This window comes from Chiloscyllium plagiosum, unplaced genomic scaffold, assembly GCF_037043375.1.
Source record: "Chiloscyllium plagiosum isolate Xiang-an unplaced genomic scaffold, Cpla_swu_hap1 HiC_scaffold_33, whole genome shotgun sequence".
NCBI lineage: Eukaryota > Metazoa > Chordata > Chondrichthyes > Orectolobiformes > Hemiscylliidae > Chiloscyllium > Chiloscyllium plagiosum.
In genome coordinates this window covers 7,096,354-7,165,159 of record NW_028270171.1, presented here as the reverse complement: position 1 = coordinate 7,165,159, position 68,806 = coordinate 7,096,354, and the positions used below count along the sequence as shown (strand labels likewise).

At 43.6% G+C, this 68,806-nt stretch overlaps 8 protein-coding genes across 8 annotated transcripts; 4 read left to right on the top strand and 4 right to left on the bottom strand.

Annotated features, from left to right (window-relative positions):
• Positions 1-4,234: 4,234 nt before the first annotated feature.
• Positions 4,235-6,096, bottom strand: LOC122542150 (ferritin heavy chain A-like). The gene is made up of 4 exons (XM_087978022.1): positions 5,995-6,096; positions 4,951-5,091; positions 4,659-4,826; positions 4,235-4,390 (listed from the first exon to the last, which is right to left on the bottom strand). Exons 1-4 carry the CDS (start codon positions 6,094-6,096, stop codon positions 4,235-4,237), a joined length of 567 nt encoding a protein of 188 aa, XP_087834148.1.
• Positions 6,097-11,441: 5,345 nt separating this feature from the next.
• LOC122546005 (ferritin, middle subunit-like) lies at positions 11,442-13,686 on the bottom strand. The gene is made up of 4 exons (XM_043684852.2): positions 13,585-13,686; positions 12,770-12,916; positions 11,858-11,983; positions 11,442-11,597 (listed from the first exon to the last, which is right to left on the bottom strand). The coding sequence occupies exons 1-4, from the start codon at positions 13,684-13,686 to the stop codon at positions 11,442-11,444; spliced, it is 531 nt and encodes a 176-aa protein (XP_043540787.2).
• Positions 13,687-21,429: 7,743 nt separating this feature from the next.
• Positions 21,430-23,480, bottom strand: LOC122545536 (ferritin heavy chain A-like). The gene is made up of 4 exons (XM_043684520.2): positions 23,379-23,480; positions 22,586-22,732; positions 22,323-22,448; positions 21,430-21,585 (listed from the first exon to the last, which is right to left on the bottom strand). The coding sequence occupies exons 1-4, from the start codon at positions 23,478-23,480 to the stop codon at positions 21,430-21,432; spliced, it is 531 nt and encodes a 176-aa protein (XP_043540455.2).
• Positions 23,481-34,443: 10,963 nt separating this feature from the next.
• Positions 34,444-37,352, top strand: LOC122564760 (ferritin heavy chain A-like). Its single transcript, XM_087978085.1, has 4 exons — positions 34,444-34,545; positions 36,111-36,257; positions 36,801-36,926; positions 37,192-37,352. Exons 1-4 carry the CDS (start codon positions 34,444-34,446, stop codon positions 37,345-37,347), a joined length of 531 nt encoding a protein of 176 aa, XP_087834211.1. The 3' UTR covers positions 37,348-37,352.
• A 4,036-nt stretch (positions 37,353-41,388) lies between these two features.
• Positions 41,389-43,474, top strand: LOC122545792 (ferritin heavy chain A-like). The gene is made up of 4 exons (XM_087978020.1): positions 41,389-41,490; positions 42,394-42,540; positions 42,727-42,852; positions 43,319-43,474. The coding sequence occupies exons 1-4, from the start codon at positions 41,389-41,391 to the stop codon at positions 43,472-43,474; spliced, it is 531 nt and encodes a 176-aa protein (XP_087834146.1).
• A 3,888-nt stretch (positions 43,475-47,362) lies between these two features.
• On the top strand, positions 47,363-49,451 carry LOC122545694 (ferritin heavy chain A-like). Its single transcript, XM_087978019.1, has 4 exons — positions 47,363-47,464; positions 48,369-48,515; positions 48,703-48,828; positions 49,296-49,451. Exons 1-4 carry the CDS (start codon positions 47,363-47,365, stop codon positions 49,449-49,451), a joined length of 531 nt encoding a protein of 176 aa, XP_087834145.1.
• Positions 49,452-53,391: 3,940 nt separating this feature from the next.
• On the top strand, positions 53,392-55,496 carry LOC148141199 (ferritin heavy chain A-like). The gene is made up of 4 exons (XM_087978018.1): positions 53,392-53,493; positions 54,415-54,561; positions 54,751-54,876; positions 55,341-55,496. Exons 1-4 carry the CDS (start codon positions 53,392-53,394, stop codon positions 55,494-55,496), a joined length of 531 nt encoding a protein of 176 aa, XP_087834144.1.
• Positions 55,497-58,173: 2,677 nt separating this feature from the next.
• LOC122542138 (ferritin heavy chain A-like) lies at positions 58,174-60,235 on the bottom strand. Its single transcript, XM_087978084.1, has 4 exons — positions 60,134-60,235; positions 59,093-59,239; positions 58,802-58,927; positions 58,174-58,329 (listed from the first exon to the last, which is right to left on the bottom strand). Exons 1-4 carry the CDS (start codon positions 60,233-60,235, stop codon positions 58,174-58,176), a joined length of 531 nt encoding a protein of 176 aa, XP_087834210.1.
• Positions 60,236-68,806: the final 8,571 nt, after the last annotated feature.

The following is a 68,806-nucleotide window of genomic DNA, read 5'->3' as shown; positions in this document are numbered from 1 at the left end:
CATATAAGATCATCAGAGTGTTAGATAGGGTGCACAGTGAGACCCTTTTTCCTTGGATGGTGATGACTAGCACGAGGGGACATAGCTTTAAAGGCAGTTTCTTTACTGAGAGAGTAGTAGAGGTGTGGAATGGCCTGCCTGCAACAGTAATAGACTCGCCAACTTTAAGGTCATTTGAATGGTCATTGGATAGACATATGGATGAAAATGAAATCGTGTAGGTTAGACGGGCATCAGATGGTGCAACATCAAGGGCCGAAAGGTCTATACTGTGCTGTATTGTTCTATGTTCTATAATGTTCTACAAAGGCGGCCTTTGTGTGGAGCCACAGAAAATAGGGAAGATACAAAATGAATACTTTGCATCAGTATTTACTGTGGAAAAGGATATGGAAGAAAGAGACTGTAGGGAAATAGATGGTGACATCTTGCAAAATGTCCAGATTACAAAGGAGGAAGTGCTGGATGTCTTGAAATGGTTAAAGGTGGATAAATCCCCAGGACCTGATAAGGTGTACCTGAAAACTCAGTGGGAAGCTAGAGAAGTGATTGCTAGGCCTCTTGCTGAGATATTTGTATCATCGATAGTCTCAGATGAGGTGCCAGAAGACTGGAGGTTGGCAAATGTGGTGCCACTGTTTAAGGGCGGTAAAGACAAGCCAGGGAACTATAGACCGGTGAGCCTGACCTCAGTGGTGGGCAAGTTGTTGGAGGGAATCCTGAGGGAGAGGATATACATGTATTTGGAAAGGCAAGGACTGATTCGGGATAGTCAACATAGCTTTGTGCGTGGGAAATCATGTCTCACAAACTTGAAAGCTATAGAGAGAGGCTGAACTGGCTGGGGCTGTTTTCCCTGGAGCGTCGGAGGCTGAGGGGTGACCTTATAGAGGTTTACAAAATTATGAGGGGCATGGATAAGATAAATAGACAAAGTCCTTCCCTGGGATCGGGGAGTCCAGAACTAGAGAGCATAGGTTTAGGGTGAGAGGGAAAAGATATAAGACACCTAAGGGGCAAGTTTTTCACGCAGAGGGTGGTACGTGTATGGAATGAGCTGCCAGAGGATGTGGTGGAGGTTGGTGCAATTGCAACATTTAAGAGGCATTGGATGGGTATATGAATAGGAAGGGTTTGGAGGGACATGGGCTGGGTGCTGGCAGGTGGGACTAGATTGGGTTGGGATATCTGGTTGGCATGGACAGGTTGGACTGAAGGGTCTGTTTCCATGCTGTTCATCTCTATGACTCTATGTTTAAGACCTTCATTCACAAGTGAATATTCAAGTGTGAAACGTGTCTACATTTTCTTCTTTATTTGTGTTGCAGAGTTGCTTGTATTATACCCTTAACCTTACATGGTATGCCTCCTGGACCAAGTAGTTGCACTATTGTGGATTGCAAATAGTATTTTTCATCCATAGTATATGATCTGATAATCCTGACCTTAACTCTAACTGTAATACAGTAACACTTGCTGGCTTGTGCATGGACAGGAATTGTTACTCACCAAAATGTATTGGTTGGATTATCTAGGAATAAACTGGATGATTCTTCAATTGCAAGTTGCTTTAGCTCATGAAATACTTTTGACCCTTTGCTGCTCTGTATCTAATGATGATGTGCTACTTATGGAAATAGCTAGTATAGTGTCATAGAGGTGTACAGCACAGAAATAATTCGTCCATGCCGATCTGATATCCAAACCTAATCTAGTCTCGTTTATCAGCACTTGGCCCATATCCCTCTCGATCCTTCCTATTCAGATACGCATCCAGATGCCTTTTAAGTGTTGCAATTGTACCAGCCTCCAGCACTTCCTCTGATGGCTCATTCCATACACACACCAGCCTCTGCATGATGTCTGACACTAGAGTGAATTTGCACAGTTACTGCCTTTGCTGTTTGTTTGATTTCAAATATCTCTGGACAAAAAATGTGTGTCTTGGAAAAGTTGACACCACCAAAATTAACAGCTGACTTTAGCCAAACCTGTGTGGGAGACCTCACAGCACAGGATCAGATAAGTGCATAGTGTTGGGGTACAACCTTGCTGTAAATATCTAGTAGTGAGTCAAGTCAGATCTTTCTTGAAGAGATAGTTTCCCCTTGATTAAATTTTAAAAGTATATTCCATAAGGACTAGGTTAGCCTGGAGCAGTGTTTTTATGGAACAATAAGACAGTGCTATTTTCTGGGTCTGTAGATTGTGAAGGTGCAAAGATGGCCTTTAGTAGAGTGGGGTACTCTTCCTGGCAAATGTGGGAGTTTGGGGAGAGTCTCCATTGTTACTGATGGGTTGTGCAGTAAGTGTCTTTGTTTGCAAATCTTATCAGATTGTCTCTAATTGCTACTCCAATCGATCCATGTATTGAGAAATTTACAAGCATTGGAGGTTTGATAGATGGCAGGTATAGGAAGAGAGAAAAGCAGCAAATACAGTCAGATAGACAGGTTAACTCCAGAAAAGGTAGGCAAGTGGTACAGAAGTCTCTTGTAGATATCCCATTCTTAAACAAGCTACTGTTTTTCAGATAGTTTTTTTAAAAAAAAACTAGGTAGGCACTATTTATGCCAATAAGGTTTCTTCGTTTCATAGCATTGAGTCTTGGTTTCTGCTATGTAGCTTATTCTCTGATCTGACTTCTCATCTGTCTCTTCTACTGTAAGTGAATAGATTCTGCCAATCTTCCATGATAAGTTGGTCTTCTCACTATTGTGGTATCCCTGAATTATGCCCCAATCCTCATCTGAAAGGCTTTCCCCAAAGTCCAATCTCTGTTGGGCTACAGTAAGTCTGACCAAGATTCATCAGTAAGAACTCTGCAACATGGAAATGGTGATGGATTTTACAAACCTTAAACTAGTAAGCAGCATTTTTCTCCCTCCATAGGCTTTTGGCCTATTATGAAAGCAAGATATCTGCATTTCTGAAATGTTTGTAAACAGTTTGGGACAGATGACGAAAGGCAGAACGTTAAACGCATCACATTTCTCAAAGTCCTAAATGATCTCGGGTACTGGATAGTTACACCTGCAGCACAAAGCTTTGCATCTAGAGGATGGAATGGGACAGGGAGAGATACAGAACAACATGGAAAGATGGATTCTCATTTTTGTTAAACATCATCCACTCTTGAACTGTGTCAATGGGAGACAGTTGCAGCTACCGTCTTGTTTAAAAACTAGTTTCAGAATGTATTTAGGGCAAGGTAAGGTGAAATCATTATTACCTTCAGATTTAAAGGAAGAATCCACTTTGTGTAGGGACATGACCAGAGAATACAACTCAACAGGGAATCATATCACTCCAAGATGTGAATGGAGCTCAAATCAGAAGATTTGACAAACATCTTATTGCTTGGATAAGATTATTTCTAAGCAGAGTTAAATTTTCTTTCATGAGGCCAGTAGAAGCTTATTCCTGGTCAACTAAGGGGTTGCATTTAGCAGCTGGGGCTCTGAACAAACCAGAGAAGGGGCCAACAAACAACATTTCATTCCCAGCAGTTAGCTTTCTAAGGGCATTTCTGGCACAGTAATGCTCTGACCTCTCAAGGCAGAGGCCTGGGTTCACAGATCTGAACCTGACCACTTGTACCATAAAAGGGCAGATACACCAAGAACAAGCCACAAAATAGTTCACCTTCAAAAATTAAAGAACAGCATTTTAATTGTAACAGGGCACGTCTTTCTAGTAGAGAGAGTTGCCAGTGTGGCTGGAGAAGGAAAGAGAACCTTGTACTGAACTACCTGGGAACAAGCCTGAGGTTCACCAAACGCCCACAGAGTAAGCATTAATCAGCTTTTTTGACTATTGTGACCCCACTGAGCCAACCTGTTTACTCCAGGCTTGGCAGTCTTTTCCATGAGATTCCCTGTTTGTTTTGCTGTGCTCCCATAAAACCACACAAAGCAGTTTGTAAAGCCAAGGTCAGTATTACATGACATGCCAGTTAGTGACAACTACTGTTCACGTCAAGGGATGAGATTGACGTTAACGTTGAATGTTAAGATCAAGGAGAGAACTCCCAGTGCACTAAACTATGCCTCAAAGTTGCTGTACCATTTCAATCCTTGTGTTATGGGGAAGGAATCCAAAATGAGGCCATACTTAGTCCTATATGGAGCAGTTTATTTACAGTTTATGCATAGTCACAGTAGTGCCCAGGTCTCAGATATTCCAAGAGATCTTTTCTCCATTTTACTCAAACAGCTCACTCCCTGCAGTCAGTTCAGTCACTCTCCCCCAGGCTGAGCCTGTCAAACAGGTACTCTCCCAGGCCTTTCTCAGGGGCTCCCAGTCTCTTCAGGTTGGTGATGTCATCTCCCAGCTTCTTGATCATCTTCACTTGCTCATCCAAGTAGTGCCTCTCCAGGAAGTCACACAGCTGGGAAGAAGGATTTTATTTTTTAAAAAAGCCAACAAAACTGACCATCCTCCAGTCCAGGAGGAAGAGACAAATGCAATTTCAATTTGATCTATTGGAAAGATAAAACAGTATCAGATCCCAGATCATGGGGTTAATGTTTACCACAGAGGCCCATGGAATTGAGACATCAACAAGGCTATTCAGAAATAGACACCTTTTGATTAAGCTCAGAGCAACCATTCCAACTGAACCGAGCACATGAAGTGCTTCAACATGAGAAACTCACATGAGGGTCCGTGTGGCCAGAGGAGAGTTTGTGCAGATCCAGCAGACTCTGGTTCACATCCTTCTCCATCTGCAGAGCTCTCTGCATTGCCTCCAGACCATTGCCCCACTCATCCTGCTCTGGCTTCTGGGGGTGGGGGGAGGGGGGGACGACGACTAGATATTTACACTAGATATTTACAAAAGAAACAAAGTCGTGACAAGAATGAGATTGCTACATTAAACTCATTTTAAAATAAATTAAATTATGAAGGGACCCCAGGCCAGAGGCCACTCATTCCAGTAAACCCAACCTTGACATCCTGCAGGAGGACTCTGCCTCCACGTTTATTCTGGAATGCCATCAGTTTCTCAGCGTGTTCCTCATGGGCCTGCTCCTTGAAGAACTCAGCAAAGTGACGCAGGGCAACATCATCCCGGTCAAAGTAAGTGGACTGGGGGAAGAGAAGGCGAGAATTGAAATGACAAAGCTGTGTCATGAAAAATTTTCTTCCCCAAAGAGAGATTTCTTCCAGATACAAAGACACTTCATTATTGGTCACAAGTATGAATTATCATTGACCCCTCATTTGGTTACAAATCAAGCTCTTAACCTGAAATTACCATAATCCCCAGGATATCCACACAGCAACAGCTCCTACAACCCTTCATTTAGGAGGGGAACACCAATCTGTCCATTCAGATGGATTGACAATTTCAAATATAGGGACAGCTAACCATTCTCCTGGTTACTAATTACACTTCAGGTCTTATTGAATGGATCTGAGCATACAGCTTCGAGGGCTGAAGGGCCTGTTTTCTTTGTTCTTTACTAGCAGGAAGACCATGTTGTGCATAACTTGGTGCTTCTGAACTTCAGGCACAAATGCCTAGTAACTACACTAAGAAAGCAATTTGTAGGATACAAAGCACTTTTGGCTAACCCAATATAGTAGAAGCTACATTCTTCCCATTTTTTAAAAACCAACATTAATCAGAACTGAATGTCTCTGTAGAGAGACAGATCAGCTAAATAAGCTAGCAGGAATCTGCCAACATTTCACTTCAGCACCCTAATGAGCATGCTTTGATGCCCAACAAGTACTTGGCCAGGGTGGTAGTAGTCTGTTGAGAATGCAGATAACAGTGAAGTGGTTTGCACATGAAGCCTCAATAAAGGGAAGCTGCAGCTAAATGCAGTCTATTCAATATCACCCTGTATTTCACTCCATAAACACTCACTACACAAAGACCTGTCCCTACACATCATCCCCAGGATCAAAAGAAATACAATTTACATCCAATCCACTGAAATCCCAATATTTCAGAACACAGCACCAAGGAGCATCAAGCCTCACCATAGAGAGGTAAACATAGGAGGAGTGGAGCTCCAGGTTGATCTGCTTGTTAACAGCATCCTCACAGTCCTTGTGGTAGTTCTGACACACTTGGGAGACCATCTGCACTATTCCTACTCACTATCACCCAGACAACTCTAGAACTGAGCCTCTCCCCCATAAGCTCTCCACTTATCTTCCTGGGTCACTGTGCACCCACCCAGAGAGAGGCAGCACCAATGATGATTGACAATCCCTAATAGCCAATCAGAAATCCTCCATTAATCCAGACACCACTGAACAAAGGAGAGGTGGATGTAGATGAGGAGCTTAGACCCAGAGCCAGAGATTTGGAATACAAAGAGGATTGGGAAATTTGTCTAATTGATGTCACTGCTTTTCAATTCCATGCCCTTTTGCAAATCTGAAGATGAGTCACCAGATAACAGTCTGGAACCACAACTTTGAATTTAATGATAATTTCTCACGTTTTGCTGAGATGGATAATCCGAATGAGGGGCTGTGAAGCTGATACAATACCTTAAACAAACTGACTTGCCTTGAGGTGATTTCTAACCAGCCATTGGACAGAAAAATGGAAATGTGAGGCTGAGAGGGAGTGAACGTGACTGTACCCAATGTCACCCACAGACTCGTCCCCCATTGGCTGCAGTGGGGTTGGGGACAGACTCGATGGAGCAGCTGCTCTGTTCCTGACCGTCTGTGTTGTTTGTTCAATGAGTCCATTTCTGGCCGACTTTCAAATTGGCCGAGTAATATTTGAATCTGATTGTTGTCGATTCAGATTTTCTCAAACTCTTCAGCTCATCCAAAAAAACCTAAGAACTAGGAGCAGGAGTAGGCGGTCTGGCCCTTTGAGCCTGCTCCACCAGTCAATAAGAACATGGCTGATCTTTTCCTGGACTCTGCTCCACCTACCTGCCCTCTCTCCATAATCCTTAATTCCATTAATGTTCAAAAGTTTACCTGAAAAACATTCAACGAGATAGCATCAACTGCTTCCCTGGGCAGGGAATTCCACAGAACCACAACCCTTTGGGTGAAGAAGTTCCTCCTGAACTCGGTCCTAAATCTGCTCCCTCTTATTTTGAGGCAATGCCCCCTAATTCTAGTTTCACACTCCAGTGGAAACAACCTCCCTGTTTTTATCTTATCTATTCCCTTCATAATGTTATTTATGTCTCTAAGATCCCCCCTAATTCTTCCAAATTTCAATGAGTATGGTCCTAATCTATTAATCGCTCCTCATAAAGCAACCTTCTCAATTCTGGAATTAACCTAGTGTATCCCTTCTATGCCGCTACATCCTTTCTCAAGCAAGGAGACCAAAATTGGAGACAGTTTTTCATTTACTCATTGTCACACAATGAGGGTATTTGGCACACCTTCCCTGTTACAGTTTTTTTTAAAAAAGAGCTGCCCAATTTGTCCCATCTCCAGATCCTTTCCCGATGGCCCTGCCATTTGAGCCCTAGAGTCATACAGCATGGCAACAAACCTTTCAGTCTAACTTGTCCATGCCAACTAAGTTTCCCAAACTAATTTAGTTCCATTTGCCTGCGTTTAGCCCATATCTCTCTAAACCTATCCAATCTATGCTCCTCTCCAAACGTCTTTTAAATGTTGTAACTGTACCTGCACTTGTTTCCTTTTTGATGTATATCCAAACCCCTCTCCAAAGTCACTGTTCAATCTGGTTCCCCCAACCTTTTAGAATCCTTTATAGTTAAAATGAACTAATTAGAACGGTCATCATTTAAACTTTAAATCCATTCACGGTGTGAAGGACACCAATAAGGATCCAGCAGGATTTGGAAATGGAAGATTCCCATCGTCTATTGTTGTATAAGGTAACATACACGAAAAGGTTAATCTATGAGTGAACATGAAGCTCCACCCACTTTGAAGTATAGCACAGCCACTGGATGAAGCATTGACTATTTGGCAATTGGAGCAAGTCGGTTCAAATCCCAACACAGCAGATGATGCAATTTGAATTCGATAAAATAAAAGGACCTGGTATTACAAATCTACTGATGACCATGCAACCATTATCGAATGTCGGTAAAAAACCATCAGCTCACCTATATCCTACTGGAAAGAAATCCACCATCCTCACCTGGTCTGGCCTACGCGTAACTCCAGAGCCACAGTAATGTGGTTGACTCTCAACTGCCCTCTGGACAATGAATGCTGGCCTAGCCAGTGATGCCCACATCCTCCGAATGAATTGAAAATAGAAGTGGTTGTGGGACACAATGTCTTTGTAGAGAGGCAAATATCTTCCCTGTCTACGTGAATGGTGTTGTGAAACTTGAAAGAGTTCAGAAAAGATTTACAATAATGTTGCCAGGGTTGGAGGGTTTGAGCTGTCGGGAGAGGCTGAATAGACTGGGGCTGTTGTCCCTGGAGCGTCAGAGGTTGAGGGGGTGACTTTACAGAGATTTATTAAATCATGAGGGGCATGGTGAGGGTAATAGACATGGTCTTTTCCTTGGGTTGAGGGAGTCCAGAAGTAGAGGGCATGGGCTTACGGTGAGAGGGGAAAGGTATAAAAGGGACTTAAGGGACAACATTTTCACACAGAGGGTGGTGCGTGTGTGGACTGAGCTGCTGGAGGAAGTGGTGGAGGCTGGTACAATTACAGCATTTAAAAGTATCTGGATGGGTACATGAACAGAAAGGGTTTAGAGGGATAGCAACCAATTGCTGTCGAATGGGACTAGATTAATTTAGGATAGCTGGTCAGAATGGACGAGTTGGACTGAAAGAGGTGCACAGCACAGAAACAGACCTATGACTCTGAGTGGAATACAAGGATAAGTGACTGCGAGGAGGGCAGAGGAAAGGACACTATAAAAGCCTGTCTGAAGAAATGCAAAATGCCCACTGACAAGGGAATCACTTGCCCTCAAAATGCCCAAACTGGAGAAACAACATCCATGAAGTAACCAACCACACTGAGAGAAGACCAAGTGCCAGCAGCAGAAAGAGCAGGCAGTATCCAGAGGGTCTTACCCCTCCTCCTCCACACCCTGGCCTCCCCAGACACCACCTGACCCCACACAGTCTGCACCTCCAGGATTGGTCTGTTCAACCATCGTAGAACCCACATTGCCAGAAGAAAGCAAGTTATTCTCAACCCTGAAGGACTGCCAATGAAGAGGAGTTATGTAATAAAATGCTTAAGGTAAGGAGAGACTTTTTGTCGTTCAGCTTTTGAAATAATCCCTTTAACTGGCATCAAAGGGAGAATTGGTGACAATAAACAGGTGGTTGGTATCCAGGTACCAAGATACAACAGGTTTGAAATGGATGTTGCACCCAAACATAAACAGATTGTTTAATGGAGGAGCTGCTGGTTTGAGGAGGGGGGGGGGGGTGGGGGAAGGGAAAGAGAGGAGGTTTATAAGTTGATGGAACAGGTCTGCAAAGGGAATATCTAAATTGCTTCTCTGTCATGACAATGGATCAAAATCCCTGTCTACTTACAGACAGATTGAACTTCTCATGAGAATGTGCTTTTGAAAAGAGGACATACAGCCAACAGATGACTAGATTTAGATTCAGTGACTGGCAAAGCCCTGGGAGGAAGCATGGAATGTCATACCAGAAAAAGCTGCTCAGAAAACCTCAAACAGCCACACCTCAAAGGGAAAGATTCAGTTCAAAACAAGCTAGACAGTGATCCTCTTTGGCTACAGAAGTAATGAGAGGCTGAATATCCCTCAACAGAAAGCCAACTCCTGAGGATCATGCCTCACTGTTTTAACTTTCCAAGAAGTTATGAAAAGGGTTAAAATATATATTTTAGTGCCTTGCGTTAGTGGGCTGTAAAGATCACAACCCAAGAACAGGTTTTAGAACTCCCACCTCCCTTCTCTTCCCTCCCTCAATGCTGCAGCTAAGAGGAGATTGAATCTCACTGTAGTGAAAGCTCAAATCACCATTGATAAGAAAACCACACAAAGGTCTTTCAACAAACGCACAAAGCTAGGTCTCTTGAAATAAACTGCTTCACGGTTACACTCTAACATAGTGACCAATGTTTCACATACTCTTCACAGAAGAATGATGCATAAACCTTCAAAGAATTTCTTCCCCCAGAGGGTGGTTAATGGGTAGAATTCATTCCTAGAGAGGGCTGTGGAAACCAGGTCATGGAGTGTGTATCAAACAGAGATGGATAGGTTTTTCATTAAGGGGAAATCAAGGACTGCAAGGAAAAGGCGAGAGAATGAGATTGAATCTACTCCCATTCAAACATGTTTCTCAGTCAGCTGAATGAGCGAATTCTTCTCCTTATCTTGAAGATACTTACCATTGTGCTCAGTAGCTAAGAAATTTACCTTTTAGTTTTAGAGCCGGATTAATTTGTCTCCTTTGACAAGCAAGGTATTTGTGCCCGTAAAGGTGTCAAGGGATAATGGTTTTGTGACCCACCCAGAAGTTGGTTTATCCCTTCTCCCCTGGGATTATAACTAGAGAATATCTGGTCAGGAATAACCATGGATTAAAAAACGACACCTGCCCAGTAAGTGGTTGCAGCAGATCAGGGATTTGGCAGGAGGGGTTAGGGAACAGTGCACAGCCAGAATTACACCCACAGACCAAGTAAAGGGATTATTCAGGAAAGCATACTGTTACTTTGGAAGAAAGAAAATGCAGCTGTGAAGTGGGAAGCATCCCACATTTGAAGTTAGTGCTTTCCCAGCAGCATAGGGGGACTCTGCCTCTAAATCCTGAAAGACCACCCAAAAAGAAAAAAAATCTACATTTTGTATGATTAGGTTAAGTCTAAGATCTGATATAGATACTGGGCTACTGGTTAACAGGCTGACCTTCCACAGAAGAAAGACCCATCCTAGTGATATTAGTCAGTAGAACTCTCCAACTGTCAATGGATGATCATTCTTAATTTGGTCAAAGACTAGGTTTGGTGGAAATATGGAATAAATAACATTGGTCCTTTATCTTATTGCATGGCACTATAACCTTGAAAAATATTCTGTTAGCTAATGGGCTGTTGCATTGCAATCAGCAAGTTTATGCTACACTTAGCTGAGATATTAGTGGTCACAGCTTTAAGTTTGTGCATTGCATTTTAAACATATACCTGAAGTTAATCATTAGAGCAACAGGATATAGTCAAGTATTCAGGTTGCAACAGTCCAGACAGGATCTCCCAGTAATGCTTAGAAATGAACGTATTGATCAATATTGGAAGGTTAGCTGGAGCAGTAGGTCTTCCCAGCTTGTAGAGGGCAACATTTCCAGATTTCACTTTCAAATAAAAAAACAAAAACCAAAAACAAGTGTTTAGACTACAGGTAGTGAACATTTATTCACTGTACATAGTTTCACAATATATCCCAGGTCACCACTAGAAGTCAAGCCATTCATCTCTACAGCATAGCCCAACCAAAGTCTCAGCCCCTGCAGTCAGTTCAGTCACTCTCCCCCAGGGTGAGCCTGTCAAACAGGTACTCTCCCAGGCCATTCTCAGGGGCTCCCACTCTCTTCAGGTTGGTGATGTCATCTCCCAGCTTCTTGATCATCTTCACTTGCTCATCCAAGTAGTGCCTCTCCAGGAAGTCACACAACTGGAAGGGAAAGGCAAGGAGGAAACTAGTTAGATACAGAACAAGAAAACCAGACGTCGACTTTAAGAGTTCGAATTTCCCCTTTTGCCAAAAAAGAATGTAGTCAGTTTGAGAAACAATGGATGAGTTCCATTACAAGACCTTTCCCTTCACCCCCAAAACCACTATGTCCCAACATTTAGCAGTAAGCTAAGAGACCTTGAGGCTCATGAACAAGTCTTGTCCAAAAGCCTACATTAACATTAGCAGGAGGAACTCACATGAGGGTCCGTGTGGTCAGAGGAGAGTTTGTGCAGATCCAGCAGACTCTGGTTCACATCCTTCTCCATCTGCAGAGCTCTCTGCATTGCCTCCAGACCATTGCCCCACTCATCCTGCTCTGGCTTCTGGAGCAAGGGAAGAGGCAGATGCTTCATGAACGAGCATGTTATAGTAGTTACAGCATTGAACCAATTGGTTCAATAGTTTCAAACATAGTGCCACAAGTTAGAGTTAGAAACAACTCCCCTTCTCACATGAAGATTCTTAGTGTCCTCCATTGCTATAATCAAAACTGCAAGTTGGAAGAATAGCACCTCATCTTCCACCTGGGCAGCCTACAGCCCAGAGGACTCATTGATTATATTAGATTCCTTAGTGTGGAAACAGGCCCTTCGGCCCAACCAGTCCACACTGACCCTCTGAAGAATAATCCACCCAAACCCATTTCCCCTCTGACTAATGCACCTAGTACTATGGGAAATTTAGCATGACCATTTCATCTGACCTGAACATCTTTGCACTGTGGGAGGAAACCCACACAGATGTGGGGAGAATGTGCAAACTCCCCAGACAGTTGTCAGAGGCTAGAGTCAAACCTGGGGCCCTGGTGCTGTGAGGCAGCAGTGCAAGCCACTGAGCCACCATACTGCCCCCATTCTCTAGTTTCAAATAACTTCCTTCAAGCAGATTCATTCCTCCCATTGACCAACTAGGTCATACCCTCTACCTGTCTTCACCTATCACCACCCCATTTATCTGTAGCTCCCCTACACCCACCCCCAGTCTTGAAGAGGGACACCCAAAACATCAACTTCTCCACCTCCTGATGCTGCCTGGCTTGCTATGTTCTTCCAGCCCCCTGTCTACATCAAGTTCCAGTGAAGATGGTTAGAGGTGTAATTAAACCCAACCTTGACATCCTGCAGGAGGACCCTGCCTCCACGTTTATTCTGGAATGCCATCAGTTTCTCAGCGTGTTCCCGTTCCTCATGGGACTGCTCCTTGAAGAACTCAGCAAAGTGACGCAGGGCAACATCATCCCGGTCAAAGAAAGAGAACTGCAAAAAAGAATAGTCAACTAGGGTTATAACTATTTTGAACTCATTTCCCTCCAAAATTAACTGAAAAATTAAATTTAGGCAGTCTTAACATTGACTATTTTCCCCAGTCTTTAAAAAGTTCCACATTAAATAATGTCTAATTAAGCTGCTGGACAAGTGCCTTCTACTGCAGGTAGAGAAGGTCAGACTGTCAACATTCTGAATGATCAAAACAAACACATTAAGGGAACCTTAGAACTTCACCCAACCAAAAAAAAAATTAGTTGTAGTCATCCCATTAAGAGCTTATTTCCCTTAACATAAATAGGTATGAGTACTTGTTAATCAGCATGAAACTGTTCAGTTTCCTGTAATGAATCTATACACAGATATTACTAATACCTCTGAAGCAGAGGACACTTGAACCCGAGCTGAGACCCAGTGGTGGGGCGCTGCCACCAATACAGCCTTCATGAGGAGCTACTGTGCTTTCTCAGCCACTAGTTAGAGGAGTTGAAACAAAGGAGTCATTCATTCACTCCACAAATCACCCCTCACACACCAGAGAGGGGTTCATTGCTTGAGTATTTCCCACAGACCCCAAAAGTAAAGAAACATAAGATATTGCATTCAACTGCAGAAAAGTCACACTTTTAAGAACATAGTCACACAAATACAAGCCTCACCATGGAGAGGTAAACATAGGAGGAATAGAGCTCCAGGTTGATCTGCTTGTTAACAGCATCCTCACAGTCCTTGTGGTAGTTCTGACACACTTGGGAGGCCATCTTCACTATTCCTACTCACTATCACCCAGACAGCTCTAAAACTAAGCCTTTCTCCCACAAGCTCTTGAATTTATCCTCCTGGGACATCCCGCGCCCAACCGGGGAATGACATCACCAACAATGACTGACAATCCCTGACAGCCAACCAGATATCCCCTATCAATCCAGACACCAATGAACAAAGGAGAGGAGGATGTGGAGGAGGAGCTGAGACCTAGAGCCAATCAGAGTCTTAAAATACAGAGAGGTTTGGGAAATTCATCTCATTGATGTCACTGCTTTTGGGTTCCATGACCTTCTTCCAATATTGAAATGTCTCGTTGTTCAACACTCTAGTTTATTCTTAAAAACAAGTTACTACTTTTACTGAAGATGCTTTGCTGGTCAAGTTTTTTTTACTTGTGAGAAGCTGTGAAGCTAATGCAACAACCTTAGCAAATCAAGTTGCCTTAAGGGGATTTGCAAACCAGCCACTGGACAGAGACATGGAAATGTGAGAATGAGAGGGAGTGAATGTTACTTAATGTTATGTCACCCACAGACTCAATCCCCCATTGGCTACAGTGAGTTTGGGGACAGGCTCGATGGAGCATTCACAAGGATGGTCCCTGCAATGGTAGGCCTAACATACGATGAACAGCTGAGGATCCTGGGATTGTATTCGTTAGAGTTTAGAAGGTTGACGGGAGATCTAATAGAACTTACAAGATAATGAATGGCTTAGAAAGGGTGGATGCTGGGAAATTGTTTCCGTCCGGCGGGGATACTAGGACTCGTGGGCACAGCCTTAATGTTAAAAGGGGTCAAGTTAAAATGGAAATGAGGAGACATTTCTTCAGCCAGAGAGTGGTGGGCCCGTGGAATTCATTTCCATGGAAAACAGTGGAGGCTGGGACGTTAAATGTCTTCAAGGCAGAGATTGATAAATTCTTAATCTCGCAAGGAATTAAGGGATACGGGGAGAGTGCGGGTAAGTGGTGTTGAAATGCCCATCAGCCATGATTGAATGGCGGAGTGGACTCGATGGGCTGAATGGCTTTACTTCCACTCCTATTTCTTATGGTCTTCTTCTGGAGCAGCTGGCCTTTTCCTGCCCGACAGTGTTGTTTGATCAATGAGTCCTTTTCTGGTCGACTTTCAATGTGGCTGAGGAATATTCGAACCAGTTTGAAATATTAAGACACAATTGTTCTCAAATTCTTTGGCTTATCATTGATTTGTGGGCATAAAGTGTGGCAATGTAGCTCATTGTGACAGTTGCTACCCTTTCGGATCTTTCCAATGAATCCCAGTTCCCTTATCTTTCTCATATTTCATTAAATGTCTACAATCTAATTCCCTCTGGAATTATTGAATATACTTCCAACATCCTTCCAGGCTCTGCATTTCTGATTATAATGACTCATTGTTTAAGATGAATTCTCTTCATCTCTACCTCTGCTTCCTTTATTTCACATTACTGTTTTTCTGAGATCACGTGTTGATAGCTGATTTTTAAACAGAAGTGTTTCAGTCCATGATCAGGTGTTCCAAGGGATAAGCTCCAACTTAGATGGGATGCCTGTGATATTTGCATTAGTTTCTGTGTTGACTTTGGTGTTCAGCGTGTGTTTGTCAATTTTCTTTGGATATCCAATGTTATAAGCTTCTAGTCCATATAATGGAATCTATTGCCCTCCGGAACACATCCCTCTAAGAGTTTTTGATTGACCACCTGAACTTCCCTAGGGAACTTCGATCATTACAGCGCAGTACAGACCCTTCAGCCCTCGATGTTGTGCCAACCTGTGGAACCAATTTGAAGCCCATCTAACCTACCACTCTTACATTTTCATCCATATGTTTATTGAATGACTATTTAAATGCCCTTAAAGTTGGCGAGTCTACAACTGTTGCAGGCAGTGCATTCCATGTCCCAACTACTCTCTGAGTAAAGAAACTACCTCTGACATCTGTCCCTTTTCTATCGCCCCTCAATTTAAAGCTATGTCCCCCGTGCTAGTCATCACCATCCGAGGGAAAAAACTCTCACTGTCCACCCTATATCTCACTCTCTGATTATTTTATATAGAACACAGAACAGTACAGCACAGAACAGGCCCTACAGCCCACGATGTTGTGCCGACCATTGATCCTCATGTATGCATCCTCAAATTTCTGTGACCATATGTATGTCCAGCAGTCTCTTAAATGTCCCCAGTGATCTTGCTTCCACAACTGCTGCTGGCAACACCTTCCATGCTCTCACAACTCTCTGTGTAAAGAACCCTCCTCTGACATCCCCTCCATACTTTCCTCCAACCAGCTTAAAACTATGACCCCTCAATTAAGTCACCTCTCAACCTTCTCTCTCTAATGAAAACAGCCTGATATCCCTCAGCCTTTCCTCATAAGACCTTCCCTCCATACTAGGCAACATCCTAGCAAATCTCCTCTGAACCCTTTCCAAAGCTTCCACATACTTTCCATAATGCGGTAACCAGAATTGTATGCAATACTCTAAGTGCGGCCACACCAGAGTTTTGTACAGCTGCAGTATGACCTTGTGGCTCCAAAATTCAACCCTTCTACCAATAAAAGCTAACACACACAATCCTATCAACCTGGGTGGTAACTTGCAGGGATCTATGTACATGGACACCGAGATCTCTCTGCTCATTGACACTACCAAGAATCTTACCATTAGCCCAGTACTCTGCATTCCTGTTAGTCCTTCCAAAGTGAATCACCTCACACTTTTACGCATTAAACTCCATTTGCCACCTCTCAACCCAGCTCTGCAGCTTATCTATGTCCCTCTGTAACCTTCAACATCCTTCTGCACTGTCCACAACGCCACCGACCTTAGTGTCATCCGCAAATTTAGTATGTATAGCCATTTATCACCAGTACACAATAAATCTTTTTACAAACGTTCATCTCAGGTGCTGAAAGGATCATGTAAAAAAAGTAGATCTAAAAAAACTATCTTTTTATGATTACATTAATTTTATTCAAGTAGGACTAGTTTAGTTTGGGAACATAGTCAGTGTGGAATAGTAGGACCGAAGGGTCTGTTTCCTTGCTGTTTGACTCTATGACTCTATAACTGTTTGACTTTGTCCACACAGTGAGTCACATTCATAATATGAAAACAAGGCTCTCGCACTCAAACATCAGCCTGGTCAGTCTTACTGCTAACCTCACATATGAGGTTGTGCTTATGCAGCTCTCTGACAAACTGCCTCTTGTGCTGCATATTCCTTAATTCATTTGTGTCTTATTCTAGCCTTTGCTTGCTTCTCTGGAATCAAATTTCTTGCCTGATGTCCCTTTATACAATGAGACTTGCAAAGATCATGGATCTCAGGGCAGCTTTGCAGCATTTACAGACAAATCACGGTTACACACAGCTTGCTTCGTCAGCATCCAGCTTGGAAGTATTGTTAACCACAGCTAGTTATTGATCAGCTACAATGGCTTCATATTTCCTGCCATCTTTAAGCAGAGTATTGATGTCATGACCTTTCTAATTTTCTGAAGTCTTTTTAAGAATGGTTCAAAGTTATGACTAGCTCCATTATTCATTCAGAAAGCCTACCCACCATAAAAACCATCCTTTCCCTTGTCTCAGACAGTTCCATAAACTGAACAATTGATTTTAGAACATAGAACATAGAACTGTACAGCACAGAACAGGCCCTTCAGCCCACGATGTTGTGCCGACCACTGATCCTCATGTATGCACCCTCAAATTTCTGTGACCTTATGTATGTCGAGGAGTCTCTTAAATGTCCCTAATGACCCTGCCTCCACAACTGCTGCTGGCAACGCATTCCATGCTCTCACAACTCTCTGTGTAAAGAACCCTCCTCTGACATCCCCTCTATACTTTCCTCCAACCAGCTTAAAACTATGACCCCTCGTGTTAGTCATTTCTGCCCTGGGAAATAGTCTCTGGCTATCGACTCTATCTATGCCTCTCATTATCTTGTATACCTCAATTAGGTCCCCTCTCCTCCTCCTTTTCTCCTATGAAAAAAGTCCGAGCTCAGTCAACCTCTCTTCCTAAGATAAGCCCTCCAGTCCAGGCAGCATCCTGGTAAACCTCCTCTGAACCCTCTCCAAAGCATCCACATCTTTCCTATAATAGGGCGACCAGAACTGGACACAGTATTCCAAGTGCGGTCTAACCAAAGTTTTATAGAGCTGCAACAAGATCTCACGGCTCTTAAACTCAAACCCCTGTTAATGAAAGCCAAAACACCATATGCTTTCTTAACAACCCTGTCCTCTTGGGTGGCCATTTTAAGGGATCTATGTACCTGCACCCCAAGATCCCTCTGTTCCTCCACACTACCAAGAATCCTATTCTTAATCCAGTACTCAGCTTTCAAATTCAACCTTCCAAAATGCATCACCTCGCATTTATCCAGGTTGAACTCCATCTGCCACCTCTCAGCCCATCTCTGCATCCTGTCAATGTCCCGCTGCAGCCTACAACAGCACTCTACTGTCAACGACACCTCCAACCTTTGTGTCATCTGCAAACTTGCTGACCCATCCTTCAATCCCCTCATCCAAGTCATTAATAAAAATTACAAACAATAGAGGCCCAAGGACAGAGCCCTGTGGAACACCACTCACCACAGACTTCCAGGCAGAATTTTTTCCTTCTACTACCACTCACTGTCTTCTGTTGGCCAGCCAATTCTGTATCCAGACAGCTATGTTCCTCTGAATCCCATACCTCCTGACCTTCTGAATGAGCCTACCATGGGGAACCTTATCAAATGCCTTGCTAAAGTCCAGATACACCACATCCACAGCTTGACCCTCATCAACTTTTCTAGTCACATCCTCAAAGAACTCGAAAAGGTTTGTGAGGCATGATCTGCCCCTCTCAAAGCCGTGTTGACTGCATTTAATCAAGCCATGCTCTTCCAGATAGTCATAAATCCCATCCATCAGAATCCTTTCTAACACCTTGCAGACGACAGACGTGAGACTTACTGGTCTGTAATTGCCGGGGATTTCCCTATTTCCTTTCTTGAAGAGAGGAATTACATTTGCCTCTCTCCAGTCCTCAGGTACGACTCCAGTGGAGAGCGAGGATGAAAAGATCTTCGCAAGTGGCGAAGCAATTGCATTTCTCGTTTCCCAAAGCAGCCGAGGACAAATCTGGCGACTTGTCAATCTTAATGTTTGACAAAATTTTCAGCACATCAGCTTCCTCTATCTCTATCCATTTCAGCATGCACACCTGCTCTTCAAAGGTTTCATTCACTACAAAGTTTGTTTCTTTCATAAAGACAGAAGCAAAAAACTCATTTCGGGCTTCCCCTACCTCCTCAGACTCCACACACAAATTCCCTATGCTATCCCTGATCGGGCCTACTCTTTCTTTGACCATTCTCTTATTCCTCACATAAGTGTAAAATGCCTTTGTGTTCTCCCTAATCCATTCTGCCAAGCCTTTCTCGTGCCTCCTCCTGGCTCTCCTCAGACCATTTTTAAGCTCCTTCCTTGCCTGCCTGTAATCCTCTAGAGCTGAGCTTGACCCTAGCTTCCTCCACCTTATGTAAGCTACCTTTTTTCCTTTTGACGAGAAGCTCCACCGCTCTCGTCATCCAAGGTTCCTTTATCTTACAACTTCTTGCCTGTCTCAGAGGGACATATTTATTCATCACATGCAAAAACTGTTCCTTAAACAGTCTCCACATGTCTATCGTGCCTTTACCATGGAACAATTGTTCCCAATCCATGCTTCCTAACTCATGTCTAATCGCATCATAGTTTCCTCTTCCCCAATTAAATATCCTCCCATTTTGCCTAATCCTCTCCTTCTCCATAGCTATGTAGAATGTGAGGCAGTTGTGGTCACTATCACCAAAATGCTCTCCCACCACAAGATCTGATACCTGCCCCGAGCACCAAGTCTAGAATGGCCCCTCCCCTCATCGGCCTGTCAACGTACTGAGTTAGGAAACCCTCCTGAACACCCCTCACAAAAACAGCTCCTTTCAAATCTTCTGTGACAGTTTTGTGTGATAGTTGCCTGTTAAGATATCCAGATTGTGAATTTTAAAGTTTACTTCTCCATTGAGTTATTTTTTTTCACATGTCCCACAGTTTAGTGGTATCACACTGATCTTCTAAAGACTATTGAGATGTTGAATCTGTGCAACCCCTTGTCCCCAGTTGTCTTAATTTTCACTGCTTGGTGATCTGGCTCCATGACAGCCAGCTGTAAAAGGTGGAGCTCCATTTCATTTAGAATATATAAATTCAGATAAGATGTCTGTGACCCTCCAATTCACACTAAGTAGTTTAGGATAACGTTTTTGATGCTATCACTTTAAAATACTACTTATAGCCTGTTAGCTGAGTTGGGGGAAAGCAATCCCTACTCAAAGGTTTTGGTAAAAACCAAGATATTGCTATTTGTGCAGTTTGATGTAAACGTAACATTTGAAATATTTAAAGTCTTGTGGAAACTTTCTCCCATGATATTCAAGCTTGAATGCTGCTTTTCTTTCTTCTAAAAAAAAAAGCATGTGGCTTTTGCTTTATCAGTAAATACTGAATGGTTTACTTAAAGCTTAACATTTGTTGTTTGTAACTGAAAGTTTCAACTTTTAAAACCTTTGAGAGCATGGCCCCTTGGGTGGGGGCACATCACGGTTGTGCATGTGTGAATACACCAATGATGCAGGTAAACCTGATCAAGCACTTAAACCAAAAGGCAGCGACAATTTGGGTGCTATCCCGATCACTAATCATCATTACAGCAGCTAATAAGCACATGATCTGGAAACTGCAGCTCTTCACTGCTTTCCTCATAGTTGGGGGAAAAAAAAGAAAAGTAAATAATTCAGGAGGAGAATTTATTGGCTCTAGGAGTATCTGTGGGGGAAAAAAGTTAGCGTACGTTCTGTCCAAGATGCTGCAGCTCTTCAGAGCTCCTCCCCCAAGGTGCTACAAACCTGTTGCATTTCATTTGCATCAAGATCAGATTTCCAGAATTTCACTTGCCCAGAAAGCAGTAGAATATTTGGATTAATGACCTGTCTACGGGCATTCCACTCCTAAATTCCATGTGCAACAATTTTAGACGTTGTACCCAAAAAACAGAATTATTGTATCTGTGGGCAGGAGATGCTGAAAGATTCGAGGCACTGTTCCTTGAACAATTCTTAACCATGAATATTTGGGGAATTGATATTGATGCAAGAAAAATATCCAGGGTCAAGGGCAACAGTCCAGGTTTTGATCTCAGATCCAATCCAGTCAGCATTAGCCCAAATGTTTAGGGATTTAAAAAAAAAAAATCACAATACTAGTTAACAGCCCAATAGGTTGATTTGAAAGCACTAGCTTTCTGAGTGCTGCTCCTTCATCAGGTGGTTGTGGAGATTTGAGGGTTGGAGCAGGGAGTGATCTGGCTGCCCACCATTCAGGTGGAAATTTTAGTCCAAAGAAAAAAAAATGCACTGAACAATTTACATGAGTGACATAACATTCTATGATTGCAACATAGAAAAATGTCAAGGAGGGAGTTGGGTATTTTTAAAAAAATTTTGCAGCAAGCTCATGATAAAACTGAAGTAGCCCAGTGTACTGGTCTTGTGTTTAAGAACAGGCACCCATTTAACACCATCTTGTCTATTGAGCAGTTTATTTACTGTTGAGCTGTCATTAACATCAAGCCAAAATCTGTCATTACAGGACAATTTCAACTACACAAGCCAAGTACTAAACAGTTCAGTCACTCTCCCCCAGAGTGAGCCTGTCAAACAGGTACTCTCCCAGGCCATTCTCAGGGGCTCCCAGTCTCTTCAGGTTGGTGATGTGATCTCCCAGCTTCTTGATCATCTTCACTTGCTCATCCAAGTAGTGCCTCTCCAGGAAGTCACAAAGCTGAAAAAAAGCAAAAAAAAAATTTCCTTAACAGTAGGAATCCCATTCTTTGGTAGATAATCAAGTGATACCACATAACTAGAGAGGTCAGTCCCCTAACATAGCCCTGAAATATCAATTAGCAGTAGGCTTCAAGAATTATATGACTTATTCACAGTATCCAAAGACAGCATTTATATTCAATGCCACTACTGGGGGTGGGGTCTTGCAATTTGCCCAGTGATACAGCAAGTCACTGCTAAGCAATGGAATAGCACCTGCCCAAAAGAGAAAAAAAAAGTGTTCAATTGAACAAGGTCAGGAAGTTTAGAATAATTTGAGTTGAAATTAGAAATCTTGCAATTTGATTGGACTGCACATGCAACTTCCAACTGTTTTTGAAAAGGGGTCTTAACGACCAATCCTGAAGGTTTGGCTTTAGTTTTGAATGGCTAGTTAACATTGAGAAAAGACACCAGCACAACCTGTAAGGAACAAATGCTCTTTTGTCAATGCTTCAGAGCATGACAAAACTCCACATTTGTCCACATTGGTCATAGGCCAATGCAACAGATTCTGTCAGAGCCAACCATATCAGGAGTTAGGGAGGGGATCTGTGCAGACTCTACCAGAGGTCTTTTACAATAGCAAATTTAAAAAAAAACAAGTCAACAATCTTAGCATAAGGAACTCACATGAGGGTTTGTTATTCCATTTATTAAGCTAGAACCAAAGGGTTAAAAATACCAAGAACTCACATGAGGGTCCGTGTGGTCAGAGGAGAGTTTGTGCAGATCCAGCAGACTCTGGTTCACATCCTTCTCCATCTGCAGAGCTCTCTGCATTGCCTCCAGACCATTGCCCCACTCATCCTGCTCTGGCTTCTGGGAGAGGGGAAAATAGATGCTTCAATGAACTAGCATGTCATAGTAGTTACAACATTGAGCTAACGATCATTTGTTTCAAACATTTAGTGCCACAAGTCTCATTGAAGCTAGTTAGAAGTAAAATTAAATCCAACCTTGACATCCTGCAGGAGGACTCTGCCTCCACGTTTATTCTGGAATGCCATCAGTTTCTCAGCGTGTTCCCGTTCCTCATGGGACTGCTCCTTGAAGAACTCAGCAAAGTGACGCAGGGCAACATCATCCCGGTCAAAGTAAGAGGACTGCAAGTGGAAGAAGAGACAAGGAGAGAGTCAGAACAGACAAATTTCCATGGTCCATTCTTTTCCCAAGCCTGCTCAAATGCTGGTCTGTTGAGAGCATAAGGAGAAAGAAAAAAAATAGAAAAAAGCCACTTAACATTTGAAAACAAAAATCAGCATTATTGGCAGACTTCAGGGTAACAATTCTGTTTAAGATTAAGACAGTGAAAGGCTTTCCACTAGCTGCTCGAGTTTAACAAGTCACCCAGTTAAATTAAGAACTAGGGATACTAGAAACCAATATTAAAATTAGTATGTCTAGCAGCATTTCAGATAAAAGTTATATTCATTTGAAAGATATTTGATTTTCCAATCCAAAGGATTTGATTGGATAGAGCTAAGTGTTAACAATACTCATGACTATTTACAACATCACATTCACCTTAATTAGAAAGCTCCATAGGAGGAGTATTATTTTTAAATTTGAAAAAGTCAGGAAAGGGGGCAGCTATTTTCAAGCAACAATAAACTTATTTTTAAAATATTCACCATACCACATTTAGGGAAAGCTACTGAAATGCATTTAATGAGCTGACTCATATTGAGGTGTTCTAACTACTCAATTGAATTTAAGGCTGACTTCATTCAATCAGTAGCCAAGCCTCACCATGGAGAGGTAAACATAGGAGGAATAGAGCTCCAAGTTGATCTGCTTGTTAACAGCATCCTCACAGTCCTTGTGGTAGTTCTGACACACTTGGGAGGCCATCTTCACTACTCCTGCTCACTATCACCTAGATAACTCTAGAACTAAGCTTCTCTTCCACAAGCTCTTGTATTTATCCTCCTGGGACATCTTGCACTCAACCAGAGAGATGTATCATCAACATTGATTGGCTATCAGGGATCATCACTGGGAATTGCTCATCAATCCATGCACGAATGAACAAAGGAGAGGGGATTGTGTGGTTGGGGCTGAAACCCAGATCCAATCAGAGATTTGGATTGCAGAGAAGTTTGGGAAATTAGGCCTGATGATGTCATTGAGGTTTTCATAATCTGTAAAGATCTCTCTGTTTAATACCGTGGAACTACACCATGGGTGCTGGGGATAAAATAAGCACTACCGCACTTAGGTGGTAGTGTGGGGAAAAAAAAAAGAAAAAAAATAAAAGGAAAAAAAATATAAACAGAAAAAAAAATAAATAAACAGGAGTATTCCCCCAGCCATTCGTATTCCTGAAAAAAAAAATAAACAGGAGTAAGGCCGTCCTGACTGCTGTCACCCTGGGCGGGTACCGGGGCGGGCTGTCCTAGAGGTGGTCGAAAGGTGTGTCAGGGCGGACCGAGAACTGGAAGGGGCATGGGGTGGACCGAGAACCGGAAGGTGGATAGGGGCGGGCTGCCTTAGAGTGGTCGGAAGGTGGGAGGGGCGGGGGCTTGCTGGGCTTGTATTGTCTGCACTTTTGTATGTAACGGAAAAGAAAAAAAAAAAAACCGTGGAACACGACTGCCTGCCCCTCTTCCGCGGATACGTTAGGGCCCGGGTGTCCTTGGAGAAGGAGCACGCGGTGTCGAACAACACCCTGGAGTTGTTCAGGGAGAGGTGGGCGCCGCAGGGAGTGCATCATTTCTCCCTCCAATTCTATTTTGATTTAGTCCCTACCCTCCCCTTCACTGTTTTGATCACACAGCACTGTCCCTTGATGTGAAGGGCAGTGCTTGTCACTGGCCATCCGGGTGTTTTCCTATCTTCCTGGTGGTGGAAATTGAATAAAGATTCGTGCACTTTGTAACTTTCACTGTGTCTCACACCTGCACACACACACCATGGGTGCTGGGGAAAAAAATAAACACTACCGCACTTAGGTGGTAGTGTGGGGGTTTAAAGAAAAAAAAACAAAAAAAACAGGAGTGGGGGATAAAATAAGCACTACCGCACTTAGGTGGTAGTGTGGGGGTTTAAAAAAAAAAAAAAATACCGTGGAACACGACTGCCTGCCCCTCTTCCGCGGATACGTTAGGGCCCGGGTGTCCTTGGAGAAGGAGCACGCGGTGTCGAACAACACCCTGGAGTTGTTCAGGGAGAGGTGGGCGCCGCAGGGAGTGGAGTGCATCATTTCTCCCTCCAATTCTATTTTGATTTAGTCCCTACCCTCCCCTTCACTGTTTTGATCACACAGCACTGTCCCTTGATGTGAAGGGCAGTGCTTGTCACTGGCCACCCGGGTGTTTTCCTATCTTCCTGGTGGTGGAAATTGAATAAAGATTCGTGCACTTTGTAACTTTCACTGTGTCTCACACCTGCACACACACACCATGGGTGCTGGGGAAAAAAATAAACACTACCGCACTTAGGTGGTAGTGTGGGGGTTTAAAGAAAAAAAAAACCAAAAAAAACAGGAGTGGGGGATAAAATAAGCACTACCGCACTTAGGTGGTAGTGTGGGGGTAAAAAAAAAAACACAGTCCAGAAAGGGCAGTAAAAAAAAAAAATCAAAGCAACAAGATTACTTCTCAAGTTCATGAATTCTCCAAAAAAAAACAGGAGTGTCAGACCACCCGAAAAAAAAAAAAATACCGTGGAACACGACTGCCTGCCCCTCTTCCGCGGATACGTTAGGGCCTGGGTGTCCTTGGAGAAGGAGCACGCGGTGTCGAACAACACCCTGGAGTTGTTCAGGGAGAGGTGGGCGCCGCAGGGAGTGGAGTGCATCATTTCTCCCTCCAATTCTATTTTGATTTAGTCCCTACCCTCCCCTTCACTGTTTTGATCACACAGCATTGCCCTTTGATGTGAAGGGCAGTGTTTGTCACTGGCCACCCGGGTGTTTTCCTATCTTCCTGGTGGTGGAAATTGAATAAAGATTCGTGCACTTTGTGTCTTTCACTGTGTCTCACACCTGCACACACACACCATGGGTGCTGGGGATAAAATAAGCACTACCGCACTTAGGCGGTAGTGTGGGGGTTAAAAGAAAAAAAAATTAAACAGGAGTGTACTGTTTTGTTTAAAAAAAAAGAAAAAGATAAAAAAAGAAAAAAGAAAAAAAAAATTAACAGAGGAGTAGGTGGGAGGGGCGGGGGCTTGCTGGGTCTGTATTGTCTGCACAAGAAGAAAAAAAAGAAAAATACCGTGGAACACGACTGCCTGCCCCTCTTCCGCGGATACGTTAGGGCCCGGGTGTCCTTGGAGAAGGAGCACGCAGTGTCGAACAACACCCTGGAGTTGTTCAGGGAGAGGTGGGCGCCGCAGGGTGTGGAGTGCATCATTTCTCCCTCCAATTCTATTTTGATTTAGTCCCTACCCTCCCCTTCACTGTTTTGATCACACAGCATTGCCCTTTGATGTGAAGGGCAGTGTTTGTCACTGGCCACCCGGGTGTTTTCCTATCTTCCTGGTGGTGGAAATTGAATAAAAATTTGTGCACTTTGTGTCTTTCACTGTGTCTCACACCTGCACACACACACCATGGGTGCTGGGGATAAAATAAGCACTACCGCACTTAGGTGGTAGTGTGGGGGTTAAAAAGAAAAGAAAAAAAAAAAAAGAGGAGTGTTCCCCAGTGGAGGGCTCTCTACGGGGGAGTCCTCCCCCTTTCTCTCGGGGATCTGGGGTGGAGGGTGCTGCACGCAGCAGTCCCCTGCAACCGCAGATTGCGGTGGTTCACGGACTCCCAGCCCAACTGCTTGTTCTGTGGCGCTGTCGAGTCCGTGGACCACGTATATATTGGGTGTGGGCGTTTGCACTCCCTTTTTGATTTCCTTAAAAACCTTCTCCTCTGTTTTTGGCTGCACTTCAGTCCCACGCTCCTGATCTTTGGGCACCCGGTACGGAGGAAGGAGGGCAGGTCTGAAGATCTCCTCGTGGGTCTGCTCCTGGGCCTGGCCAAACTGGCCATCAACAGATCCAGGCAGCGGGCCGTGGAGGGGGTCGTTAGGGCCGACTGCCTGCCCCTCTTCCGCGGTTATGTTAGAGCCCGGGTGTCCTTGGAGAAGGAGCACGCGGTGTCCACCAACACCCTGGAGTTGTTCAGGGAGAGGTGGGCGCCGCAGGGAGTGGAGTGCATCATTTCTCCCTCCAACTCTATTTTGATTTAGTCCCTACCCTCCCCTTCACTGTTTTGATCACACAGCACTGCCCTTTGATGTGAAGGGCAGTGTTTGTCACTGGCCACCCGGGTGTTTTCCTATCTTCCTGGTGGTGGAATTTGAATAAAGATTGGTGCACTTTGTGTCTTCCACTGTGTCTCACACCTGCACACACACACCATGGGTGCTGGGGAAAAAAAATAAGCACTACCGCAGTACAAAAAAAAATAATACTGTGGAACTTACGTTAGAGCCGGGTGTCCTTGGAGAAGGAGCACTCGGTGTCGACCAACATCCTGGAGTTGTTCAGGGAGAGGTGGGCGCCGCAGGGAGTGGAGGGCATCATTTCTCCCTCCAACTCTATTTTGATTTAGTCCCTACCCCCCCCTTCACTGTTTTTGATCACACAGCACTGCCCTTTGACGTGACGGGCAGTGTTTGTCACTGGCCACCCGGGTGTTTTCCTATCTTCCTGGTGGTGGAATTTGAATAAAGATTCGTGCACTTTGTGTCTTTCACTGTGTCTCACACCTGCACACACACACCATGGGTGCTGGGGAAAATTAAGCACTACCGCAGTTAGGTGGTAGTCTGGGGGTTAAATTAAAAAAAAATAAACTGGAGTGTTCTCAGCTGTGTTGCCAGCCCCCACTCAGTTTCAACCTTGGTATGAGACTGATGAGTAAAAAAAAAACCGTGGAACTACAACTTTCAATTTAATAAAAACATATTACTTTTGCTGGGGCAGCTTCTCATAACTTGGTCATGTTTGTTACTTGTGAGGAGTTGAGAAGCTGACACAATACTCAAAGTAATGAAGCTATCTTGAATTCAACTTGAATTTGCAAACCAGGTATTGGACAGAGAAATGGAAATGTGAGACTGAGAGGGCGCGAACGTGACTGTACCCAGTGTCGCCCACAGACTCATTCCACATTGGCTGCAGTGGGGTTAGGGACAGGCTCAATGGAGCAGCTGGTCCTTTCCTGCCCATCTGTGTTGTTTGTTTGATGAGTCCTTTTCCATTGACTTTCAATGTGGCTGAGGAACGTTTTCTAATTGACCTGTTCAGACATTTTATTGTATACATCTGGAGCAGATGAGCCTTGAGCCTGTGCCTCCTATCTCTAATGTCAGGACACTACCACTGTACTACAAAAGCTTCTTTGTGGTCACAAAGGATCATGTGCAAACTGATAGGCATCACGTAATCACTCAGTTTCCAAGAGAAATGTTGATTGAGACATGTATTTACTGTGACTGGGGGAAAATAATCGGCCTTATCCACAAGAACTCGGAATTCAGTATTTACCTTTAGGGATAGTGATGAGAATTGCCATTTTGTGTTGGAGGATTTTGATAGTAACCTCCTTGTAAGATGCAAAATTAATACTAATTTCCTTGGCCTTCACAGCATTTCTTAAGCAAGTTCCTGAAGTAAATGGTTAAACATTGGATAGTCCCAGTTGTAAAAAAGATGAAAGCATTGACAGCATGAAGGAAAATGGTGATCCTGTAGAGTGGAGGACAAATGAATTCTATTGGGCATGTAATGTGTGATAAGACTCCATGTAAACATTCCAGCTTGCTATACTGGGTTTTGTTAATTGAGAGAACAACTCTGTAAAATGAGTTAACTTTTAATTCCCCTTCAAAGCTACTGCTTGAGATAGAGTTGGGCGTTTAAAAGAAACAACTTTACAATCAACTTTCAACACAAATTTCCACTTGGCTCTCTCAAGAATAAAATGTCCCAATCAAGGAAGCTTAATAGAACACTGGCCTCTAATCTTCTTGATAAAAGGTTGTTATACAAAATCCTGATTATACCCCCCTCCCTTGGAGCAGTGAGCAGATCTGGGTATCATAACTTGAATAGATTGACATTGGAGGAGAGTAGTGTAGGCTTACAAGAATGGCACCTGAATTTCAGGTGCTGATTTACTGAAGGGAGATTATACAATCTCTCCTTGCTTTCTCTAGTATTTACATGGGGTGGGTGATAATCTGAAGTCAGATCACAGGAAAGAGACAAAACAAATTATTTCAATTTGTAATCTCTGGGTTGGTGATTCTTGAACAAGTACTATAATCTAGAACAAGGGATATAGTCTGAGAATTAGTACCACTGTTCAGTAGAGTGGTTAGGAAACACTTCTACATCAAGTGAAGCTGGAGGTTTCGTAAACTCTTCCAAAGATGTTTTGTTAATTTTGGATTTCTTGTTAAAAAGAAACCATGTAAGAGATATGGAGCTAGGCCATAGATCAGCTTGAAGTGGTAGACTAGGCTCAAATGACTGCATGGGCCTATACCTGTTCCTGTAAAGAACTCCAAGCCCCAGGTGATTCTGTAAACTACTCTGCACAGCAGATCATGAATATTATGATATTATAATCATTCAGAGGGATCCACCATTCTATGAAGGGTCACAACCTGAAACATTAGCCAATTTCTCTAGATGCTGTTAGCCCAGCTTGTAGAGCTATGTCTGTTTGTACTGTGAGGGTATGTCACTTGAGCACTATTCTTTCAATAGAATGTTAAGACTCCTGGCTTCACTAGGTCAATTTCTCATTGACCCGAGGAGAATGTTCAGCAGCTTGTACTCAAGCAGCTAATGCTTCCTAAACCCACTACCAACTAAGACTGGAATCTGTCTCATGCCCTCTAGGAGAAAGGCACTACACAAATTCAAGCTGGTGAATTGCAATTGGATTAAGTGTAACCTCCTGTAATGCAATTAAGCAAACTAGGATTGTTATGTCATAACCACATCTTGATCTGTGTTCACTTAAAGTGAATGTCTTCACTTTGGTGTTTAAAGTGAGAATTAGCAGCCATTGAAAAACCAATTCCAGTCTTTGAAAGTTTTATTGAGTTAGTGATCAGAACACTTGGAGCCCTGCTCTCAGCTCTACATCTCAGCACATGTTTTAACTTCTAGAAAACATGAAGCTCACTCCCTGCAAAGTGTTCACTCTCCCCCAGGGTGAGCCTGTCAAACAGGTACTCTCCCAGGCCATTCTCAGGGGCTCCCAGTCTCTTCAGGTTGGTGATGTGATCTCCCAGCTTCTTGATCTTCACTTGCTCATCCAAGTAGTGCCTCTCCAGGAAGTCAAAGCTGGAAAACAAAAAAGTTGTGAATCAGGCCAAACCCTCACCTTGTCAAGGAGGCAGCAGAGACCCTAACTCATTTTAAAAGCAATGTGAGGTGTTGTTCTAGATGTAATTCAATTGGTCAAATACTAGTCTAGAAGCGAAAGACTGGATAGTTAAAATACAGTGAGGAAGTAGTTAGAAACTAACTCTTGGAAGCTAGATTTAGTTACTAAATAGTTACAGCCCATAAAACCCTTGGAAAGAAATTCAGTAAAATTCTCATCAATTCTAGCAGCAGAAACAAGCCCAGATTAGCTGTAAAATAAAAACAGCTTCCACATCCAGCTTAAAGGCCCGAGCAGTAACTGGTCCTGAAAAACCAAACTAAAACCTAGTTCAATGGGAGCTCAACCCCATCAATTCAGGCAGCTTTTTGTTTAACGTAGAACTTTACTTTGAGCACCTTCTCCTTTCATAGAAGGAGAAACAATACAGTGCAGAACAGGCCATTTATGTTGCACCAACCTGTGAACTATTCTCAGCGCACCCCCCTACACTATCCCAAAGTCATCCATGTGCTTATCTAAGGATTGTTTAAATCTCCCTGATGTGGCAGAGTTGACTACCTTAGCAGGTAGGGCATTCTATGCCCTTACCACTGTCTGCATAAAGAACTTGCCTCTGATGTTGTCTTAAATTTATCACCCCTCAATTTGAGGTTATGCCCCCTTGTACAAGCTGGCATCATCCTAGGAAAAGTATTTCACTATCTACCCCATCTAATCCTCTGATCATCTTGTATGTCTCTATCATTAAGGACAGACTGCTGAGCAAATCAGGACAACACTAACATCCATGTATTGTCTGAACTGACAGAAGCTGAAAGAACTGCAGATGCTTAAAAAAGCAGCAAAAATTCAGAACATTCACTGGAACCCAATACATTAATACAGCTTTCTCTTCAGATGCTGCCAGGCCTGAGTTCCCACTTGTGTTTTCTCTGTTTAAAAAAAACCAAGTTTCCAGAACAGCCTTTAAAATGGCAAGAGTTTGAACACTGATGGTATTGATGGTTAAAGGCTAACTTTAGTCAAGAGACTAAGACATTGAAAACATCCTGTACAACAGGTTCTTCGAATCAGAGATCAGGACAACTGTTCCCTCCCATCCCTTCAGGGGAATGGTGCATTGGGGAATTCCATGCTCAAAGGATCTCAGATTGTGAAGTGTGTGTATCACAAAATTTACTTACAAGCTCATTAAAACATTGCCAACTCACATGAGGAGAGTTTGTGCAGACTCTGGTTCACATCCTTCTCCATCTGCAGAGCTCTCTGCTCTGGCTTCTGGAGCAAGGGGAGAGGCAGATGCTTCAAATAGATTGAACAAACATGTTGAGAAACAGGGGCACAAGACAAAGCCATGTCACCAGGAATCATGGTTAAACATCACAACAACAGGTTTAATTGGAAGCACACTAGCTTTCAGAGTGACGCTCCATCAGGTGGTAGTGGAGGGCTCAATCCTAACAGAATTTATAGCAAAATATTTAGTGATGTAACTGAAATTATACATTGAAAAGTTGATTGCCTGTTAAACCTCATCTGTTAGAGGAGTGATAGTTGTGATTTACATAAGTGAAGCTTTTTTTAAAAAGAGTTGCATTCTTGGGTTAGCTGTTAACAATGGTGATAGCTAGACAATGTTGAAGGTGTTGGCCCTTGTGTTCTGTCTATGCCATGTTTAGATAGATTCTAATCAAAGAGAGATAACAGTTTTGCATAAATTCATGCAGATTTGAGCTCAGTTCTACATGAATGCATGCAGTTTGAGCAAAGTAAAATGTAGCCCTGCAAGTACAAACTTGTCCCACAAAATATATGTGTGCATGTGGGTCTTTGTCTGTGTGTCTCAGTCTGGGTTGGGGGTTGAGAGTGAGAGAAAGTGTGTAGTGAGTGCAGAGTGTCTTAAGTCTGTGAGGGGGTGCATGTGGGAGTGTGTCTGTAAGGGTGTGTATATGTCCATGTGTATAGGAGTGCCTGAGAGAGAGTGTGTAGGAGTATCTGTGAGTGAGTATATTGCAATGGTACAGATACCTCCCCCACAGACATTTTGTGGGGTGAATTTGTACTTGCAGGGTTACATTGTACTTTGCTTAAAAACTGCATGCATTCATGTAGAACTGAGCTCAAAAACTGCATGAATTTATGTAAAACTCCATTATCTCACTTAAGATTAGAATCAATCTAAACATCATAGCATAGACAGATAACAAGAGGCTAACACCTTCAACATATTGAAGAGCTATCACCATTGTTATCTCTCTTTGAGGGGGATGCAGGTTTCAAATTGATTAATATGTAAATTCCAGAATTTATTTCAAGTCACAGTCCTGAGACAACTTAGACAACTTTTATCAGTATTTTATAAAAGTGACATCGCAGCTCAGACAATGTATTAAAGGTGTGAGGTTCGAATCTGTCTGTAACCCAACCTTGAGTCAGACTGGTTCTATTTCCAAAGCAGGAATTTATAAAATGTCCTCATATTGTCATCTTATTAGTTGACTGGATGAATCCAAAGGGACATTTCACTACAGTCCCACACTGGTCTTCGCCATTTGATACAGGGAAAAGCTGCAGGACTTCCCCATAGTTCAGCTTCTAGTCTTGGCCACCTCCTGACCCAGGCACAGCAGAATTGTGGGGACCGGTTAGCCCAGCTGCCTCGGTTCCATTCTGCAGCTTTGGCTGTGCTGAACTGTCCCTGATCATGGGCCATACAATACATTGAACACTTGGGATTCCTGTGATTAATGTGCACAGCACAGACTGGACAGCAGGCTGGCAAAAGGGAGGGAAATCATCCTTTGATAGCTCTTTAATGCTGGTTTAATTACTAATGTGTCATGTTTCTATTGTTCATCACCCACTAAAAAGTCGGCACTTCGTGGAATCTGATTGCAGCTTGAACATGGGGAGGGGTGACGTAGTGGTTATATCACTGGGCCAGAGCCAGTCTACAACAAGGAGGCTTTGGGCAATTATTTGTTTGAATTAATGTGCAGCAGTGTGGGGATAAAAAGAGGAGATTGGCATCAGGTGATGTTTAGCTCGAGAGGCTGAAAGGCCTAATCCTGCTCCCAGTTCTTACATTCTGACGTTCAAATAGTCAGGATGGGAGTATATCTGGCTGGGCCATCTGAAGTTACCCTTGAGACGTTGGTGGTGATCTGTCTCCTTGAACCATTGTAGACCCTGTGCTACAGCCACAATGCTGTTGGGGAAGGGGTTACAGGATTTTGACCTGGTGACAATGTTAAAATGGGAATAAAACAATAAAGAAAAGGAGCCTTACCATCAGTAAATGCTGAAAGACGGTCACTCCTACTATCTAATGCTGTAGAGTTGGTTGCATCCATTTATCCATTCTCTGGGATCAATAAAACTCTCCATTATCTCACATGTCTAAACTGTTACTATAAACTGAATAAACTATCTTAAAACTACTTACAAATCCTCAACAGCTGACCTTAGGTATCTGTAATCCCCAAATCCAAAATCTTACAAATGTATAGATCCCACTGAGACTGTCAAATGTTGCTGGGGATGTCACTTCTCAGGTATCACCTCAGCAAGGACAATCGACCAAAACCCCAAAAAGAGAAGGGTGAGATGTTGCCCCACTATCTGTGTCAAAGGATAATTGGGGATCTCTGATAGTGGGACATTGAAACTCCCTGTTACAAATGGAGGCTCCCTACTGTGGGAGAGCAGCTGAGTGTGTGGGTGACACTGGATTTGGTCACATTCACTGCCTCTCATTCACACATTCCCATTTCTCTGTCCAGTGGCCGGTTGGCAAAGTCCCACAGAATGACTTAATTTGTACTGTATCAGCTTCACAGCTCCTCACACGCAACAAACATGACCAGGTTCTGAAACACTATTTCAGCAAAAGTTACAAGTTATCATTAACAACAAGAACAGAGATTGCTGGAGAAACTCAGCAGGTCTGGCAGCATCTGTGGAGAGAGAAACAAAATTAACGTTTCAAGTCCAGTGCTCCTTCTTCAGATAATCTGTTTTGACGAAGGGTCAGCGGACTTGAAAGATTAACTCTGTTTCTCTCTTCACAAATGCTGCCAGACCTTCTGAGTTTCTCCAGCAATCTCTGTTTTTGTTTCCAGCAGCTGCAGTTCCTTATTTCATTTTAGTGGTTATCACTAAGTTCAAACAAGGAGGTTAAACAATGAGACACCTTTGATTTGAAACAAGAACCCAAGAGCAGTGACATCATTGAGAAAAAGCCCCTCAATCTGTTTCTATTCCAAAACTCTGATTGGCTTGAGCTGATATCCTTATTCATTGGTGCCTGGATGCATGAGTGATTCCTGATTGGCTGTCCTGATTGTCAATCACTGGTGACATCATTCCCTGGTTGGGTGCAGGGTGTCCCAGGAGGATAAATGCAAGAGCTTGTGGAAGAGAGGCTCAGTTCTAGAGTTGTCTGGGTGATAGTGAGTAGGAATAGTGAAGATGGCCTCCCAAGTGTGTCAGAACTACCACAAGGACTGTGAGGATGCTGTTAATAAGCAGATCAACCTGGAGCTCTATTCCTCCTATGTTTACCTCTCCATGGTGAGCCTGGTGTTCCTAAAAGTTTGAGTTTAGTAAACTGTACTTAAACTGTCTTTTTGTTGGGAGGTTGTGTTTGACTGAATCTTCAAATAGTCAGTATTTAAGAGTATGTGCTAAGTGAATAGACTTTGTTATAACAGCCTTTCCATGTTGAATATGGAAGTTACTCAATGATATCTGATATAGTTCTAGAATACTTTGCTAGAGCAAGTGGGACTTCTGGCTTAGTTATGTAATAACCCTTTTTTTTTCTGAAGTTGATTCAAAAAAAAATATCTAAAATGAGCTTTAAATCATCTGCCTGAGTTTGCAAATCCAGTGTATGAAGCTGGTCACATCCTTGTGGCAAGTTTACTTGGGCTGACTGAGCAGTGTAAGGTTTTAGTCAATTCTTATACAATCCCAAAGTGAAATACCAAGAATCCTGCTGACTCAAGATATCTTATTCCTGCTTAATTGGTTTAAGGCTAAATTGCTTAAACCCATTTTGGTTAGCACAGTTCAGGTATGCTTATATCCCTCAAGATGTCCTAATCCACTTGAGTGGAGGTGATGGCCTAATGGTGTTATTGCTGAATTGTTAATCCAGAGACCCAGGTGATGTTTTGGGGGCTTGAGTTCAATTCCTACTAAGGCAAATGATTGAATTCCAATTCAATCAAGAGTCGATCATGAATCAGTTGTTGTAAAACTCCTGTCTGTTCCCTAATCTCCCTCCTAAGGAAGGAAACTGCCATCCTCTCCTTGTCTGGCCTACCTGTGATTCCAGAACCACAGCAATGTGCTTGACTCCTAACTGCCCTCTGGGTCATCAAGGATGGGCAATAAAGGCTGGTCTAGTCAGTGATTCTCTCCACGCATGAGTTGCTGTCTTGTGCAGCCATATTCCATATTGGGCTGGCATGGTGGCTCAGTGGTAAGTGCTGTTGTTTCCCAGTGCCAGGGACCTGGGTTCAATTCCAGCCTTGGCAACTGTCTGTGGGGAGTCTGCATGTTCTCCCTGTGTCTCTGTGGGTTTTCCTCTGGGTGGCCTGGTTTCCTCTCTCAATCCAAAGGTTTGTAGGTTAGGTTGAATTGGCCATGCTAAATTGCCCATGGTATTCAGGGATGTGTAGGTTAGCTGCATTAGTCAGGGGTAAATGTAGAGTAACAGGAGCCTGGGTGGGTTGCCCTTTGGAGGGTTGGTGTGGACCTGTTGGGCCAAAAGGCCAATTTTCACACTGTAGGGATTTTATTCTGAGATATGGTATGAGCTCCAATGTCTGCACAGCAAGGATTGTTGGACAGAATAATCTGTTTGGTTGGTTTTTTGGATTCAATGGAGTAAATATCTAGAATAGAGTAGAGCCTCTTCTTGAAATGCTTCCCCCACTGCCTGCAGATAGACTTAGTGTCTTCATTCTGACTGATGGCGATGCAGATGTGGAATGTCAGATTGTGGTTTCAAACCCTACATAATGGGGAAGGGATAGTTGTACACACTTTCATGCATTTTGCATTCACTCTTTCAGATCAAGCATAGCAAGAAGGAAATTAAGTCTTGATTATTTAACTTCTCTCCCCAGTCCTCTTACTTTGACCGGGATGATGTTGCCCTGCGTCACTTTGCTGAGTTCTTCAAGGAGCAGTCCCATGAGGAACGGGAACACGCTGAGAAACTGATGGCATTCCAGAATAAACGTGGAGGCCGAGTCCTCCTGCAGGATGTCAAGGTTAGAGTTTTGTTTTGTAATTGAAATTTTTACAAAGGTTTATTGCTTATCCTGTGAAGACTAAATTCTCCATCCATGGGGATTAACAGCTAAAATTGAGCCTTGGTGTAAAGGGAGGACAAGTGTGTAGGATTTAGTTATAATGGTGATCTTTTGTCCACTGCCTTGGCTCAGATGATTTGATCAAGAATATGGATGCACTAGTTTTTTGACTAAAACCAACTGTGGTATCGTAAAGATAAGGCTGTGCTTAGTGTTTAACTGAGTATGCAGTCTTGAACGTGGAACAAAGGTTTGGTGTCCAGTAACCTTCAATGCCAGTCACATTACACTGGTCCTCCCATTTGAGGAACACTGAGTGATGTCTGCTCTTAAACTAACATATCATCCATGGACTGACCATTCACTCATCCACTGTCATTCCTTGGTGACTTTAACATGCCAATTGTCCCTATACCTCCAGAATAACCCCACACAGCCCAAAATCCAAACATTTGGGCACTCTACATCCAAGTATCACACTTGATCACTTTTTAATTTCAGAAACCACAGCAGGATGAGTGGGGCAATGGTCTGGAGGCAATGCAGAGAGCTCTGCAGATGGAGAAGGATGTGAACCAGAGTCTGCTGGATCTGCACAAACTCTCCTCTGGCCACACGGACCCTCATGTGAGTTTTTAATGTATTTATGTCTGGGCTCTTGTCTTAAATGAATAAGACACTTGACCCTTTAGCCTCTGATTTCTATCTAAATTGTAGTGAGCGCAGTATGGGAGTGGACCACGCTTCTGGTGTTGCCAACATCTGAGCACTTTCTAGAGACTCTCTAGCAATCTGTCACTTAACTGTCCATTCCCCATATTGATGGGAATACCATTCTTGGTGAAAAGTATATTTGATCTTGATGTAATCCGTTTTCCTCTTTGCTTTCCAGCTGTGTGACTTCCTGGAGAGGCACTACTTGGATGAGCAAGTGAAGATGATCAAGAAGCTGGGAGATCACATCACCAACCTGAAGAGACTGGGAGCCCCTGAGAATGGCCTGGGAGAGTACCTGTTTGACAGGCTCACCCTGGGGGAGAGCGACTGAACGGACTGTAGGGAGCAATACTTTGTTGTTTTTCTCTCTGAATGAGATCTACAGAATCTGAAGCTGTAGAAGTAGCTCACTGTCCTGGGCTTGATTATGGAATGTACCAACTGTAAATAAACTGCTCATTGTTGGATTGATTTTTGCTGACTAGTAGGTCAAACTGTGTATATAGGTTTGTGCTGTGACTTGCTATCAGAGGATCTCTTGATCCAGATCAGTAATTAAATCCAAACCAATTTACTTCATCTGACACCAAATATGTGGTGTGGGTATAAGGTCAAGTACAGAGCTGAGTTTATGGAGTAAATGTTTTCTCCATTACAGTGGGAGACTGGCACAACCAGATTCTGATCTTCAAGAGGAGTTTTACAAACGTCTTCCTAAGTAGACAAGTACAAGGGCCAGTGCCATTGGCAATAACTGTGCTAACACTATCCAACCGTCACCAGTTAGATTACAACTTCAGTTGTTTTGGTTTTTCAAATCCACAACCAACTTCCCCACTCCTTGCATCCTCCATTAGAGCAAGTTTCAGAGTAAGTTCTCTCTGAAATCACAACTGTATTAAACTTGCTGGTTTTGTTCGAAACAAAGCCTGGAGGCTTATCTCTATAGCTCATAAAGCTGTGCTTGAAGTGTTGACGATACTGTCCTGTCAATATTAGGGTCCAATCTGCAAGGTTGGAATTTTTTGTCTACATTAGAGCTTTCCAGATTTCGGTAATTTGAAAGCTTGGTGAATTTGTGGAATGTCACAGTAGTATTAACATGTGACAGACCTAGGCCCTCCCTCCAATCTGCAATTACTACATTAAACTCACGGGGGAAGTTTAACCCTACAAAGTGAGAACCTGCAAGAGTGGCTGCTTGGACAATGCTGAATACAGCCATAATGTTCACTATTTGAAATAAACTCCTCTTTTTAAGCCTCTCTATAACCTAGACAGGTAATCCTCAACATCAGCCAGGTTAAGATAGTGGCAGGAGTGGAGTCTGTGGAACTGTGCTCCATTCATCAATTTAGACGGGGCATTGTGAAGTGAAAGTGGACTGAAGTAAATGCTTCACCTTCACCCTCCTCCACATCCAAATATTTTTCTCCTCAGTCAGTTCGGCAAACCAATAGTAAGGGTTTCCCATGATGCTACTTTTGTATTTAGGTGCTTTGCAGTACTTTATCGCCACATGTACCTTCCACCTCATGCTTATCTCCATTTCTTTCACCATCCTGTATACGTGGATGGAGATGCTGACGGCAGTTAGCCGCGGTCTAAGGCAGTGAAGGTGATGACCTAATGCCATCAGCATGAGACCGGGGGGGCATGTTCAAATCCAGCCATTGCAGCTGGTGCAATTTGTATTCAATAAAATCTGGAATCCAGTCAATGAAGACCATGAAGCCGTGAGAAGAAAGTGAGGAATGCAGATGCTGGGGATCAGAGTCAAAACGTGTGGTGCTGGAAAAGCACAGCAGGTCAGGCAGCATCTAAGGAGCAGGAGAACATTACAGCACAGTATAGGCCCATTGGCCCTCGGGTCGACATTTCGGGTATCAGTCTTTCATCCTGATGGAGGGCTCATACCCCAAATATCAATTCCCCTGCTCCTTGAATGCTGCCTGGCCTGCTGTGCTTTTCCAGCACCACATTCTGTGACCATGAAGCTGTTGTCCATTGTTAGGGAGAATCCCGAAATGGTACACATATGCTCTTCAGGGAAAGAAATCTGCTGTCCTTACCTGAGCTGGCCTACATGGGACTCCAGACTCACCTACAGCAATATGATTGGCTCCAGGGATGGGGAGGAGAAAGTGAGGACTGCAGATGCTGGAGATCAGAGCTGAAATGTGTTGCTGGAAAAGTGCAGCAGGTCTCCAGCATCCGAGGAGCAGGAGAATCGACATTTCGGGTATGAGCCCTTCTTCAGGAATGGGGTAAATGCTGGCCTGGCCATTACCCACATCGCATAGAACAGTATGTTAGGAATTTGATGTCCTTGTACTCAAAAAGATATTTACAGTCCTATTTCATCTCTGTCATTGTGAAGAAAATCATCTGTCGGAGTTTGTTTTTCACCACCTTCATTTTGTTTTGAATCTATCCCCATCCCTGCTCCCGAATAAATTAGGGATACTAAGTTCAATGTAATCTTAGATAAAGGATCAGTCAATAGTTACCCCCAGAGCCAATACCCAAAGGCATTTTTCAAAGTCTCTGGTGATCATTGAGTGACCATGTGATGTCCATCCATTTGGACAAGGTCTTTGTGACTGCTGGATATCAATACGTTTTGGATCCTTTTTGACCAGAATGTGTGTAAATACATGAATACAGTTTCTGGTCAGACACATCAACTGTGCCCACAGGCATCTTTCACAAGAGGCTTCTCACTGTGATGTTATTGGTGGCTCCTGATGTGAATCAAAGCCACTCTGTCAGGCCTACCTAACACTGAGGTTAACCAAAGGGAACATATCTCCACCTCACCTTGGTCTTCAACCACTTCGATAAAACAAAATGCAAAATCCTGCAGAAAAATCTGGAACCACAGCAGAAATTGCTGAAGAATCTCAGCAGAGCTGCCAGCCTCACTGGAGAGAGAAACAGCGTTAATAATTTGAGTCACATTTTGACTCAGTCATTGGACTCAACATGAATTCTATGCTTCCTCCCACAGATTCTGCCAGACCCATGTAGACTCTCCAGCATGTTCTGGTTTTATTTCTCAACTGCTTTTACATAGTAGCTTATAATTTCTCATAAAGTGAAGCGGTCCATGTCCATATACAGCAAGGCTTGGACAATATCCAGGTTTGGGCTGACAATTGACAATTTATATTTGAGCCATACAAGTACCAGGGAACGGTCACCTCCACCAAGGGAGAATCCAAACATTACCCCATGACAGTCAATAACATTACCGTGACTCAATCCCCCACGATCAATATCCTGGGATTACCATTGACCAGAATATGAACGGGACCGTTCAGATAAATTCAGTGAGGCTAGGGATCCTGCAGCAAGTAACCAATCTCTGACTCCCAATAGCCTGTCTCCCACCTTCAAAACACAACTCAGGAGTGAGATGGAATACTCCCTACCTACCTGAATGAGTACATCTCCAACAACATACAAGAAGCTCAACACCATCCAGGACAAAGCAGCCCACTTGACTGGCACCACACCCATAAATATTCACTCCCCCTTCCACTGACACACAGTGGCAGCTGTGTGTACTATCTACTAGATGTACGAGAGTAATTCTCTCCCGGACCTGAGTCTGTACCTTCCAAACACACGACCGATACCATATATAAGGACAAGGAAGTTCCCTCCAAGTCACTCACCATTCTGACTTGGAAATACATTGGCGTTTCTTCAGTGTCACTGGGTCAAATTCCTGGATCCCCCTCCCTAACAGTCCTGTGGGTGTAGCTAAGTCAGTTGACTGCTTCGGCTCAAGAAGGCAGTTCATCATCATCTACAGAAGGGCAACCAGGGACAGGCAATAAATGTTAGACAAGCTCGCGATGCCCGTGTCCCATTAATGAATGAACATTTGAAATTTGGTCCATTTTGAAGCCAACAAAAATAAATACTTAGCATTTAATTTGCGGGAACACATTCAAATGTTTAGAAAAGGTGGAGTGAAAGTTAATATCGTGTTTCCAATCACAAGAGACTTCATTTGTCATTCAGTCACATCCAACTGTAAGCATCCAGTTAGTTTGGAGTGTGCACAGAATCTATTACTCCATAAGTAATGATATCATTAAGTTTCATGTCTCAAACCTGTCTATCTTCCAGATCTCTGATTGGCTCTGTGTCTCAGCCCCTCCCTCACAGTCCTCCCTGTTGTGTTCATTGGTGCCTGGATTGATTGGAAATTCCTGAGCGGCTGTCAGGGATTGTCAATCTTCATTGGTGCTGCCACGCCCTGGTTGAGTGCAGGGTGTCCCAGGAAGATAAATACAACAACTAGTGGGAGAGAGGCTTAGTTCTAGAGTTGTCTAGGTGTAAGTGAGTAGGAACAGTGAAGATGGCCTCCCAAGTGTGTCAGAACTACCACAAGGACTGTAAGGATGCTGTTAACAAGCAGATCAACCTGGAGCTCTATTCCTCCTATGTTTACCTCTCCATGGTGAGGCTTGTGGACTTGAGACTGAAACCTGAAGAGTTGGACTTTTGTTGATTTAATGTACTGGTAAATGGATTTTGTAAAGTTCTGGTGATTTTTAAACATGGAGTAACCTTTGAGTGAACAACTCCTACAGCAGCTGCTCTCTATGGTTATTTAAGGTGTAGTGTGAGCTTCTTGTGGTACAGTGGTACTGTCCCTACCTCTGACCCAAGAGGCCTAGTTTCTTGTACTACCTACTCCAGAAGTGTATCTGAATGTTGCTGAATTATATTTGCGTTTTTGTATCAAACCATGGACCTACATATTGCCAGAAGGTCACACTCAATGTCACTGCTGTAATCTGACAGCTCCTGATTAGTATTGTTTCCTCCCATTTGAATATGAAGCTCTGAACCTTTTGATGTTGAGACTTCATTCACAGCAATTATCCACTGCTTTCATTAGTGGAATGGAAAATGTGTATAATAACTTGCTCAATGGTATTTGACAGTATCTCAACTGCTTGTTCTGGAATCAATTGAAGTACCTTTTTTCTTTCCCTGATGCAGTACAGTCACTGGTCATGTTTGAAAGAGTATCTGGCAGTAAACCCTACCATGTCAGACAGTCCCTCTCCATGATGGGCCAGATACTGGAGAGATCTACCCTGTTCTGAAAAATCTCCTCCACTGTGAGGAGGGCACTTTGGTTTAATCCATTGAAAGCAGGATGTACTCCATAACCTGACATAAGAATTCAGGTTTAGCTTGGTATGGAATGTTTAGCTTCAATGAAATTCAGCTGAATTTAGCTAACTGCTTGAGCAGGGAACTAAGTTGTATGCTGTTATAAATTGTCTATTAATTGAAGATCTTGAATTGCTTTAGGAGCTTTAAGTGACACTTGATTTCTCTCCTTCTCCAGTCCTCTTACTTTGACCGGGATGATGTTGCCCTGCGTCACTTTGCTGAGTTCTTCAAGGAGCAGTCCCACGAGGAACGGGAACACGCTGAGAAACTGATGGAATTCCAGAATAAACGTGGAGGCCGAGTCCTCCTGCAGGATGTCAAGGTTGGACTATCTTAGTTTTGATCCTATTTGGTTAGAAATAACTTCACTTAATATGGATTTGAAGTGGCTTAACCCAATTGGTTTGTACTTGTGCCTTGTTAAGCCCTCTGCTTTCTTGTGACCACCTTTTACTGGATTGGACACCACTTGTAAGAAAGTGACCACCATGTTTTTCCCTTCCTCCAGAAGCCAGAGCAGGATGAGTGGGGCAATGGTCTGGAGGCAATGCAGAGAGCTCTGCAGATGGAGAAGGATGTGAACCAGAGTCTGCTGGATCTGCACAAACTCTCCTCTGACCACACGGATCCTCATGTGAGTTTTTGATGTATTTATGTCTGGGCTCTTACGTTAAATGGATAAGACACCTGGCCCTTTAGCCTCCGATTTTGTATTTAAATTGTAGGGAGTCGAGCCTGGGAGTGGACCAAGCTTCTGGTGTAGTCATGATCTGAGCACTTTCTCGATGCTGTTAAGCAATCTGTGACGTCCCTTAACTGTCTCAGTCCAAGCAGTGTACAGCATGGAAACAGGCCCTTCGGTCCAACCTGTCCATGCTGACTAGATATCCCAACCCAATCTCGTCCTACCTGCCAGCACCCAGCCCATATCCCTCCAAACCCTTTCTTTTTCATAAATTTGTCCAAATGCCTTTTAAATGTTGCAATTGTACAAGCCACCACTTCCTCAATTGTCCACTCCCCATATTGAGGGGAATACCAGTCTCGGTGGAGAAGAGTATATTTGATCTTGACATAATCAGATTTTCTTTGCCTTCCAGCTGTGTGACTTTCTGGAGAGGCACTACTTGGATGAGCAAGTGAAGATGATCAAGAAGCTGGGAGATCACATCACCAACCTGAAGAGACTGGGAGCCCCTGAGAATGGCCTGGGAGAGTACCTGTTTGACAGGCTCACCCTGGGGGAGAGTGACTGAACTGACTGCAGGGAGCAAGTCTTCACTTTTATTCTCTGAATGAGATCTATAGAAACTGAAGCTTGTAGAAGTAGCTCACTGTCCTGGGCTTGATCATGGAATGTGCCAACTGGAAATAAACTGCTTATTGTTGGATTGGTTTGTGCTGATTACTGGGTCAAACTGTGTATACAGGTCTGTGCTGGGACTTGCTGTCAGAGGATCTCTTGATCCAGATCACTAGTTAATCCCTGTCCTTATTTAAATTCCACCCCCATCCCAACAGCAAATAGTATGTAGTGTGGATATAAGGCCAAGTACAGACCTGGGTTTATGGAGTACATGTTTCTCCCAGTACAGTGGGAGATGGGTACTCTACCAGATTCTGATCTTCAAGAGGAGTTCTCTAAACGTCTTCCTGAGCAGCTCTGTGCAAGGGCCAGTGCCACTGGTAATAACTTTCCTAAAACTGTCCAACCATCACTGGTAAGATCAAAACCTCAGCTGTTGTGGTTTTTAAATCCAAAACTAGCTTTTCCACTCCTTGCATTACTAAATTAGAGCAAATTTCAGAGTAGGGTTTATTCTCTGAAGTTACGCCTGTATTAAACTTGCTGATTTTCTTTTAAGCCTCTAGCCTTTGCTTATCTATGTTGCTCATTAAGCTGTGAGAAGTGTTGAGGATACTGTCCTGCCAATATTATGGTCTAATCTGTAAGGTTGGAATTTGTTTTGTCCACTTTAGAGCCTTCCTGATTTCCGTAATCCAAAATCTAGAGGAACCAGAAAGCTTGGTGAATGTATACAATGTTGCAGTAGTCTTAACAGGTGATAGACCTAGGCCCTCTCTCACTGCATTGAACTCACGGGGGAGGTTTAACCCTGCACAGTCGGTGAGGAGCTGCATTCAAAATGTCCAAGGGTGACAGTTTAGATAATGCTCAACTCTGCCATAAGGTTTGCTATTTCAAACAAACACTTTCTAAACTTTAGAGCATAGACATGTAACATTCAACAGCAGCCAGGTTAACAGTGTTGTATGAGAGGAGTCTGGAACTGTGGATTCACTCAATGCCCCCTCTAAACTGATTAATGGAGCAATGTGCAAAAGGAGGTAATGTGGACAGAGGTAAATGCTTCACCTTCACCCTCCTCCACATCCAAATGTTCTCTTCAGTCAGTTTGGCAAGGCAATAGTAGGTGTTTCCCATCATGTTACCTTTGTATTTCGGTGCTTTGCAGTGCTTGATCACTAGATGTACCTTCCACCATCTCCATTTCTTTCACCATCCTGTATAGGTGGATTGAAACGCTGACTGCACTTATCCAGTGTCTAAGGCAGTAAAGGCAATGGACTCGTGCCATTAGCATGGCACCTGGTGGGGAGGGGGGTTTCAAATCCAGCCATTGCAGCTGGTGCAATTTGTATTCAATAAACATCTGGAATCCTGTCTAAAGAGGACCATGGAGCTGTTAGGAAAAAGTGAGGAATGTAGAAGTGAGGGATCGGAGTCAAAAAGGCACATCTGGTCAGGCAGCATGTGAGGAGCAGGAGAGCATTACAGCGCAGTATCGGCCCTCAAGTCGATGTTTTGGGTATCGGCCTTTCATCCTGATGGAGGGCTCAAACGTCAATTCCCCAGCTCCTCCAATGCTGCCTGACCTGCTGTGCTTTTCCAGCACCACATTCTGTGACCATGAAGCTGTTGTTTATTGTCAGGGAGAATCCCGACCTGGTACACAAATGCTCTTCAGGGAAAGAAATCTGCTGTCCTTACCTGAGCTGGCCTGCACGGGACTCCAGACTCACCTACAGCAATATGATTTGTTCTGGGGATGGGATAAATGCTGGCCTGGCCATTACCCACTTCCCATAGAATAATATGTCAGGAATTTGATGGGAACGGCAATGAAACGAGATATTAATGTCCTTGTAACTCTCAAAGATATTTACAGTCCTATTTCATCTGTCATTGTGAAGAAAATCATCTATCCCCATCCCTGTGCCTGAATAAATTAGGGATACTAAATTCAATGTTATCTTTGATAAAGAATCAGTCAATAGTTACCCCCAGAGCCAATACCCAAAGGCTTTCTTCAAAGTCTCTGGTGATCATTGAGTGACCATGTGACGTCCATCCATTTGGATAAGGTCTTTGTGACCGCTGGATATCAATACGTTTTGGATCCTTTTTGACCAGAATGTGTGTAAATACATGAATACAGTTTCTGGTCAGACACATCAACTGTGCCCACAGGCATCTTTCACAAGAGGCTTCTCACTGTGATGTTATTGGTGGCTCCTGATGTGAATCAAAGCCACTCTGTCAGGCCGATCTAACACTGAGGTTAACCAAAGGGAACATATCTCCACCTCACCTTGGTCTTCAACCACTTCGATAAAACAAAATGCAAAATCCTGCAGAAAAATCTGGAACCACAGCAGAAAGTGTTGAAGAATCTCAGCAGAGCTGCCGGCCTCACTGGAGAGAGAAACAGCGTTAATAATTTGAGTCACATTTTGACTCAGTCATTGGACTCAACATTAATTCTATGCTTCCTCCACAGATTCTGCCAGACCCACGTAGACTCTCCAGCATGTTCTGGTTTTATTTCTCAATGCTTTTACATAGTAGCTTATAATTTCTCATAAAGTGAAGCAGTCCATGTCCATATACAGCAAGGCTTGGACAATATCCAGGTTTGGGCTGACAATTGACAATTTATATTTGAGCCATACAAGTACCAGGTAACGGTCACCTCCACCAAAGGAGAATCTGACCATTACCCCATGACATTCAATAACATTACTGTGACTCAATCCCCCACTATCAATATCCTGGGATTACCATTGACCAGAATATGAACGGGACTGTTCAGATAAATTCAGTGAGGCTAGGGATCCTGCAGCAAGTAACCAATCTCTGACTCCCAATAGCCTGTCTCCCACCTTCAAAACACAACTCAGGAGTGAGATGGAATACTCCCTCCTTACCTGAATGAGTACATCTCCAACAACATACAAGAAGCTCAACACCATCCAGGACAAAGCAGCCCACTTGACTGGCACCACATCCACAAATATTCACTCCCCCTTCCACTGACACACAGTGGCAGCTGTGTGTACTATCCACAAGATGTACGAGAGTAATTCTCTCCCGGACCTGAGTCTGCACCTTCCAAACACAAGACCGATACCATATATAAGGACAAGGAAGTTCCCTCCAAGTCACTCACCATCCTGACTTGGAAATACATTGGCGTTTCTTCAGTGTCACTGGGTCAAATTCCTGGATCCCCCTCCCTAACAGTCCTGTGGGTGGAGCTAAGTCAATTGACTGCCTCAGTTCAAGAAGGCAGTTCACCATCACCTTCAGAAGGGCAACCAGGGACAGGCAATAAATGTTGGACAAGCTCATGTCCCATTAATGAATGAACATTTGAAATTTGGTCCATTTTGAAGCCAACAAAAATAAATACTTAGCATTTTATTTGTCAGGTAAAATTCTGGGACATATTGAAATGTTTATTAAAGGTGGAGAGAAGGTTAATATCGTGTTTCCAACGACAAGAGACTTCATTTGTCATTCAGTCACATCCAGCTCATTTGGGGTGTGTACAGAATTTATTACTCCAAGAGCAATGATATCATTAAATTTCATCTCTCAAACCTGTCTATCTTCCAGATCTCTGATTGGTTCTGGGTCTCAGCTCCTCCCTCACTGTCCTCCCTGTTGTGTTCATTGGTGCCTGGATTGATTGGAAATTCCTGAGCGGCTGTCAGGGATTGTCAATGTTCAGTGGTGCTGCCACGCCCTGGTTGAATGCAGGGTGTCCCAGGAGGATAAATACAACAACTAGTGGGGGAAACAAATTTAGTTTTAGTGATAGTAAGTAGGAATAGTGAAGATGGCCTCCCAAGTGTGTCAGAACTACCACAAGGACTGTGAGGATGCTGTTAACAAGCAGATCAACGTGGAGCTCTATTCCTCCTATGTTTACCTCTCCATGGTGAGGCTTGTGGACTTGAGACTGAAACCTGAAGAGTTGCCCTTTTGTTGATTTAATGTATTGTTAAAATGGATTGTGTAAAGTTCTGGTGATTTTAAACATAGAATAACCTTTGAGTGAACAATTCCTACAGCAGCTGCTCTCTATGGATATTTAAGGTGTAGTGTGGGCTTCTTGTGGTACAGTGGTAGTGTCCCTGCCCCTGAACCAAGAGGCCTAGGTTCTAATACGACCTACTCCCTGAAGTGTATCTGAATGTTGCTGAATTATACTTGGGTTTTTGTATGAAACCATGAACCTACTTATTGCCAGAAGGTCACACACTAGTGTCACTACTGTAGTCTGGCAGATCCTCCTTAGTATTGTTCCCTCCCATTTGAATGTTAAGCTCTTAACCTTCTGATGTTGAGACTTCATTCACAGCAATGATCACTGCTTTCATTAGTGGAATGGAAAATGTGTATAATAACTTGCACAATGGTATTTGACAGTATCTCAACTGCTTGTTCTGGAATCAATTGAAGTACTTTTTACTTTCCCTGATGCAGTACAGTCACTGGTCATGTTTGAAAGAGTATCTGGCAGTAAACCCTACCATGTCAGACAGTCTCTCTCCATGATGGGCCAGATACTGGAGAGATCTACCCTGTTCTGAAAAATCTCCTCCACTGTGAGGAGGGCACTTTGGTTTAATTCATTGAAAGCAGGATGTACTCCATAACCTGACATAAGAATTCCAGGTTTAGCTTGGTATGGAATGTTTAGCTTCAATGAAATTCAGCTGAATCCAGCTAACTGCTTGAGCAGGGAACTAAGTTGTATGCTGTTATAAATTGTCTATTAATTGAAGATCTTGAATTGCTTTAGGAGCTTTAAGTGACACTTGATTTCTCTCCTCCTCCAGTCCTCTTACTTTGACCGGGATGATGTTGCCCTGCGTCACTTTGCTGAGTTCTTCAAGGAGCAGTCCCATGAGGAACGGGAACACGCTGAGAAACTGATGGAATTCCAGAATAAACGTGGAGGCCGAGTCCTCCTGCAGGATGTCAAGGTTGGACTATCTTAGTTTTGATCCTATTTGGTTAGAAATAACTTCACTTAATATGGATTTGAAGTGGCTTAACCCAATTGGTTTGTACTTGTGCCTTGTTAAGCCCTTTTCTTTCTTGTGACCACCTTTTACTGGATTGGACACCACTTGTAAGAAAGTGACCACCATGTTTTTTCCCTTCCTCCAGAAGCCAGAGCAGGATGAGTGGGGCAATGGTCTGGAGGCAATGCAGAGAGCTCTGCAGATGGAGAAGGATGTGAACCAGAGTCTGCTGGATCTGCACAAACTCTCCTCTGGCCACACGGACCCTCATGTGAGTTTTTCATGTATTTATGTCTGGGCTCTTACGTTAAATGGATAAGACACTTAGCCCTTTAGCCTCCGATTTTGTATTTAAATTGTAGTGAGTCGAGCCTGGGAGTGGACCAAGCTTCTGGTGTAGTCATGATCTGAGCACTTTCTCGACGCTGTTAAGCAATCTGTGACATCCCTTAACTGTCTCAGTCCAAGCAGTGTACAGCATGGAAACAGGCCCTTTGGTCCAACCTGTCCATGCTGACCAGATATCCCAACCCAATCTCGTCCCACGTGCCAGCACCCAGCCCATATCCCTCCAAACCCTTTCTTTTTCATAAATTTGTCCAACTGCCTTTTAAATGTTGCAATTGTACTAGCCACCACTTCCTCAATTGTCCACCCCCCCATATTGAGGGGAATACCAGTCTTGGTGGAGAAGAGTATATTTGATCTTGACATAATCAGATTTTCTTTGCCTTCCAGCTGTGTGACTTCCTGGAGAGGCACTACTTGGATGAGCAAGTGAAGATGATCAAGAAGCTGGGAGATCACATCACCAACCTGAAGAGACTGGGAGCCCCTGAGAATGGCCTGGGAGAGTACCTGTTTGACAGGCTCACCCTGGGGGAGAGTGACTGAACTGACTGCAGGGAGCAAGTCTTCACTTTTATTCTCTGAATGAGATCTATAGAAACTGAAGCTTGTAGAAGTAGCTCACTGTCCTGGGCTTGATCATGGAATGTGCCAACTGGAAATAAACTGCTTATTGTTAGATTGGTTTGTGCTGATTACTGGGTCAGACTGTGTATACAGGTCTGTGCTAGGACTTGCTGTCAGAGGATCTCTTGATCCAGATCACTAGTTAATCCCTGTCCTAATATAATTTCCACCCCCACCCCAACAGCAAATAGTATGTGGTGTGGGTATGAGACCAAGTACAGACCTGGGTTTATGGAGTACATGTTTCTCCCAGTACAGTGGGAGGTGGGAACTCTACCAGATTCTGATCTTCAAGAGGAGTTCTCCAAACCTCTTCCTGAGCAGCTCAGTGCAAGGGCCAGTGCCACTGGTAATAACTTTCCTAAAACTGTCCAACCATCACTGGTAAGATCAAAACCTCAGCTGTTGTGGTTTTTAAATCCAAAACCAGCTTTTCCACTCCTTGCATTACTAAATTAGAGCAAATTTCAGTAGGGTTTATTCTCTGAAGTTACACCTGTATTAAACTTGCTGATTTTCTTTTAAGCCTCTAGCCTTTGCTTATCTATGTAGCTTATTAAGCTGTGCTAGAAGTGTTGAGGATACTGTCCTGCCAATATTATGGTCTAATCTGTAAGGTTGGAATTTGTTTTGTCCACTTTAGAGCCTTCCCGGTTTCGGTAATCCCAAATCTAGAGAGCAACCATAAAGCTTGGTGAATCTAGACAATGTCGCAGTAGTCTTAACAGGTGATAGACCTAGGCCCCCTCTCACTGCATCAGACTCACGGGAAGTTTAACCCTGTACATAGTCGGTGAGGAGCTGCATTCAAAATGTCCAAGGGTGACAGTTTAGGTAATGCTCAACTCTGCCATAAGGTTCACTATTTCAAACAAACTCTTTCTAAACTTCTTTAGAGCATAGACAGGTAACGTTCAACAGCAGCCAGGTTAAGTGTGGTATGAGAGGAGTCTGGAACTGTGAATTCACTCCATGCTCCATTAATCAGTTTAGAGGGGGCAATGTGCAAAAGGAAGTAATGGGGACAGAGGTAAATGCTTCACCTTCCCCCTCCTCCACATCCAAATGTTCTCTTCAGTCAGTTTGGCAAGCCAAATAGTAGGTGTTTCCCATCATGTTAGCTTTGTATTTCGGTGCTTTGCAGTGCTTGATCACTAGATGTACCTTCCACCATCTCCATTTCATTCACCATCCTGTATACGTGGATTGAAACGCTGACTGCAGTTATCTAGTGTCTAAGGCAGTAAAGGCGATGGACTAGTGCCATTAGCATGAGACCTGATGGGGAGGGGGGTTTCAAATCCAGCTATTGCAGCTGGTGCAATTTGTGTTCAATAAACATCTGGAATACTGTCTGAAGAGGACCATGGAGCTGTTAGGAGAAAGTGAGGAATGTAGAAGTGGGGGATCGGAGTCAAAAAGGCCCAGCTGGTCAGCCAGCATGTGAGGAGCAGGAGAGCATTACAGCGCAGTATCGGCCCATCGGCCCTCAAGTCAATGTTTTGGGTATCAGCCTTTCATCCTGATGGAGGGCTCAAACTCCAAACGTCAATTCCCCAGCTCCTCAAATGCTGCCTGACCTGCGCTTTTCCAGCACCACATTCTGTGACCAGGAAGCTGTTGTCCATTGTCAGGGAGAATCCCGACCTGGTACACAAATGCTCTTCAGGGAAAGAAATCTGCTGTCCTTACCTGAGCTGGCCTACGCGGGACTCCAGACTCACCTACAGCAATATGATTGGTTCCGGGGATGGGATAAATGCTGGCCTGGCCATTACCCACCTCCCATAGAATAATATGTCAGGAATTTGATGGGAATGGCTATGAAACAATATATTAATGTCCTTGTAACTCACAAAGATAATTACAGTCCTATTTTATCTCTGTCATTGTGAAGAAAATCATCTATCCCCATCCCTGCGCCTGAATAAATTAGGGATACTAAATTCAATGTTATCTTTGATAAAGAATCAGTCAATAGTTACCCCCAGAGCCAATACCCAAAGGCTTTCTTCAAAGTCTCTGGTGATCATTGAGTGACCATGTGACGTCCATCCATTTGGATAAGGTCTTTGTGACCGCTGGATATCAATACGTTTTGGATCCTTTTTGACCAGAATGTGTGTAAATACATGAATACGGTTTCTGGTCAGACACATCAACTGTGCCCACAGGCATCTTTCACAAGAGGCTTCTCACTGTGATGTTATTGGTGGCTCCAGATGTGAATCAAAGCCACTCTGTCAGGCCTATCTAACACTGAGGTTAACCAAAGGGAACATATCTCCACCTCACCTTGGTCTTCAACCACTTCGATAAAACAAAAAGCAAAATCCTGAAGAAAAATCTGGAACCACAGCAGAAATTGCTGAAGAATCTCAGCAGAGCTGCCAGCCTCACTGGAGAGAGAAACAGCGTTAATAATTTGAGTCACATTTTGACTCAGTCTTTGGACTCAACATTAACTCTATGCTTCCTCCCACAGATTCTGCCAGACCCACGTAGACTCTCCAGCATGTTCTGGTTTTATTTCTCAACTGCTTTTACATAGTAGCTTATAATTTCTCATAAAGTGAAGCGGTCCATGTCCATATACGGCAAGGCTTGGACAATATCCAGGTTTGGGCTGACAATTGACAATTTATATTTGAGCCATACAAGTACCAGGTAACGGTCACCTCCACCAAAGGAGAATCTAACCATTACCCCACGACAGTCAATAACATTACCGTGACTCAATCCCCCATTATCAATATCCTGGGATTACCATTGACCAGAATATGAACGGGACTGTTCAGATAAATTCAGTGAGGCTAGGGATCCTGCAGCAAGTAACCAATCTCTGACTCCCAATAGCCTGTCTCCCACCTTCAAAACACAACTCAGGAGTGAGATGGAATACTCCCTCCTTACCTGAATGAGTACATCTCCAACAACATACAAGAAGCTCAACACCATCCAGGACAAAGCAGCCCACTTGACTGGCACCACATCCACAAATATTCACTCCCCCTTCCACTGACACACAGTGGCAGCTGTGTGTACTATCCACTAAATGTACGAGAGTAATTCTCTCCCGGACCTGAGTCTGCACCTTCCAAACACACGACCGATACCATATATAAGGACAAGGAAGTTCCCTCCAAGTCACTCACCATCCTGACTAGGAAATACATTGGCGTTTCTTCAGTGTCACTGGGTCAAATTCCTGGATCCCCCTCCCAAACAGTCCTGTGGGTGTAGCTAAGTCAATTGACTGCTTCAGCTCAAGAAGGCAGTTCATCATCATCTACAGAAGGGCAACCAGGGACAGGCAATAAATGTTAGACAAGCTCGCGATGCCCGTGTCCCATTAATGAATGAACATTTGAAATTTGGTCCATTTTGAAGCCAGCAAAATTAAATACTTAGCATTTTATTTGTCAGGTAAAATTCTGGGACATATTCAAATGTTTAGATAAGGTGGAGAGAAGGTTAATATCGTGTTTCCAACGACAAGAGACTTCATTTGTCATTCAGTCACATCCAACTGTAAGCATCCAGTTAGTTTGGAGTGTGTACAGAATCTATTACTCCATAAGTAATGATATCATTAAGTTTCATCTCTCAAACCTGTCTATCTTCCAGATCTCTGATTGGCTCTGTGTCTCAGCCCCTCCTTCACAGTCCTCCCTGTTATGTTCATTGGTGCCTGGATTGATTGGAAATTCCTGAGCGGCTGTCAGGGATTGTCAATCTTCATTGGTGCTGCCACGCCCTGGTTGAGTGCAGGGTGTCCCAGGAAGATAAATACAACAACTAGTGGGAGAGAGGCTCAGTTCTAGAGTTGTCTAGGTGAAAGTGAGTAGGAATAGTGAAGATGGCCTCCCAAGTGTGTCAGAACTACCACAAGGACTGTGAGGATGCTGTTAACAAGCAGATCAATGTGGAGCTCTATTCCTCCTATGTTTACCTCTCCATGGTGAGGCTTGTGGACTTGAGACTGAAACCTGAAGAGTTGGACTTTTGTTGATTTAATGTACTGGTAAAATGGATTGTGTAAAGTTCTGGTGATTTTAAACATGGAGTAACCTTTGAGTGAACAATTCCTACAGCAGCTGCTCTCTATGGTTATTTAAGGTGTAGTGTGAGCTTCTTGTGGTACAGTGGTAGTGTCCCTGCCCCTGAACCAAGAGGCCTAGGTTCTAATACGACCTACTCCCTGAAGTGTATCTGAATGTTGCTGAATTATACTTGGGTTTTTGTATGAAACCATGAACCTACTTATTGCCAGAAGGTCACACACTAGTGTCACTGCTGTAGTCTGGCAGATCCTCCTTAGTATTGTTCCCTCCTTTTTGAATGTTAAGCTCTTAACCTTCTGATGGTGAGACTTCATTCACAGCAATGATCATTGTTTTCATTAGTGGAATGGAAAATGTGTAATAACTTGCACAATGGTATTTGACAGTATCTCAACTGCTTGTTCTGGAATCAATTGAAGTACTTCTTACTTTCCCTGATGCAGTACAGTCACTGGTCATGTTTGAAAGAGTATCTGGCAGTAAACCCTACCATGTCAGACAGTGTGTCTCCATGATGGGCCAGATACTGGAGAGATCTACCCTGTTCTGAAAAATCTCCTCTACTAAAGAGAGTAGGGTACTTTGGTTTAATCCATTGAAAGCAGGATGTACTATATAGCCTGACATAAGAATTCAGGTTTAGCTTGGTATGGAATGTAATGTCTGTCTTCAATGAAATTGGTCTGAATAACGAGCTGAATCCAGCTAACTGCTTGAGCAGGGAACTAAGTTGTATGCTGTTATAAATTGTCTATTAATTGAAGATCTCGAATTGCTTTAGGAGCTTTAAGTGACACTTGATTTCTCTCCTCCTCCAGTCCTCTTACTTTGACCGGGATGATGTTGCCCTGCGTCACTTTGCTGAGTTCTTCAAGGAGCAGTCCCATGAGGAACGGGAACACGCTGAGAAACTGATGGAATTCCAGAATAAACGTGGAGGCAGAATCCTCCTGCAGGATGTCAAGGTTGGACTAACTTAGTTTTGATCCTATTTGGTTAGAAATAACTTTACTTAATATGGATTTGAAGTGGCTTAACCCAATTGGTTTGTACTTGTGCCTTGTTAAGCCCTCTGCTTTCTTGTGACCACCTTTTTTTACTGGATTGGACACCACTTGTAAGAAAGTGACCACCATGTTTTTCCCTTCCTCCAGAAGCCAGAGCAGGATGAGTGGGGCAATGGTCTGGAGGCAATGCAGAGAGCTCTGCAGATGGAGAAGGATGTGAACCAGAGTCTGCTGGATCTGCACAAACTCTCCTCTGGCCACACGGATCCTCATGTGAGTATTTGATGTATTTATGTCTGGGCTCTTACGTTAAATGGATAAGACACTTGGCCCTTTAGCCTCTGATTTTGTATCTAAATTGTAGTGAGTCTAGCCTGGGAGTGGACCAAGCTTCTGGTGTAGTCATGTGAGCCCTTTCTCGATGCTGTTAAGCAATCTGTGACACCCTTAACTGTCAGAGTCCAAGCAGTGTACAGCATGGAAATAGACCCTTTGGTCCAACCTGTCCATGCTGACCAGATATCCCAACCCAATCTCTTCCCACCTGCCAGCACCCAGCCCATATTCCTCCAAACCCTTCCTTTTTCATAAATTTGTCCAAATGCCTTTTAAATGTTGCATTTGTATGAGCCTCCACTTCCTCAACTGTACACTCCCCATATTGAGGGGAATACCAGTCTTGGTAGAGAAGAGTATATTTGATCTTGACATAATCAGATTTTCTCTTTGCCTTCCAGCTGTGTGACTTCCTGGAGAGGCACTACTTGGATGAGCAAGTGAAGATGATCAAGAAGCTGGGAGATCACATCACCAACCTGAAGAGACTGGGAGCCCCTGAGAATGGCCTGGGAGAGTACCTGTTTGACAGGCTCACCCTGGGGGAGAGTGACTGAACTGACTGCAGGGAGCAAGCTGTGTAACCTTTGGTATTAATGGGAGATGTGTGCAGAGTAAAGTTACTTTTCTTAAACTGTGACCTACCCTCTATTGTGAAATATGCCAAGTGTAAATAAACTACTTGATATTGTACTTTTTTTTTTGTTTACTTGTTTGGATGAATGTCTGTCAGTTATGAAGAGGTCTGAGATGTAACCTGTTGTGGAAAACCCATTACCACAATAAAAAGGAACAGTTTATCCTGAGAGCTTGCTATTCAGATGGCTTCAATCCAGTTTGAATTGTTTCTCTTGGGAGGTTGTAATATTAGCCATTGGCTGAGACATGTGGAGAAGCACTAACACTAGGTTTATAAATCCTCCCCTCTCCAAACAGGAGGACTGGCTATAAACGTAGTCATTGCACAAGTGATCAGATTTATTCCATGTAGGTTTTTTGAGGGAGCTTGGCAACACTGGCTTCCTGGCAAGTCCTCGCTTAGACCAGTCCCACTGCTGGTCCCATTTCACTGGGCATGCCCTCCATAGAACTGCTCTCTTTATGTCCAATCTGTCTTTTGGAGCATTGATGTGCAAAGTTCAAATGTGTTCATTGCTTTTCCAGTGTTGACCCAGAGGAAACCCATGCAGACACAGGGCGAATGTGTAAACTTCACACAGACGGTTGCTTGAGGGTGGAATCTTGGGCCCCTAGTGCTGAGAGGCAGCAGTGCTAACCAACGAGCCACTGTGGCGCTCAATTCCTTTGTGAAACAATAAAAATGCAAAAACATTGTGGCATCTTTGTTTTTCACACCCATCACCATTCTCTCTTTTCACAATCACTACATCAGTGAGTCCCAGTGGATAGGAGCAGAGGGAGCTTATTCAGCCCATTTGGTCTGCCTGCCACCCAATGAGATTATCGCTGATCTGATAATCCTCAGCTCCATATCCTTGGTTGTTTTCATAAACCTTGATCATTACAAACTTAAAAACCTATCTCAACCCATCAACAGACCTCTGCAAGAAAGAATTCCATAGATTCAGAAGGGATTGGGAGAAATTTCTCCTTATCTGTCTTCAACAGGCGATGTCTTACTCTGAGATGATGCTCTCTGGTGCTGGTCACTCTCACAAGGAGAACCACCGTCTCTGCATCCACCCTGTCAACCTCCCGAAGAAACACATGTTACAGGTAATGTCTTTTCTAATTATTCTGACCCACTCGACTGCTTTTCATGAGAGAGTCCTTCCATAGGATCAGCTTAATGAACCTTCTCTGGACTGCCTCCAACCCTTTTGTAGATCAGGGGTCAAAACTGTTCCCAGAACTCCAACTGTGGTCTGGCTAGAGTCAACAGTGTGGTGCTGGAAAAGCACAGCAGGTCAGGCAGCATCCGAGAAGCAGGAGAATCAACATTTTGAGCATAAGCCCTTCAATCAGGCTTCATCAAGGCTTTCATAAGCCTTTTTGGGATTTTGCCCAAAACATCTATTCACCTCCTCCTCAGATGCTGCCTGGTCTGCTGCGTTTTTCTAGTAGCGATTGTGAAAAGTGAGAATGGTGATGGATGTGAAAACAAAGATGCCGCAACGTTTTTGCATGTTTATAGTTTCACAAAGGCATTGAGCGGCAAAGTGGCTCATTGGTTAACACTGCTATCTCTCAGCACAGGGGGGCCCAAGATTCCACCCTCAAGCAACTGTCTGTGTGGAGTTTACACATTCTCCCTGTGTCTGCGTGGGTTTCCTTTTGGTGCTCCAGTTTCCTCCCACAGTCCAAAGATGTGCAGGTTATGTTGGATTGTTGATGGGAAATTATCCCTCACGTTCAGGGATGTGTAGGTAACTGGGTTAGCCATGGGAAATGAGGTATTACAGAGATAAGGTAAGAAGGGGTGTATGGGTAAGATGCTCTTGTAGGGGTTAGTGTGAATTCAATGGGCAGAATGGCTTACTTTCACACTGTAGGGATTCTAAGATGGATGACTGAAGATTGAAATTTTATGAATCACATGGCATTTTTCAAACACTTGAGACCAACATAAACAATGGGTAATTACAACTGCAATATCAACCAGGTTGGCACCCTTTCAGAGGGGTAATGATACAACCACATGGAGCAGAATGTATAGAGATTAAATCATTTGGCTACAGTGCAGATTTACACATTGTTAGTTGTCAACCGATTGCTGCTAACAGAAATGGTTGGAGAACATTTTGGGGGCAAGAATGGAATATTCAGCTCAGTCGTCTGGATTATTTCCTTAAATATACAAGGAACCTTCTTTTTGGAATTCCTGGAGCAGAATTCCTTTTCCTAATATCTTTACTGGACAAGAACTGAAAGATGTTATTTGATGAGCACTGTGGCCCGATATTAATTGGCTCCCTTACAAAAGGAGACAGCAATTATAATCAGGTTTGATTGAGTGTAGCATGTTTTGGTGCTTTGAATCCAGAGACCTTGCACTGAGCTCTGAATGACCAATGAGGTCACAAATCATACTTCTTCACAACTGACAGACATTCATCCAAACAAGTAAACAAAAAAAGTACAATATCGAGCAGTTTATTTACAGTTGGCATATTTCACAATAGAGGGCAGGTCACAGTTTAAGAAAAGTAACTTTACTCTGCACACATCTCCCATTAATACCAAAGGTTACACAGCTTGCTCCCTGCAGTCAGTTCAGTCACTCTCCCCCAGGGTGAGCCTGTCAAACAGGTACTCTCCCAGGCCATTCTCAGGGGCTCCCAGTCTCTTCAGGTTGGTGATGTGATCTCCCAGCTTCTTGATCACCTTCACTTGCTCATCCAAGTAGTGCCTCTCCAGGAAGTCACACAGCTGGAAGGCAAAGAGAAAATCTGATTATGTCAAGATCAAATATACTCTTCTCCACCAAGACTGGTATTCCCCTCAATATGGGGGAGTGGACAGTTGAGGAAGTGGAGGCTCATACAAATGCAACATTTAAAAGGCATTTGGACGAATTTATGAAAAAAAGGGAAGGTTTTGGAGGGATATGGGCTGGGTGCTGGCACGTGGGACTAGATTGAGTTGGGATATCTGGTCAGCATGGACAGGTTGGACCGAAGGGCCTGTTTCCATGCTGTACATCGCTCAGACGCAGACAGTTAAGGGATGTCACAGATTGCTTAACAGCAGTGAGAAAGTGCTCAGATCATGACTACACCAGAAGCTTGGTCCACTCCCAGGCTCGACTCACTACAATTTAGATACAAAATCGGAGGCTAAAGGGACAAGTGTCTTATCTATGTAACGCAAGAGCTCAGACATAAATACATCAAAAACTCACATGAGGGTCAGTATGGCCAGAGGAGAGTTTGTGCAGATCCAGCAGACTCTGGTTCACATCCTTCTCCATCTGCAGAGCTCTCTGCATTGCCTCCAGACCATTGCCCCACTCATCCTGCTCTGGCTTCTGGGAGGAGAGAGAAAGGATAAGGGCTTCACATTCTACAGTTGCATTTGAGACACTAAATTTAGAGAACTGTGGTATCAGAGAGTTACTGTAATAAACCACAGATACTGATATGAAGCAATTTAATTCCCAGAATTAGTCCATCTACAATAACACCAACCCAACCTTGACATCCTGCAGGAGGACTCGGCCTCCACGTTTATTCTGGAATTCCATCAGTTTCTCAGCATGTTCCTGTTCCTCATGGGACTGCTCCTTGAAGAACTCAGCAAAGTGACGCAGGGCAACATCATCCCGGTCAAAGTAAGAGGACTGGGGGAGGAGAGAAATCAAGTGTCACTTAAAGCTCCTAAAGCAATTCAAGATCTTCAATTAATAGACAATTTATAACAGCATACAACTTAGTTCCCTGCTCAAGCAGTTAGCTAAATTCAGCTGAATTTCATTGAAGCTAAACATTCCATACCAAGCTAAACCTGAATTCTTATGTCAGGTTATGGAGTACATCCTGCTTTTAATGAATTAAACCAAAGTGCCCTCCTCACAGTGGAGGAGATTTTTCAGAACAGGGTAGATCTCTCTAGTATTGGGCCCATCATGGAGAGAGACTGTCTGACATGGTAGGGTTTACTGCCAGATACTCTTTCAAACATGACCAGTGACTGTACTGCATCAGGGAAAGTAAAAAGTACTTCAATTGATTCCAGAACAAGCAGTTGAGATACTGTCAAATACCATTGAGCAAGTTATTATACACATTTTCCATTCCACTAATGAAAACAATGATCATTGCTGTGAATGAAGTCTCAACATCAGAAGGTTAAGAGCTTAACATTCAAAAAGGAGGGAACAATACTAAGGAGGATCTGCCAGACTACAGTAGTGACACTAGTGTGTGACCTTCTGGCAATAAGTAGGTTCATGATTTGATACAAAAACCCAAGTATAATTCAGCAACATTCAGATACACTTCTGGAGTAGGCAGGACAAGAACCTAGGCCTCTTGGGTCAGAGGTAGGGACAGTACCACAAGAAGCTCACACTACACCTTAAATATCCATAGAGAGCAGCTGCTGTAGGAGTTGTTCACTCAAAGGTTACTCCATGTTTAAAATCACCAGAACTTTACACAATCCATTTTACCAATACATTAAATCAACAAAAGTCCAACTCTTCAGGTTTCAGTCTCAAGTCCACACGCCTCACCATGGAGAGGTAAACATAGGAGGAATAGAGCTCCAGGTTGATCTGCTTGTTAACAGCATCCTCACAGTCCTTGTGGTAGTTCTGACACACTTGGGAGGCCATCTTCACTGTTCCTACTCACTGTCACCTAGACAACTCTAGAACTGAGCCTCTCTCCCACTAGTTGTTGTATTTATCTTCCTGGGACACCCTGCACTCAACCAGGGCGTGGCAGCACCAATGAAGATTGACAATCCCTGACAGCCGCTCAGGAATTTCCAATCAATCCAGGCACCAATGAACACAACAGGGAGGACTGTGAGGGAGGGGTTGAGACACAGAGCCAATCAGAGATCTGGAAGATAGACAGGTTTGAGAGATGAAACTTCATGATATCATGACTTATGGAGTAATAGATTCTGGACACACTCCAAACTAACTGGATGCTTACAGTTGGATGTGACTGAATGACAAATGAAGTCTCTTGTGATTGGAAACACGATATTAACTTTCACTCCACCTTCTCTAAACATTTGAATGTGTTCCCGCAAATTAAATGCTAAGTATTTATTTTTGTTGGCTTCAAAATGGACCAAATTTCAAATGTTCATTCATTAATGGGACACGGGCATCGCGAGCTTGTCTAACATTTATTGCCTGTCCCTGGTTGCCCTTCTGTAGATGATGATGAACTACCTTCTTGAACCAAAGCAGTCAATTGACTTAGCTACACCCACAGGACTGTTAGGGAGGGGGATCCAGGATTTTGACCCAGTGACACTGAAGAAACGCCAATGTATTTCCAAGTCAGGATGGTGAGTGACTTGGAGGGAACTTCCTTGTCCTGATATATGGTATCGGTCGTGTGTTTGGAAGGTGCAGACTCAGGTCCGGGAGCGAAATACTCTCGTACATCTTGTGGATAGTACACACAGCTGCCACTGTGTGTCAGTGGAAGGGGGAGTGAATATTTGTGGATGTGGTGCCAGTCAAGTGGGCTGCTTTGTCCTGGATGGTGTTGAGCTTCTTGTATGTTGTTGGAGATGTACTCATTCAGGTAAAGAGGGAGTATTCCATCTCACTCCTGAGTTGTGTTTTGAAGGTGGGAGACAGGCTATTGGGAGTCAGAGATTAGTTACTTGCTGCAGGATCCCTAGCCTCAGTGAATTTATCTGAACGGTACCGTTCATATTCTGGTCAATGGTAATCCGAGGATATTGATAGTGGGGGATTGAGTCACGGTAATGTTATTGAATGTCATGGGGTAATGGTTAGATTCTCCTTTGGTGGAGGTGACCGTTGCCTGGTACTTGTATGGCTCAAATATAAATTGTCAATTGTCAGTCTGAACCTGGATATTGTCCAAGCCTTGCTGTATATGGACATGGACCGCTTCACTTTATGAGAAATTATAAGCTACTATGTAAAAGCAGATGAGAAATAAAACCAGAACATGCTGGAGAGTCTCCATGGGTCTGGCAGAATCTGTGGGAGGACGCATAGAGTTAATGTTGAGTCCAATGACTGAGTCAAAATGTGACTCAAATTATTAACTCTGTTTCTCTCTCCAGTGAGGCCGGCAGCTCTGCTGAGATTCTTCAACACTTTCTGCTGTGGTTCCAGATTTCCATTTTCTGCAGGATTTTGCTTTTTTAAATCAAAAGTGTTCAAGTGCAGGGTGAGGTGGAGATGTGTTCCCTTTGATTAACCTCAGTGTTAGATCGGCCTGACAGAGTGGCTTTGATTCACATCTAGAGCCACCAATAACATCACAGTGAGAAGCCTCTTGTGAAAGTTTCCTGTGGGAAAAGTTGATGTGTCTGACCAGAAACTGTATTCATGTATTTACACACATTCTGGTCAAAAAGGATCCAAAACGTATTGATATCCAGCGGTCACAAAGACCTTATCCAAATGGATGGACGTCACATGGTCACTCAATGATCAACTGAGACTTTGAAAAATGCCTTTGGGTATTGGCTCTGGGGGTAACTATTGACAGATCCTTTATCTAAGATTACATTGAATTTAGTATCCCTAATTTAGTAGGGAGCAGGGATGGGGATAGATTCAAAACAAAATCAAGGTGGTGAAAAACAAATTCTTACAGATGATTTCTTCACAATGGCAGGGAGGAAATAGAACTGTAAACATCTTTGTGAGTTACAAGAACATTAATATCTCATTTCATTGCCGTCCCCATCAAATTCCTAACATTCTACTCTATGGGATGTGGGTAATGGCCAGGCCAGCATTTATCCCATCCGTGGAGCCAATCATATTGCTGTAGGTGAGTCTGGAGTCCCGTGCAGGCCAGCTCAGGTAAGGACAGCAGATTTCTTTCCCTGAAGAGGATTTGTGTACCAGGTCGGGATTCTCCCTGACAATGAACAGCTTCCTGGTCACAGAATGTGGTGCTGGAAAAGCACAGCAGGTCAGTCAGCATCCGAGGAGCAGGGGAATTGATGTTTGTGGTCTGAGCCCTCCATCAGGATGAAAGGCTGATACACGAAATGTCGACTCGAGGGCCAATGGGCCTATACTGCGCTGTAATGTTCTCCTGCTCCTCAGATGCTGCCTGACCTGTTGTGCTTTTCCAGCACCACACGTTTTGACTCTGATCCCCAGCATCTGCATTCCTCACTTTCTCCTAACAGCTTCATGGTCTTCTTTAGATGGGATTCCAGATTTTTACTGAATACAAATTGCACCAGCTGCAATGGCTGGAAATGAACACAGGCCCCCCTCTCCCCTGCCCGGGCCTCATTCTGATGGCATTAGGTCATCACCTTCACTGCCTTAGACCGGGATCTAACTGCCATCAGCATCTCCATCCACGTATACAGGATGGTGAAAGAAATGGAGATAAGCATGAGGTGGAAGGGACATGTGGCGATAAAGTACTGCAAAGCACCTAAATACAAAAGTAACATCATGGGAAACCCTTACTATTGGTTTGCCGAACTGACTGAGGAGAAAAATATTTGGATGTGGAGGAGGGTGAAGGTGAAGCATTTACTTCAGTCCACGTTGAATTCACAATGCCCCGTCTAAATTGGTTAATGGAGCACAGTTCCACAGACTCCACTCCTGCCAATATCTTAACCTGGCTGATGTTGAGGATTACCTGTCTAGGTTATAGGGAGGCTTAGAAAGAGCATTAGTTTATTTCAAATCGTGAACATTATGGCTGTGTTCAGCATTGTCCAAGCCGCCACTCTTGCACATTTTGCAGGTTCTCACTGTGTAGGGTGAAACTTCCCCATTGAGTCTAATGCAGTAATTGTGGATTGGGGGGAGGGCCTAGGTCTATCACATGTTAAGACTACTGTGACATTCCCGAGATTCACTAAGTTTTCAGATTACCTAAACCTGGAAAGCTCTAAAGTTGACAAAAAATTCCAACGCTGCAGCTTAGATCATAATATTAACAGGCCAAGATCCTCAACACTTCGAACACAGCTTAATGAGCTATGGAGATAAGCCTCCAGGCTTTGCTTCCAAGAAAACCAGCAAATTTATTACAGTTGTGATTTCAGAGAGAACTTACTGCAAAACCTGCTCTAATTGAGGATGCAAGGAGTGGGGAAGTTGGTTGTGGATTTGAAAAACCAAAACAGCTGGAGGTTTTAATCTAACTGGTGATGGTTGGATAGTGTTAGCACAGTTATTGCCAGTGGCACTGGCCCTTGTACTTGTCCAGTTAGGAAGAATTTTGTAAAACTCCTCTTCACGATCAGAATCTGGTAGTGCCAGTCTCCCACTGTAATGGAGTAAACATTTACTCCATATACTCAGCTCTGTACTTGGTCTTATATCCACACCACATAGTTGGTGTCAGATGAAGTAATTTGGACTGGATTTAATTACTGATCTGGACAAAGAGATCCTCTGATAGCAAGTCACAGTACAGACCTGTATACACAGTTTGACCTACTGTCAGCAAAAAACAATCCAACAATGAGCAGTTTATTTACAGTTGGTACATTCCATAATCAAGCCCAGGACAGTGAGCTACTTCTACAGCTTCAGATTCTATAGATCTCATTCATGGAGTGAAAAAAAGTCTTGCTCCCTGCAGTCAGTTCAGTCACTCTCCCCCAGGGTAAGCCTGTCAAACAGGTACTCTCCCAGGCCATTCTCAGGGGCTCCCAGTCTCTTCAGGTTGGTGATGTCATCTCCCAGCTTCTTGATCATCTTCACTTGCTCATCCAAGTAGTGCCTCTCCAGGAAGTCACACAGCTGGAAGGGAAAGAGAAAATCTGATTATGTCAAGATCAACTTGACTTTTCTCCAAGAATGACATTCCCCTCAACGTGGAGGGTGGACAGTTAAGTGATGTGACAGATTGCTGAAGAGCCTTTAGAAAGTGCTCAGATCTGGGCTACACAAGAAGCGTGGTCCACTCCCATACTGCACTCACCACCATTTACATAGAAATCAGAGGCTAAAGGACCAAATGTCTGATCCATTTAAGACAACAGCCCAGACATAAATACATCAGGAACTCCCATGAGGGTCCGTGTGGCCAGAGGAGAGTTTGTGCAGATCCAGCAGACTCTGGTTCACATCCTTCTCCATCTGCAGAGCTCTCTGCATTGCCTCCAGACCATTGCCCCACTCATCCTGCTCTGGCTTCTGGAGGGGAGAGAAATGTAGGGGCTTCACATTCTACACTAAATTTAGAGAACTGTGATATCAGAATTAACGTAAAAACCATGGATACTGATCTGAAGCAATTTAATTCTCAGAATTACTGTCCATCTACAATAAACCCAACTTGACATCCTGCAGGAGGACTCTGCCTCCACATTTATTCTGGAATGCCATCAGTTTCTCAGCGTGTTCCCGTTCCTCATGGGCCTGCTCCTTAAAGAACTCAGCAAAGTGACGCAGGGCAACATCATCCCGGTCAAAGTAAGGGGACTAGGGAGGGGAGGGGAAGAGAAGGAGGAGACAAATATCAAGTGTCATCTCAAGCTCCAAAAGCAATTCAAGATCGTCTATTTAAATAGTTTTTAAATAGTCAGTCAGTCAATTTGTAACAGCATACAACTTAGTTCCTTGCTAAAGCGGTTATAGAGTCAGCGTATAGCATGGAAACAGACTCTTCGGTCCAACCTGTCCATGCCAACCAGATAGTCCCACCTTCCAGCACCCGGCCCATATCCCTCCAAACCCTTCCTATTCATATACCCATCCAAATGCTGCAATTGTACCAGCCTCCACCACTTCCTCTGGCTGCTCATTCCATACACTTATCCCGTCTATGAAAAAGTTGCCCCTTGGCTCTCATCTTTCCCCTCACCAGAAACCTATGCCCTCTCGTTCTGGACTCCCTGACCCCAGGGAAAAGATTTTGCCTGTTTACCTTATCCAGACCCTTTAATTTTGTAAACCTCTATAAGGTCACCCATCTGCCTCTGACACTCTAGGGAAAACAGCCTCAGCCTGCTCAGTCTCTCCCAATAGCTCAAATCCTCCAACCTTGGCAACATCCTTGTAAATCTTTTCTGAACCCTTTCAAGTTTCACAACATCTTTCCGATAGGAAGGAGACCAGAATTGCATGCAATACTCCAACAGTGGCCTAACCAATATCCTGTACAGCCGCAACATGACCTCCCAACTCCTGTACTCAATATTCTGACCAATAAATGAAAGGATACCAAATGCCTTCTTCACTATCCTAGCTACCTGCGACTCCACTTTCAAGGAAATATGAACCTGCACTCCAAAGTCTCTTTGTTCAGCAACATTCCCCAGGACCTTATCATTAAGTGTCTAAGTCCTGCGAAGATTTGCTTTCCAAAATGCAGCACCTCGCATTTATCTGAATTAAATGCGATCTGCCACTTCTCAGCCCATCTGGACAAGATCCTGTTGTAATCAGAGGTAACCCTCTTCGCTGTCCACTACACCTTCAATTTTGGAGTCATCTGCAAACTTACTAACCGTACCTCTTATGCTCACATTCAAATCATTTATACAAAAATTTGAAAAAATAGTGGACCCAGCACCAATCCTTGTGGCACTCCACTGGTCACAGGCCTCCAGTTTGAAAAATGACCCTCCACCACCACCCTCTGTCTTTTACCTTTGAGCCAGTTCTTTACCCAAATGGCTAGTTTTCCCTGTACACCATGAGATCGAAGCTAGATTCAGCTCTGGTTATTCAGCTGAACTTCATTGAAGCTAAACATTATGTTTCATGCCAAGAATTTAGGTTTAGCTTGTGTCTGAGTATGTAGGACATCCTGCTTTCAATGGATTAAACCAAAGTGCCCTACGCTCCTTAGTAGAAGAGATTTTTCATAACAGGGTCGATCTCTGCAGTATCTGGCCCATCATGGAGAGAGACTGTCTGACATGGTAGGTTTACTGCCAGATACTCTTTCAAACATTACCAGTGACTGTACTGCATCAGGGAAAGAAAAAAGGTACTTCAATTGATTCCAGAACAAGCAGTTGAGATCCTGTCAAATACCATTGAGCAAGTTATTACACAAGTTTTCCATTCCACTAATAAAACAGTGATCATTGCTGTGAATAAAGTCTCAACATCAGAAGGTTGAGAGCTTGAAATTCAAAAGGGAGGGGTCTGTTAGGGAGGGGATCCAGGATTTTTACCCAGTGACACTGAAGAAATGGCGATGTATTTCCAAGACAGGATGGTGAGTGACTTGAAGGGAACTTCCTTGTCCTCATATATGGTATTGGTCGTATGTTTGGAAGGTGCAGACTCAGGACCATGCGAGAATTACTCTCGTGCATCTTGTGGATAGTGCACACAGCTGCCACTGTGTGTCAGTGGAAGGGGGAGTGAATATTTGTGGATGTGGTGCCAATCAAGTGGGCTGCTTTGTCCTGGATGGTGTTGAGCTTCTTGTATGTTGTTGGAGATGTACTCATTCAGGTAAGTAGGGAGTATTCCATCTCACTCCTGAGTTGTGTTTTGAAGGTGGGAGACAGGCTGTTGGGAGTCAGAGATTGGTTACTTGCTGCAGGATCACTTGCCTCACTGAATTTACATGACCAGTCCCGTTCATATTCTGGTCAATGGCAATCCCAGGATATTGATCGTGGGGGATTAAGTTACAGTAATGTTATTGAATATCATGAGGTAATGGTTAGATTCTCCCTCGGAGAGTCTACATGGGTCTGGCAGAATCTGTGGGAGGAGGCATAGAGTTAATGTTGAGTCCAATGACTGAGTCAAAATGGGACTCAAATTATTAACTCTGTTTCTCTCTCCAAAGAGACTGGCAGCTCTGCTGAGATACTTCAGCAATTTCTGCCGTGGTTCCAGATTTCCATTTTGTGCAGGATTTTGCTTTTTGTTTTAGCGAAGTGGTTGAAGACCAAGGTGAGGTGGAGATGTGTTCCCTTTAGTTAACCTCAGAGTTAGATAGGCCTGACAGAGTGGCTTTGATTCATATCTGGAGCCACCAATAACATCTCACTGAGAAGCCTCTTATGAAAGTTTCCTGTGGGCACAGTTGATGTGTCTGACCAGAAACTGTATTCATGTATTTACGCTCATTCTGGTCAAAAAGGATCCAAAGCGTATTGATATCCAGCGGTCACAAAGACCTTATCCAAATGGATGGACGTCACATGGTCACTCAATGATCACCAGAGACTTTGAAAAATGCCTTTGGGTACTGGCTCTGGGGGTAACTATTGACTGATCCTTTATCTAAGATTACATTGAATTTAGTATCCCTAATTTAGTAGGGAGCAGGGATGGGGATAGATTCAAAACAAAATCAAGGTGGTGAAAAACAAACTCCTACAGATGATTTTCTTCACAATGACAGAGATGAAATAGGACTGTAAATATCTTTGTGAGTTACAAGGACATTAATATCGCGTTTCATTGCTGTTCGCATCAAATTCCTGACATATTATTCTATGGGATGTGGGTAATGGCCAGGCCAGCATTTACCCCATCCCTCGAGCCAATCATATTGCTGTAGATGAGTCTGGAGTCCCGTGTAGGCCAGCTCAGGTAAGGACAGCAGATTTCTTCCCCTGAAGAGCATTTGTGTACCATTTCGGGATTCTCCCCGACAAAGGACAACAGCTTCAATATCACAGAATGTGGTGCTGGAAAAGCACAGCAGGTCAGGCAGCATTTGCAGAGCTGGGGAATTGATGTTTGGAGTTTGAGCCCTCCATCAGGATGAAAGGCTCATGCCCAAAACGTCAACTTGAGGGCTGCTGGGCCCATACTATGCTGTAATGCTCTCCTGCTCCTCAGATGCTGCCTGACCTGCTGTGCTTTTCCAGCACCACACATTTTGACTCTGATCCCCCCCCCCCCAATCTACATTCCTCACTTTCTCCTAACAGCTCCATGGTCCTTTTCAGACAGGATTCCAGATGTTTATTGAACACAAATTGCACCAGCTGCAATGGCTGGATTTTAAACCCCCCCCTGGCACCAGGGCTAATGGCACTAGTCCATCGCCTTTACTGCCTTAGACACTAAATAACTGCAGTCAGCAATTCAATCCACGTATACAGGATGATGAAAGAAATGGAGATGGGTGGAAGGTACATCTAGTGATCAAGCACTGCAAAGCACCTAAATACAAAGGTAACATGATGGGAAACACCTACTATTGCCTTGCCAAACTGACTGAAGAGAAAATATTTGGATGTGGAGGAGGGTGAAGGTGAAGCATTTCCC

Excerpts from the sequence above, each read along its gene's own strand:
- LOC148141199 (XM_087978018.1), top strand. The coding sequence starts at position 53,392 with ATGGCCTCCCAAGTGTGTCAGAACTACCACAAGGACTGTGAGGATGCT. Across the intron at positions 54,562-54,750 it reads TCCTCCTGCAGGATGTCAAG|AAGCCAGAGCAGGATGAGTG; the intron begins GTTGGACTAACT and ends CCCTTCCTCCAG. Across the intron at positions 54,877-55,340 it reads CTGGCCACACGGATCCTCAT|CTGTGTGACTTCCTGGAGAG; the intron begins GTGAGTATTTGA and ends TTTGCCTTCCAG.
- LOC122542150 (XM_087978022.1), bottom strand. The coding sequence starts at position 6,096 with ATGGTCTCCCAAGTGTGTCAGAACTACCACAAGGACTGTGAGGATGCT. Across the intron at positions 5,092-5,994 it reads CCTATGTTTACCTCTCTATG|TCCACTTACTTTGACCGGGA; the intron begins GTGAGGCTTGAT and ends CTCTTCCCCCAG. Across the intron at positions 4,391-4,658 it reads CTGGCCACACGGACCCTCAT|CTGTGTGACTTCCTGGAGAG; the intron begins GTGAGTTTCTCA and ends CCTTCTTCCCAG.
- LOC122542138 (XM_087978084.1), bottom strand. The coding sequence starts at position 60,235 with ATGGCCTCCCAAGTGTGTCAGAACTACCACAAGGACTGTGAGGATGCT. Across the intron at positions 59,240-60,133 it reads CCTATGTTTACCTCTCCATG|TCCTCTTACTTTGACCGGGA; the intron begins GTGAGGCGTGTG and ends CTCCTCCCCCAG. Across the intron at positions 58,928-59,092 it reads TCCTCCTGCAGGATGTCAAG|AAGCCAGAGCAGGATGAGTG; the intron begins GTTGGGTTGGTG and ends CTCTCCTCCCAG.
- LOC122546005 (XM_043684852.2), bottom strand. The coding sequence starts at position 13,686 with ATGGCCTCCCAAGTGTGTCAGAACTACCACAAGGACTGTGAGGATGCT. Across the intron at positions 11,984-12,769 it reads TCCTCCTGCAGGATGTCAAG|AAGCCAGAGCAGGATGAGTG; the intron begins GTTGGGTTTAAT and ends CCCTTGCTCCAG. Across the intron at positions 11,598-11,857 it reads CTGACCACACGGACCCTCAT|TTGTGTGACTTCCTGGAGAG; the intron begins GTGAGTTCCTCC and ends TTTCCCTTCCAG.
- LOC122545694 (XM_087978019.1), top strand. The coding sequence starts at position 47,363 with ATGGCCTCCCAAGTGTGTCAGAACTACCACAAGGACTGTGAGGATGCT. Across the intron at positions 47,465-48,368 it reads CCTATGTTTACCTCTCCATG|TCCTCTTACTTTGACCGGGA; the intron begins GTGAGGCTTGTG and ends CTCCTCCTCCAG. Across the intron at positions 48,829-49,295 it reads CTGGCCACACGGACCCTCAT|CTGTGTGACTTCCTGGAGAG; the intron begins GTGAGTTTTTCA and ends TTTGCCTTCCAG.
- LOC122564760 (XM_087978085.1), top strand. The coding sequence starts at position 34,444 with ATGGCCTCCCAAGTGTGTCAGAACTACCACAAGGACTGTGAGGATGCT. Across the intron at positions 36,258-36,800 it reads TCCTCCTGCAGGATGTCAAG|AAACCACAGCAGGATGAGTG; the intron begins GTTAGAGTTTTG and ends TTTTAATTTCAG. Across the intron at positions 36,927-37,191 it reads CTGGCCACACGGACCCTCAT|CTGTGTGACTTCCTGGAGAG; the intron begins GTGAGTTTTTAA and ends TTTGCTTTCCAG.
- LOC122545792 (XM_087978020.1), top strand. The coding sequence starts at position 41,389 with ATGGCCTCCCAAGTGTGTCAGAACTACCACAAGGACTGTAAGGATGCT. Across the intron at positions 41,491-42,393 it reads CCTATGTTTACCTCTCCATG|TCCTCTTACTTTGACCGGGA; the intron begins GTGAGGCTTGTG and ends CTCCTTCTCCAG. Across the intron at positions 42,853-43,318 it reads CTGACCACACGGATCCTCAT|CTGTGTGACTTTCTGGAGAG; the intron begins GTGAGTTTTTGA and ends TTTGCCTTCCAG.
- LOC122545536 (XM_043684520.2), bottom strand. The coding sequence starts at position 23,480 with ATGGCCTCCCAAGTGTGTCAGAACTACCACAAGGACTGTGAGGATGCT. Across the intron at positions 22,733-23,378 it reads CCTATGTTTACCTCTCCATG|TCCTCTTACTTTGACCGGGA; the intron begins GTGAGGCTTGGC and ends TTCCACTTGCAG. Across the intron at positions 22,449-22,585 it reads TCCTCCTGCAGGATGTCAAG|AAGCCAGAGCAGGATGAGTG; the intron begins GTTGGATTTAAT and ends CCCCTCTCCCAG.